Source organism: Nanorana parkeri, unplaced genomic scaffold, assembly GCF_000935625.1.
Source record: "Nanorana parkeri isolate BGI_ZX_2015 unplaced genomic scaffold, ASM93562v1 scaffold890, whole genome shotgun sequence".
In the NCBI taxonomy this organism is placed as follows: domain Eukaryota; kingdom Metazoa; phylum Chordata; class Amphibia; order Anura; family Dicroglossidae; genus Nanorana; species Nanorana parkeri.
The window spans coordinates 416,460-484,076 of record NW_017307158.1 but is presented as its reverse complement, the minus strand read 5'-3'; the positions used below and the strand labels follow the sequence as shown (position 1 = coordinate 484,076).

The 67,617-nt window shown below is 41.1% G+C and overlaps 3 protein-coding genes across 3 annotated transcripts in view; all 3 read right to left on the bottom strand.

The window, feature by feature from the left end:
• The window catches only part of LOC108794737 (myosin-6-like), a 78,649-nt gene extending 77,379 nt beyond the window's left edge, over positions 1-1,270 (bottom strand). Inside the window, exon 1 of the mRNA XM_018565830.1 lies at positions 1,180-1,270. Coding sequence (XP_018421332.1) covers positions 1,180-1,270 — 91 coding nt within the window. The remainder of the gene's footprint in view (positions 1-1,179) is intronic.
• A 7,648-nt stretch (positions 1,271-8,918) lies between these two features.
• Positions 8,919-43,329, bottom strand: KIAA1524 (KIAA1524 ortholog). The gene is made up of 21 exons (XM_018565824.1): positions 43,157-43,329; positions 39,624-39,771; positions 39,326-39,438; positions 35,162-35,256; positions 33,708-33,804; positions 31,684-31,806; positions 26,289-26,434; positions 25,336-25,411; positions 24,099-24,323; positions 20,774-20,933; positions 18,978-19,125; positions 17,099-17,198; positions 16,432-16,550; positions 15,240-15,426; positions 14,440-14,514; positions 14,249-14,359; positions 13,446-13,642; positions 12,634-12,747; positions 11,571-11,653; positions 11,302-11,441; positions 8,919-9,178 (listed from the first exon to the last, which is right to left on the bottom strand). The coding sequence occupies exons 1-21, from the start codon at positions 43,256-43,258 to the stop codon at positions 9,008-9,010; spliced, it is 2,730 nt and encodes a 909-aa protein (XP_018421326.1). The 5' UTR covers positions 43,259-43,329; the 3' UTR covers positions 8,919-9,007.
• An 11,089-nt stretch (positions 43,330-54,418) lies between these two features.
• On the bottom strand, positions 54,419-66,503 carry LOC108794721 (SH2 domain-containing protein 1B-like). The gene is made up of 4 exons (XM_018565811.1): positions 66,311-66,503; positions 58,266-58,329; positions 56,073-56,259; positions 54,419-54,459 (listed from the first exon to the last, which is right to left on the bottom strand). The coding sequence occupies exons 1-4, from the start codon at positions 66,442-66,444 to the stop codon at positions 54,419-54,421; spliced, it is 426 nt and encodes a 141-aa protein (XP_018421313.1). The 5' UTR covers positions 66,445-66,503.
• Between the last annotated feature and the right edge of the window lie 1,114 nt (positions 66,504-67,617).

Genomic DNA, 67,617 nt, shown 5'->3' with positions numbered 1-67,617 from the left:
GCTGCTTTATGAAAAATCAGATTTTGAACAATTCAAGGCATTTTGGGGCTTTTCACCTTTTGGTTTTGTGCCCTTTATTTCTGAACATTATGTAAATAAATAAACCCCTAACCAATTGTATGTAATCTATAGGCCAAACTGAGACAATGGTAACGATGCATGATCATATAGATATAAAGCATTAATGCATCTGGCCAAATACTGAGTAGCGAAAACTACAGCTTTTGCAGCAGCAAAACAGGCCTAACTCTTAAAACAAAACAGAGAATCATACTGCCTTCATGATCATCTCCACGTTTACTGGAGTATTTTTCATTCAATTTGTGTTAAAGGAGAAATATGGGATGAGTGAAATACACTCATCCCAATAGATAGAGCCAACGTGTGACACTATAGCTGGCACACGCCCACTCTAAAGATCACATACCGCTGATCGCTCAGCTCACGATCTTCTCCCTGCAGAGAGGGATTCCCCCTCCCCTCTCTGTTCCTCCAGCGCTCATTGGGGGACAGACAGGGGAGGGGGTGGGCACAGCTGACTCTGCCCTAAAGAGAGACAGAGCCAACTGTCAATCAGGCAGTGGGGTAGATCCTGATAATATTGTCAGGATCCTTCCTGACTGTAGCACAGCTCTGCACTGTCAGCCCAAAGCAGGAAATAGCCCACTATCCACTGAGTTTTGAGTCACAGGAGGACATTAGTAACCGTCCATCTGTGACCCTAAAGAGAACTACAGCCAAAAAAGTTTTGCCATAGTTCTCGTTTTTTTTTAATAAAACCAACCCCAATCTTTATTTGCCACCCATTACCAGAGGTCCATTTTCTCATGAAAGTATAACATTCCCCATTACTAGTGGCTTACCTAAGCCAGGGTTGTCCTATCTTTTTTTAAATAGCACAGGTCATTTTTCATCATCGACACAGATTATAAATCATAATATTCATATACTGCTAAAAATGCATGACCGATGAGCATTAACGCATATCTGTCTGCAAAGGTTAGTGGTAATCAAAAATTAAAATTCATTCATTCATTAATTCATTACACAGAGTACTGCTAACTCCAAAAAGAGTTGTCCATCAAATCAATGTAATACATTTTAAAAATGGTGTAAAGAAAATGTGAGTGATTCAGAACAAAACATCTAATGATATACAGTAGTCATAAAGTCACTTGCCTTCAAACGCCACTGTCTGCTGTATCATTAATTCCCTGTCACTTTTCCGTAGGAAGGAAGCTGCCTCCCCGAATTCCGACATGTCCATCATTTTGACAGATGTAATGGATACTCAGAATCAGCTACTGCAAAAGAAGCAAAACTGTTAAGACAGCATAGAAAAGATGTACGTGAAATGGTTACAAGGAAAACAATTAAGGACAATCAATATACTCCCTGTCCCGATCCATTCATTTGAAATATGCACACATCCACCTGTATGTCCCCATGTATATCATCATATCTATAAAATGAAAGGACTGTTGCATGCATACCCTGGTCAAGTATATGATTTGGTAATGAGTGCTGGATGACTCCTGTCTTTTATATGAGGTCTCCAAGGTCAAGAGGGCCAAGTACTTTTCATTAGATTCTAATTTAGTCTGCAGGGTGTGGGGAGATGGGTGCAGACATTCAGCATACAGTTCTAGGAGGAGGGGTTTATCTGGCTCTTGTTTGTCTCTTCACTTGATTGTTGGTACATTGTTGATAAATGACCTAATGGAAAAGAGAAATTGTTTCCTTAATCACATGTCACAAAAACATGAGATAAAATATGCACTCCACAGCTCCCATTAAAAAGCTGAGGTGGTGAATACACATTGTAACGGTGTAACAAGTTATAACTTTTTATGATATAGTTCTGTAGAGCATAATTATAATGTCTCATGTGAAAGCATAGAAACTTGGTTTTTGGTCTTTTTAAAGCAAATAAAACAGTGAAAGCTATTACTGACATGCTAGTGGTACAGTAAAACAACTTATGTAGATAAGAGCTTATCCTTATGACCATGAACGGTGTACTCTGCTTCCACTGAGTGCAAAATGTTTAAAGCGTATCTAAACCCAAATATACATATATATGTATACCCTGTCAAGTATATGATCTGGTAAGTATATATATATATATATATACATATATAAGTTGGGAGCATGAAATTGTCCAAAATGTCTTGGCATGCTGATGCCCCAAGAGTTCCCTTTACTGGAGCTAAGGGGCCAAGCCCAACCCCTGAAAAATAATCCCACACCATAATCCCCCCTCCACCAAACCTTACACTTGGCACAATGCAGTCAGGCAAGTACCGTTCTCCTGGCAACCGCCAAACCCAGACATGTCCATTGGATTGCCAGATAGAGAAGTGTGATTCGTCACTCCAGAGAGCACGTCTCCACTTCTCTAGAGTCCAGTGGCGGCGTGCTTTACACCACTGCATCCGACATTTTGCATTGCACTTGGTGATATAAGGCTTGGATGCAACTGCTCGGCCATGGAGATACATTCCATGAAGCTCTCTACGCACTGTTGTTGTGCCAGTCTGAAGGCCACACGAAGTTTGGAGGTCCGTAGCTATTGCCTCTGCAGACAGTTGGCGACTTCTGCGCACTGTGCGCTTCAGCATGCGCTGACCCCGCTCTGTCATTTTACGTGGCCTACCACTTCATGGCTGAGTTGCTGTTGTTTCCAGTTGCTTCCACTTTGTTATAATAGCACTAACAGTTGACCGTGGAATATTTAGTATCAAGAACATTTCATGGAACAACTGAATCCAATCCAATGACTTGGAGGGGTGTCCCAAAACTTTTGGTGTGTGTGTGTATATTATAGCTTGTCATTCCACAGATGTGGGGTTTGCATTAGTTTTCTTTTTTTTTTTATTGTTATCCTTTTATTTTTACCTGGTGATCATGTCAATATCACATTTCCAGTCCTGGGGTGACAACACTCACTGACTACTATATCTATACAAGAGCAGTGTATTCATCATATCCTGGTCTCCTGATTTGGACTACAAACTTCTTTCTGCATCTCCATTAAACTAGTTGTTGTGTAGTTACAGAAGATAGCTGGGAAGCAGGGCCATCCCTATAATGAGGCAGCCCCGGGCAGTTGCCTCAGATGGCATCTCACTGGGGCAGCAGGTGTGGGGGGCACAGCTTCCCGCTGTTAAGAGCTCTTAGCAACCTGTGATGCTTTGCCCGACTCCCCACCCAGCTCACTGGCATCGCTGGTTGCCAGGAACTGAGCTGGACGAGACATCAGCAAGCTGGGCGGGACTCCGGACACTCCGCCTCTGAGCACAACCCCCTTGATTGACCATTCACTGAGGGAACACCCATCCCCAGACCAAACCCCCCTCCCGGAACACAATTCACTGATAGCACTGCCCCAACCTCCCACAACCAGATACTCATAGATTATACCCACCCAGTCTCCGTCAGAAAATAGTGTAGGGACTGCACAGGAACTGACAAAGGACACCGCATTCCTCGAAGGATCAGCAGTATTTTTTTTGTACTGCCAGCAAATTTGCTTAGTCTGAAAAAAGGAAAACATCCAGTCACCACTGCTAAGCTGCAATATATTACATTTCTGTTCTTGGGCTTAGCTATCCTTCAGTAAAACTCCAGCTCATTTTTTAATTCTTGGTTTTGTCTTAAGCAACCTCTGTCAGGTTTGTAATGTTGTCTATGGCCTTGTGGTCTCACATCTTGTCCATGTGACACAACAGGAAGTATCACTTTTATGTCACATTCTGAGAGCTGATGTAGCTACTGTAGAACTGTCACTATAAAGCCCCTTTCCCGCTTCTGCGATGCTTCAGGGCTTGTTCACACCAAATGCAGACCAGATCTGCATGAGCTTCTGCACACGCAGTGCAGTGGGTTGTGCCGCGTTTTTGATGCGTTCCGGGCCGTTTTTCGTAAATAAGTTTAGAATGGGCTTTTAGTGCGTTCCAGGGCGTTTGCATGCGTTCCAGAGCAGGTAAAATAGGACTTGCTGCAGTTTTTTTTTACATGCTCTGGAACTGAATGCTGCGGTGTGAACTAGAGCCCAAAATACTATTGGAATACATTGGACGCAGTTTTGACGGTCTGTAACTGCTCTGCTCCTGGAACGCGCTTGATGTGAACAAGGCCTCAAAGCGTGTTGTGTTATGTGCATCTTTGCTGTGCTTCAACCCATTCATTTCAACAAGCTGCCGCACGCAGTACCAGGTGCATTTTATACTTGTTGTGCTGAGAGGCCTCCCAAAATGAATGGCCAGGCTTAATTCAAAGCACATTATGCATTAAAAAAATCCAATGAAAAAAATGTAAATTAGCCCTATATATGCTTTCAAATCCATAGATACTCCATTAGAAAAAAATGTTCCCTTCCTAACATTCAACATACATAGGTTTTGTGTTTAGAAATATGCCCCTCCATCCACAGACCGATTTTTTTTTTTTAAAGAGCTGATGACAGCTTTATCTAGGATGAAGCCACATTATTAAGATAGTTAGAATAACTTTGCAAGTGCCCTTAAACTGCGGAGTTCAATGGAACAGTCTGTGATTTGATAGGAGCTTGGCAAGAGTGCCTTATATTAAAACAAGATCACAGTAATACTTCTCTATATGGTATAAAGAGCAACTCCACACAAAATAATTCAGCTAGCGGATAATGCTATTCAGCCCCATTGCAACTACATTAAAGTCAATTTAGCTTAAAAATTGGAGGAAAAAATACTGACATTTCCAACCTCCTAAAAATGCCAGCTACCTGGCAGTCTCTGTTTCCAGTGCTTTGTTAATCACTGACCTGGAACAAGCAAACAGATTAGAAAGCTAAAGTGATGGCAGAACCTGTAATCTCCATACTTGCCATTGGATCACTATGACAGGTAAGCATTGGTATTTTCTTAAAAGCGAGTCCAGCAATGGCAACCTACATACTGTATACTCTCAGTACTGGTTTCCTTTTATTTTTAGCTTTGTGTATTTGGTCTTGATCTCCTGTGGCCACACTGAACAAGACTTTTAGGGTGTCTCTAGGTGGGATTGTGCAGTGGAAAGATTCAGAATCACAGCTTAAAAATAACCGCGCGTATAAAACATAATCACCCCCTTGGACGTTTTCGTATGTTCTTATCATAGAACACTGAATCACTGTGGATTTGTTTACATTGATCAACAGCCATAGACCCTCATGTGAAAGTGAAAAAGATGACTACAAATTGATTTATAGTAGTTACAATAAGAAAACTTAAATAACTGCCGGCCATTAGTGGATGCACTTTTGGCAGCAATTATAGTCTGCAGCCTGTGTGGATAGTTCTCTATCACGTTTGCATATCTGGTCACTGCAAATTTTCCCCTTTCTTTAAAGCTGCTCTAGCTCTGTCAGGCTCTATGAGGATTGTAAGCCAACAGCCTTTTTAATATCCATGCACAATTCTGGATTGGCTTGAGATGTAAGCTCTGGTCTTGGCAATTCCAGGACATTATTTTTTTTAAGCTATTCTGCTTTTATAAAACATTGTCTCGCTAAGACAAATCTTCTCCCTAGGCTTCAGTTTCTTTCAGACTTTAGCAGGTTTTCTTCCAGGATTTCCCTGTATTTTGCAACAATCATTCTAACATTTAGACTCAAAAGCTTTCAAGTGCCTGCTGCTTAGAAACATTCCCATGGCTTTATTATGCCACTACCATGTTTTACGGGGCATTTATGATGATGTTCATGGTATGGCCATTGCCAAACAAGTGTCTGGTCGGGTGGTGAAAAAAAATAGGATTTTTGTACTTCTTGTACAACCCTTTTCTTTGAGCCCTCTGAGGAACACAGTAATTCTTAGAAGGTCCGGTTATACTGCGGCATACAGGACAAGTTGACCCTGGAAACAAAAAAAAGCTAGCCAGTACAGGACAACCCCACCCACAACCATCATGACTCGGTTTTGTATCAAATTAGTACCCCATGTACTGGTTAGCTTTTTTTTCTATTTTCCTTCTGGTCTATTGAGGGACAAAGGCATTCTTCAGCTGGCCACAGACCGATATATTATCTGCAGATTTTCTATGGTCAGATGGAAAAAGTGCAACAGGTTCCTTTATCTACACTAAACTGTGTGGATGGAGGAATCTCCCACTGGGCCAAGCTTCAGTATCTTGCTAGTCGGCCCCCCTGGCTCTCAAAATACCTGAACAATGCCTGCATCCAATCAGATTGTTCAGCTATTCTGACAGACTAGCAAGATACTGAAGCTTGGCCCAGTGGGAGATTCCTCCATCCACACAGTTTAGTGTAGATAAAGGAACCTGTTGCACTTTTTCCATCTGACCATAGAAAATCTGTAGATATCTATAGGTAAATGGCCAGCCTTAAGGTGCCCATACACTGCTCGATTCTCGTACGAGAATCGGGCGAAATCCCGCGATCGTCGGAGAATCGAGCAGTGTGAACTAAGACGTGCGACCGTTTCGACTGTACGGTCGCACGTCTTTTGTCGAGCCAACATGCTCGAAAACCTGCCGAGAATCGTACGATTCTCGGCGGGTTTCTAGCCTGCTCGCCCGATAGCTGCGGAACGGGCCGGTGTGCGCATGTGCACACTGCCCGTTCTGCATTGCCGTCATCGGAAGCCCGCCCCTCAGCGGGGCGGGCTTTCGATGATCGCAAGTACGATTTGCCCGTCCAAGGTGGGCAGATCGTACAGGCTTTCAAGAAGCATACGACCATCGCAAGACAAAAGTCTTGCGATGGTCGTAAGGTGTATGGGCACCTTTAGACTGTTGGGACTTCCAAAACCTAGATAGGCAGAGCCAGCTGTCAGTCACGCAGCGGGCAGATCCAGACATAATTGTTGGGATCCGCTTCAGCTGCGGCGTCTTAGTATAACGCGAACAGTTCTCCTTTAACAATTCTAAATACAAAATCTTGATTTCAACTTAATTACAAAATCTTCTCAAACAACAAGAAATCAAAACATGGGGCTTTTAAGGTGTCAAATCACAGATGCAAGAACCACAAATGCTATATATTTAACACATCATACATTTATTAGAAAAATAATAGGATAAATAATACTAAAAAACACATAAAAGTTCCCAGAACAGCTTGGATATTTATGGCAGCTCCCTGTAGAGCAACGTTCGCTTAGAACATGGCATAATCCCTGGACTACATCAGTACAGTACATTCATACAGAATTCAATATATTCTTTGAGCTTCAATATTCTTATAACAAATAAATGCGTATATTCTAACATCAAATTTTGTGCCCTTTGGTCATGCACTGATGTGCGATGGGTCCAGTTTTCTGGACCCGTACGATGTTAGAATAAATGCAGTTATTTGTTTAGAAGACTGAACCCACCACACATCAGTGAATGACCAAAGGACACAAAATAAGATGTTAGAATATACGCAGTTATTTGTTATCAGGATATTGAAGCTCAAAGAATATATTGAATTCTATATGAATGTACTGTACTGATGTGGTCCATAGAGGTAATATGCCATGTTATACGCAAACTTTGTTCTATAGGGATACATATCCTAGATGTTCTGGGAACTTTTGTGTTTCAGTATTTTTTGTATCCTATTATTTTTCTAATAAATCTATGATGTTTTAAATATTTTGTACATGTGGTCCTTTGCATCCCTGATTTGACACCTTAATAGCTCCATATTTTGATTTTTAGTTGTTTGAGTCAATAGTTCAGGGGTGTGGTGTTCTTCGGTGGCTCTTAATAAATACATGTTGTTAAACAGTTGATTACAAAATCTTGTCTCATACTAAAGTAATATCTTGTACCATCCAATGTAATAACAACGAAGCCATGCTGTTTACAAATATCTGGTATTTTAATATTTCCAAAGAGAAAAAAGAAAATGAAATCACCTCTCTAGTTCATTTTTAAGAACATATTTTGAAACATGTATGAAAAAGTTATGTTAAATATATAACTTCAACAGCTTCAATCTGGACATATACAGAGTTTATTATTTCAAATGTGGACAGCAGTTAGGGCTGTTGGAGCCAGTATGCTTTAAAACTACTCTGCCGCCGCTGTTTCCTGTAGTGATGTACGGTCGTTGGGAAGAACCACCACTTCCAGCAGAGAACACCTTTTTCGACACATCTGGAAGTGTCAGAAAGCAGCACCATCCAGAGCATTTTCTGAGAGCAAAGATTTGAATCACCCCTCACTGGTAAGAATAAGGCTTCTACTACTTGCATTTATGGGTTTTTTTTCCAGTGGCAATAGGGTTGCAAAAGTATAAGCCTGTAAAAGTACAGCCTGCCCCACTGTGCAGATGCATAATATTATGGACCATGTGTCTGTATTTCATGAAATGATTATGTGTTTTGCCATTACCTTTGGCTTGTTTCTTTATGGAAGATTTGGTTTGGATATAAGAACTTTGCACCTCTCTTTCACTGCTGCTAGGAGGAACTGATTCTAATTGGGTTTTTCATTTATTCATGGAGAATATAGCCGGTGGGGAATGCACATGGGGACTCCCAGAGAGAAATTTTAAACAAGTGGCCCATTCAGCCCACTGGCCCAAATTGTAAAGATATGCTAAAACTCACATAAACAGTCATACTGCTGCCACTGACACCTCCAAGACATACTGTATACATATACACAAATAAAATAAATATGTATAAAATTTAATTCCTGAACTTGATGAAAGTGCTTTCAGGACCTATATAAAGAGGGAAACTGCAATCCCCGTTTGCTTGGCATTTATTCTGACATTACACATTACACTAGTGTAGCAGAGTATAGTCAAATGAAAACATTCTGCCAGTTACTGGAATGGATATATTCTGGTCATACTAGGGATTAAAAGCTACATCACCTCTTAAAATTATTTAAAATATGTTTTGTATATTAGTATTTCAGCAGCTTAAAACCAGTTGTGTTCATTCTACACTTAGGGTATCACTAGCTGAACCCTAAGCTTACTGTACAAAAAAGTTCATTTGGAGATGCTGCTTAGCGGAAATAAGTCCTACAAGCTGAGGTTCACATTGCCTGCACCAAGTTTGCCACTGCTAAGGCTGTGTATCATAGCAATCATGTGTGAATGCTTGCTCAGCTCTTCCTGTTGGCCTTTCAGAATTGCCTCCTTTTCCTCAAGACGTGCTTCCAACTGTGTTTTGTGAACTTCTAGTGAAGATGCCTGTAAAGTACACAAACATGTTTGAATTAAATTTGAATTACAGTCATCACACATCAGATGTTTCTGAAAAGACTTGAGGCACTCTTCAGCACCCTATAAAAAGCTGTTCCACACTACACATGCCAGAGGTAAACAGCCCCACAGAGTGCCATCAGTTCCAGGGGAAGGGCGCTCCACAGAGCGCTGTCAGTCCCAGGACACGGGTCCCATAGAGCACTGTCAATCCCAGGACAAGGGCCCTGGAGAGCATTGTCAGTGCTATGGGAAGGACCCCACAGAGTGCCATCAGTCTTAGGGAAGGAGATGTCAGTGCCAGGGAAAACAGACATGGTATTCCAAATAAGGGGACCAAAAAATGCAAAATTATAGTCACATGAGACATACTACTAACAATTCCAATACTTACAGGAAAAAGCTAAAGAATATGTCACTTCATTTTACAACCATGGTAGAAAACACCACGGGGAAAATGTTCTTTCACTTTTATCCAACATTTCACAGATCCTTCTATCGTGCAGCTAAGCAAACAATATGCGAGTCACAACAAGCCCCTGAAGACCCAGAAATTCCCAAAGCCAAGCCTATACGCGACCGCCTGCAGAAACCCTGTGGTGGCATAAAAAGCAAAAGGAGGAACACAGTCTGCCTGCACACCACCGTTTGGCTTCTGCAAAATGGTTTCAGATATCATGTTAGGATTCTCAAATCCTTTTCTGTGTTGCAAACTAAATTCAAGCTCCGTTCACATACTGTTTTAAAATACCTACAGCTCAGACATGCAGTCAGTTTCATCCTGACTAATTACAGATGACTCAATTCCACTATGCCAATCAAATATGTGCATGAAAACTGAACATGTTCCATTATATAACATGAGTGCAAAAATTGAAAAAAGGGCCTCAGTCATGAAGGGGTTAAATTTCTGATCCAAGGATGCTGGATGGAAGGGTTGTGACAAGGCCCCCCACTGAACGAATTTCAGCCAGCTTATCAAGAACTGCCCAGAATTCGTAGAGTGTATGGCCAACTTTAGTATGTGTGCAGGCTAAATGCTTTACCATCTTTAGGCCAAGTTATGAAATTTGAAAGGCCATAGGTACAGTTTAATTTAATGGGCTGAAAAGCAAACTCTTTGCAAGCTTAATTCTTTTCCCCCCGAGTACAACTGAGTGACATATTACAAAAAGGACATTTTAATAACCGTTGCCTGCATCCAATCTGATTGGATGCAGGCATTGTTCAGGTATTGTGAGAGCCAGCGGGGCCGACTAGCAAGATACTGAAGCTTGGCCCAGTGGGAGATTCCTCCATCCACACAGTTTAGCGTAGATGGAGGAATCTGTTGCACTTTTTTCATCTGGCCATAGAAAATCTGCAGATAATCTATAGGTGTATGGTTAGCTTTACCTTTCCTATGCTATCCCATAATCCCGTACAGTCGCCACATTCAAAGAAAATACCTGCACTTTTGGCTATGGAGGTGCTTGTGATGGTGCTGATGCTTCATGAGTGACCCAGCTCTGTCACAGAGGGACAGAAGACAGTCATGCCTGTTTCACTTCCAAATGAAGATCTAACTAGAGCCTATTGTTGGGCTGTCTTTCCTTGCTCCCTGTTTTTGAATGGAGCAGCAAGAAGTGAAGGAAATGTGAATTGATCCCTACTGGGAACAAGGGCTATAAACTTGATGTTTTGCCCTTCATGGTTAAAGCACAGGTCCTTTAACCTACTAACAGTTTCAAGGCAATGTTAATTTAGATTAGTTTTTTTGTAATTGTTTGCATGTTTTCAGTCCTATAAACTAAGTTAATGGGACTAAAACTATGATGCAAATACATTGCAAATGTCTCTACTGGAGATTTAGTCGACAAAACTAAAACAAATTCAGATGACTAGAAATACGACTAAAAACTAAAATGGCATTTTAGTAAAACGACCAAGACTAAAACTAAAATTGTTCATCAATGAAATGAACAGTGATTCAAGGTGGGCACACAAAGTTTGGGTAAAGCAAAACAAAAAACTCTTAAAAAGCTAAATATTTTTTTTCAATTAGCGCTTAACAATGCACCTTATATAGATAACAGGAGTCTAATTGTTATCTTAAAAAAATAAATACAAACCTTAATACTCAGTTCCTTCCTTGCTTGTTCAGTTTTACTCAGCTCTTTACGAAGTATGTCAATGGTTTCTTCCATATCTTCTTTCTCCTTTTGCTTTAACTTAACCTTCTCCTCTAGCCCCTTTACCTTTTGTTGGAAATCTGTTGGCAAAATTATACGTGGAAAAACCATAACCATCTGAAGTTTATGAATTAAAATAATGGTTGAGGTTGAAGGTTATCTATTCTAAAACAAACTGAACACACATCCACAAGGAGGACACCACCTACTTAGAATTTTACTGTCTCGGTCTTGCAGTTGCTTAGCCAAGTCTTTTCTCTGGTTTTCGGTGTCTTCTAGCTGGGCCACTGTCCTGTATGTAAACAGTATGTTAGTACTTTCAGAAAAGGTTTACAGCAGCAATACAAAAACAGAAAATTGTAGACTATATTTCTTTATGAAGAAGGAAACCTCATCCTCTAAAAATGACAGCCAAGACTGAGAAATGTTGGATATTTTAAAAGATGATTGCAAATGATCACTTAATTGTATTACAATAGTAGAGCAGGAAATAGAATTTCCAAGACATCATAGAAAACTGTGACTATGCCCATCCACTACCACTCAAACCACATCCACTACCACCCAAACCATACTGAATGTCAGCAACAGAAGAAGCTACGTCAAGACAATGTCAAAGCAGTGATTTTCTGTCCTGTACAACCTGCACAGCTATAGCATGCTGAGCATAGTAACACAGAAGTGCCAAGTTTAGGATCCCAGCATGTACAGATAGCAATTAGTATGCACCATAAAAAGGAAACGTTTAAATTAAAGTTATGCTCACAACCAAAACCACAGTTTTCAGAACTCAATGTTTTCTAACATACACACACACTGTACATTGCCAGCTAACCACAGGAAATGGTTTGTAAAAAAAATAAAGAAAAAAAATAAATCACAGTTGCTGCCAAAGTATGAGTGAATATCTGCTGCAAAAACTCAGCATTTGTTTAGCATTAAGTCTTTCCATCGTTGTTATAGTACAATCCAATATGCACATATAATCAAACTGCCCTCAGGAAGACAGCTGAAAGCCGTTGGCTCTGTTGACCTGCAAGTTAAGTGCAACAGACAGGGAAGAAGATGAGCAGGCAGACGCAGCTCTCATCTCAAGGAAAACAGCTATCAGGACAGGTTTTATAGCCGGTCCTATAGATAATTTCCCCTGAAGGCAACTGGGCAGCACCATTGGTAAAAACCCTTACACATGGCATCATCATGAGTAGTGAAAGTAATCTCATATTTACAATGTCCCTGAAAAATAAAAAATAAACTCAAAATAATCCTTACTTTTCATTTTGAATCTTGAGGGAATCATTTAGTTTTTTCATGGTTTCAGCTTGCTTATTTAAGGTGTTGTATGATACCTGTAAGTCTTTAAACTGCATTTCACAGAGTTCATACCTATAAAGAAAATAAGTGATCACAATCTACATATAATATACCTCTGCTGGAATTTAGAGAGCCACAGAAAGGAGATACTACAATGGAAACAATACAATAAGAAAACACCAGAACTATTCACTTTCTATCTGATGGTGAAGCAGTGGCTAGAACTGCTACCAGAATCATACTTGGGAGTTTGTGTACTCCTTCCATGGCACAAGACCACACTGCTAATTTACTGACTTTATCCTAACACATGTCCACACATGGTAGACACAACTATATGCATTATAGCGGAAGGGTCTAATATGAAATGACAATATTCTATGTGAAGAATTGTTGAAAAATGTAAGCTCTATAGAAGTAATTACGCTGATAACTTATTGACATTTGTTGTCAAATATTCCCCAGTCTTAGAAACAGAACTGAGAAAGTTATTAATTCCTATTGCTCCGACAGAATTGTACTATTTTTTTTTTCCGGTTTGGCACAGACCAGACCTCAACTCAGAATATGCAGAAATAAAACTAAAATGAATGTGATGCATGAAGTGACAATAAGTTCAATTCACAAAGCTTTAACAACACCCTAAGGCACTGTTTTCAACCATGTGACTAAATTGTGAAAAAGGGCATTTTCAAGAGGAGCAAAAAGGATAAAAAACTGAAAATATTTTCATCTTCATTGATTTTAGATAAACAAAAAAAGAATCTTACTTCATTATATGATCAGCATAGGAGACTTTCAGTGTTTCATGCTCTTCGGCCACTGCTTGCAACTTCTTGCTGTGCTGGAATAACTGCTCAATGTCACTCTTGGCACGTTCTGACTCCAACTGCTGAGACTTTAAGAGTAAGCTCAGCTCCTCGTTCTTCCTCTCTGCCTCCTTCAGCAGTGTAGCAAGCTTTCTTGCCTGCAGTTTTGAAATAAAATGTACAATTACATTTTCGGAAGTACTACTAGCTGTCCATGGCAAGTAAAATGGATACATGCAATAATGTTATGATAAAACTACCTTAAGGATAGTTGTGGAGGCTGAATAACCGGTTTTGATTTTATTTCAGGAATACATTAAAAAGGGTAGACTTGCCACCCTATGTTAATCACTTAATTTGCAGAGCCAAGCCCCCAACCCAGGGGCATTTTTTACACCCATCTGTTTTTATTGATGGGTTTTCCCATTAAAAATCAATAGAAACACATCAAAACGCAAGCTAATGAAATGTGAACTTTATGATGGAATATGCTCAACTATTCATATGATTGGCCTGGTGGAATGCCATCATGCCTGAGCGCTGCTGTGAGTGATATCTATATAAAATAAATAAAATATAATATGTGGTATGTTCTGACACAACCAGCTAAAATGGAGTACTGCTAAATATAATGCTTCAGTATAATAATTCCTGGGTAAGATGAAGGGAAATTTCAGAATAGGAACTCTCATCAACTTAGGTCGTATACTCAGTTGTCAAATCCATCTGAGCTGACAAACAGCTCTGTACAATTTTCCTCTCACCTCTGCTTCAGCTTGTGCTCTTTGACACCGGTACTGTGCAATCAGTCTGTCTGCTTGTGCAAGGGCTAGTGCCTTTGCTTCCAATAAGTCCTGCAGCCTGCTTTCCTTAGACTGCACAGAAAGAACACAAAATTAATATAATCACTGCCATATATTTTTCTGAAAAACAAGTGAATAAGAGTAATACTTACTGCTAATGCCGAAAGCTTTTGTTCATAAACATCCATGATATCAGAAATCCTCACATCATTAACTCGTTCCTTCATCTAGCAAATCAAATGAAAAAGGTTGTTAACCAGCATTGGTAATAAGAGATGAAATAGTGAAATCAAGACTGATCCAAATTCAGTTCAGCTTTAATTACAATGGACCACACAAATCCAGATTCAGGAAATGAAGATGTTTGTGGGTCAGCAAGAAACCGATTTACTCACTATTCACACACATCACTCAGGATTCACAGAGCATATTGGGTTCCGTAAAGAAAGGGCACAGCTGTATTTGCTTCTGTCGGATTAAAATGCCAGAATGCCATCTAAGGCCTGGTTCACACATGTGCGTTTTACAGCGCGTTCCTACGCGCTGTAAAACGCTCAACATGTGAAAACCAATGATTGCCTATGGGCATGGTTCCCACCTGGGCGTTTTACAGCGCGTGCAAACGCGCTGAAAAACGCCCTACGCCCAAAGAAGTATAGGAGCTTCTTTGGGGCGTATTTGCCGCGCGTATCCATTAGGATACAGCTGGATAGCCATCGGAAACGCGCATTTGTCGAGTGTTTCTTTTACCGCAAATCGCGGTAAAAACGCGCGGCAAACGCGCATATTCCGTACACCCAGGTGTGAATCGGCAGTTTAGGAAGGATTACTGATATTACCCATTCAGCTGTGTGTAAATCAAATTTGAAAAGGTTTACACAAGTGAAATTACATATTGTCTGTAAGGCAAACATATCTAATAAAACAAATATATATCTTTTTTTAACTTTACCTCCATTCCTGTTTGTAGCTTTTGTATGAGATCCTGGATGTTAGAGGAAGATATATCTACACTGTTCAAATTTGATATCTGTGATGATCTACAGTTGCTTGCAATGACTTGCATTCCAAATCTTTTTGTAGGATGATCACTTTCTTGCTGTATGTAGGCATTATTAGCTGCAATGCTCTCCCCAAGTCTAAAACGAGTAAACCATATTATCAATCTTGAGATTGCTGCTCACCCAACAGATTGCGCAGGTTAGATGACTTTCTATCTTTAGCCCTCTCAGTTTTCCCCTTTGCAAAGTTCCTCTTCTACTGCATGCCAGTAAGTAAACCCACAATGACCTTAAGGAGGGACCACTGTGTCCAAGTGATTTTCCAGAGACAAAAGTACAAAGCCCATTATTCATTTATATTTAGACCCCGTTCACATTGAGCGATTTATCGCGGGGTAATTACTGCGATATCGCGGCAATTTACCGCGCGATATCGCTCTCCAATGGGGCAAAGGGTCCTGCTGTCGCGTGTCGCTACAGCCAGACCCTTTTTGGAGCGGATTTAGCTGCGATTCAAGCTTGCTCAATGCAAGCATTTGCACGATATCGCGCAAAATGCAAATCGCGCGATTTGCGAACCGCTCAATGTGAACGGGCTCTTAGGTTACAGAGAAAACGTAGAATTAAAGACAACTAAACTGTGTGGTTCAGAAATGTGAATGGGAAACTAATCTTAAAATGATTACACTGACTGCGCTGCCTCCTCCATCCACTGATTCTGTTCCTTTATGAGAAGTCCTGGAGAGTACTATGGGTGCAAAAATTGAAAAAAGGGCCTCAGTCATGAAGGGGTTAATGCAATAAGACGCATAAAGCAAACCAAGGAGTTTTGCAAATACACAACTTTTTTTTTCATGCCATGGGAGCGAACTACACAATATGATTCAACAAAGCATTCAAACAGAACATACATATGTAACCACAGCTCTACTGTAAAATGTATGCCATATGGACGTGTGTTTTCAACTGCATTTAGATGCAGCAACTGGTCCTGGTAAAACCAGGAAGCTGTATGTGGAGGCACTATTTAAGGTACATTTTGGTGGGGTTTATTTTCATTTGTATGAATGATTGTGATATTCACAGACCTGGTTACAGTGTGCGTATCCCAAAAGCACATGAGCCAGGAAATGCTTTACTCACACAACTGCAGGGAAGTCCGGTAATGGTGCAGCTTCAAAAAGTAGCTGAAGGCCAACTTGAACTCGCTCTCTGTTGTCAGACGTTAGGGCGAAAGAGAGAGGTGTAATCAACCGTTGGTCCTGCAGAAGGAAAGAAAATGATTACCTGCTCGGAAATAGTCTGCAAACTATATAAGAATACAGGAAAAACAAAAAAAAGCATATGTGCAGGGCAGATCCCTTTTTAATGAAGATATCTAGTTACAACCTGGCTTTTGGTTATCCAGACCCATGTACTGCGCTTAATTACAATAACACTGGACAAACATCACTCAGACTGGTTGGAAACTAAGGATCAGACACTTAAGATGAGTAACATCCTACAAGATATGCCCTTTTGACTGAATATACATTTGCTATTCAGTCTAAAGGGCAGTTACATGTTACCTGTAGTCATTCATTTTTCCAGCAATAACAAATAAATAAAAACAAATTCTAACGTGTATTACACGTGTAATAAAGACATTGGTTGTCCGTGGTTAGCTGACAATTGTTTGCTCTATACACTGTGCCACAAAAGCATGTATAATGCAACATTCTGCACCAGCTTAAAAGGAATCCTAATTGTTATTAGTAAAACATTGGACTACATACTTTAAAATCCCTCACAAAATAGCAACATATTATACCTGTAGTATCTTATAGAAAGCAGCTTCCATATTCGTTACCAATTGCTTTAGCTTGCTCATAAGATTGAGAGTTTTCAAAATTACATCTGTGGAAGCATTGCTTTGAGAATGAAACAAAAAAAAAACAACAAATTAGTCAGTGGAGCAGCACTGTGGGCATGCAAGCATACACGCAGTGATTGGAACCATATCCATACTGAATACAAAAAGGTATGCTCCCCATTTAAAACGAAAAATTAGAGCCCTACTCCAGTCAAAATGTTTGGTCTTACATGGGATTAGAACTTCTGCTGTTTGTGTCTCAGTTAAGAAGAACCCCCCCTTTATTCCTGTCCAAATTTGGAGTAAGCAAGTTAAAAAATAAGTTGACACAATTCTACAGTTTCATCTTTTTACAATTAGATAAGATTTTGTAGTTTATATTGTGTTTGTGCACACTAAAAGGTTTCCTCACAATTTCTATTAAAGGAGAACTATGGGGTCAGTGCTTTTCCCCATAGTTCTCCTAAGGTTAATGGGAGGACACAAACTAGCGTCCTCCCGTCACCCAAAGCTCAGTAAACCGAGACGCCGCAGCCGGAACGGATCCCGACAATTTTGTCTGGATCCACCCAGCTGCGTAAGTGACAGCTGGCTCTGCCTATCTAGAGGCAGAGCCAGCTGCACCCAGCTCCCTCCCCCGTTTGTTCCGCCAGTCAGCACTGGAGGATCGGAGCGGAAAGGGTCCCTGCAGGGAGCCGTGACAGTCACGGCTCTCTGCACGGATAGATCGAGAAGTGAGCGAGCGCTGGTATGTGTTCCTCACTTCCCGATCTACTGAGCCGACCTGTGACAGTTTCATTGTCACAGGTCGGCTCAGATTATGAGGCTGAGTGAAAATCAGTCGTCTCATAATTCTCCTTTTAAAAAAAAAAACCTCCGAAAAATACTTGTAGAAATATGCAATGCAGAGACCTGTACTCTGAAGGAGCTCTGCTCTTTTTAGGGTGTCTTTTATTTCCTGTACTTTGTGTTTTATTAGGACAATACGAAAAAAAAAAAAAGTGTAAAACAAGCTGGACCAGCTAGCATAGAAATTGTGAACAAGAATGCAGTAGAAACAAGGGAAATCAATTGGGCCCATTAGATCCAGAGGGTAGGATTAAGTGCATCCTACAGGAAGAGTCAAGATTTACAAACAACGTTAGCTGTCTATATTTCTGGGTCTACTGGATTCAATATTGAATACTCAGTTAAAAATGCCCAGCCTAATGCCATGCTTTCTTATTATTATACAGGATTTATATAGCGCCAACAGTTTGTGCAGTGCTTTACAATAGAAGGAAGACATTACAATCACAATAAAATTCAAGACAAGATGGTAAGGAGGGCCCTGCCCCTGAGACTACTGTACTACAATATAAGAACAGTGACAATGTTTCACTCATCTATGGTCTTGACCAGAGATCCAGCTATGCTCTTTAAACTTAATTTGAACAAATGCAGATGCTAATGTTGTTCTGGGATAACATATATTAAAGGAGAGTTATTGGGAGAGTAAAATATACTCTTCTCAATAGTTTGAGCTGGCGTATGACTGCAGGTGTCACACGTCGGCTCTATAGATCGAGAGCTGAGTGATCACAAACCGCTGATCACTCAGCTCACGGCTTCTCCCTGCAGAGAGCGATCAGTCATCGCTCCCTGCAGGGGTTCCTCTCACTGGAGGAACAGATAGGGGAGGAGGCGGGTTTGGCAATTGTTATCTTTTAAAAATGTAAATCAACTGTCATATGGTTACTGGGTCTTCCCTGAAATTTTCAAAAATATTGATATTTAATTCTATAAATCTTTATAAAATATTCATTTAGATTTCCTAAAAATAAAAAAATAAACTTACAAAACCTCGGAGTCCACCATTTTGGCACCAAAGCTGGAATCAACGCCAATGAATGTAAACTCATAGTCTACTAATGCAACACATCTGCTGACAGCCAGTGCCCTAGCAATGCGAGTTTTCAATACATCATCACCACCACCACAAAGAGGTGGGAATGGTTAAGAAAAGAAACCATTAGAAAGTAAAACATTTAAAAAAAAAAGGGAGGAGGGTGCACATAATTGACAGGAATTGGAAATGAATAACTAAATACATGAATAAAATATACATAATGAATACAAGGTACACAGCCTATCTTTGCAGGGCTCCTTGTTAACATTCATGCCGCCCTGCTGCCAAAATCTCCATATTGCCAATAATCTAGTGTTCTGAGAACACACTCTCCAGAGCCTTGAGAATTTGCAGGGTAAGTATTGCAGACATTGTCCCCTGGGGTCCAGACCAAAGAGGCTACACAGCACAGACTGCATTTATGCCAAGGAGTCATGAGAGAAGACTAAGTGGATTTTGAATTTAGCACAGCTACAATCTTTCCTGGTTAACATAACCAGTTTGTTGATTTGATATTAGCCTTTTGTAATCCCCTCTGCAGCAGCACTCAGACAGAGAGGGAGGGAACAGGTGTGCTGCATGCAAATGTGCTTAAAAGGAAACATGCTGATTAAGTTATGTCTGTGGAGGCTCTCATTGATCCAGGTCATGGTATATCTGTAAAAAATAAGTCAAGGCAACTGGACTTGCTGTATTTTTCTTGAAGACGTTTCACTGGTCATCCAACCAGCTTTCTCAATTCTGAAAAATACAGCAAGTCCAGTTGCCTTGACATTTTTTACAGATATGCTGATTAAGAAAAGAGAACAGAGTGAGCAGGGCGATGGCCACTTGCTGAACTGTCTGCTTGGTGCTCTTTAAGTGTTCAGTTAGCAGGCTGTGAGCAGGGTGGTGTCAGTTGTTCATTCATCAAGAGAGAAACTAGTGTCATCCTGGCTGTGCTGTCTGGCAGAGCTGAGCAAATATCAGGACCAAATGGACAGAAATGAAAATCCTTTGGCTGGTAAGACAGCTCCCTCATATATATGTCATCTGTGGACTTAATTATTTGCATGGAGTTCAGCTTTAAATATCTTGTGTTCTCTATTGTGTGCTGCATCATCCACATATGCCCATCAGTGTAAAAAATATATTGCAAATTTAGTTACACGTATTACAGTTAACAACAGCATTTAGCCCTTCAGTGCAGCCGTGTTTTAGACATACCATAATACTGCCCTGGGTTCGCTGGGATATCAGGGTATAACAGATTGAACTTCAAATTATCTAAATTAGGTATAACCTAGTATATGAACACAAGAGAAACTAAAAATAAAAGTATTAAATGTGTGCCCAATGATTGCATGGTTTAATTTAGGCTGAATGGTTTTTAAGAGATTCATAAGACACTAGACAATATTTGGTGAAATTTGCTATTATCAAAGAAGACCAAGTGTACACTGGTCGTAAAACAGGAGGTAAAGGGGGCAGGGAGGGTAGTGATCATAGACCACAGGGAGAGGCAGGAGCTGAGGACGGAAGAATGACAGCTATACATGGACTAGGATGAAGGGAGAATGGGGATCAAGGAATCAGAATGAAAGCTAGTTGGGACAGTTTCAATGAAACATTGGAAGAGGAATACATGAATAAGTACCAGGAAAGTCAGGGAGAAGGCAGGGAGTAGATAATCATGGATGGAGGGAAAATAAAAAATGTGAGTAAGGATATGATTATGGGCATGATTGCTATATTAAAAAGGATATTGATCAGTACATCCAATGCCTTCCCAGTTCTTTCACATTTCTTCTTAGTCAGTATTTCATCCAAAGTTTGATCAGGCACAAGCAGCTGATCAAGTATAACAGGAAGCAGAAGTTCTAAAAAGCGCTCAGCCACCTGGCTGGTACCTGCATCAATGGCATCCTAAAGAACAACAGAATTGCTGTTAATTTATTTACAGGGTTAATGGTAAATTCATTCTCAGCACATGGATTGATCTACCCTGCTCACAAATGCATGGTTTACCCAGGACTGGAAGCTATAGTTACAGATTTCACATACAGTGGTTGTGAGAGTCCCTGTATATAAATGAGACCTTAGTTCACCATAAACAAGAGGCTGTTGTGTCCAGTGAACATGTGGGAGGTTGGAACCACCCTTATTGCGCCAGGTAAGGAAATTACATTCTAATATTGTTATTGCAATTGATATATCTATATAGATATATCTATATACATCTATAGATGTGTATATATACAGGGCTCGAAAATCCACTCGTCTGCGACGAGCAGACAGTGGAGCCTGACGAGCAGCTTCCCGGCCGGCCGTTGTAATTACACGGCCGGCCGGGAGCTTTACAGTCAAGAGATCGAGCGTCTCTAGAGACGCTCGATCGCTTGTATCAGAAGCTGTCACTGCCGTTGCTGGTCCCGAGATCCGCTGTGCCCGATGCGGCCAGGACCGGCTCTGTGACAGGAGATCAGAGAGGAGATCTCCTCTCAGTCCCCCAATGCAGGAAGTGATGTATATTACATCACTTCCTGCATTCAGTGTCACTCTCCAGCTAGAAAAGTTGATGAAGCCGATCTCTGCTTCATCAGCTTCTCTGGAGGTCCCTAGGTGACATTAGGGGTCTTCGAGACCCCTGATGTCTCCATAAAGAGGACCTGTCATGTAAATTGGCTATCCCATAGGGGGCTTCTTAGCCCCCATGTAATAGCAATAAAGTTGTATGTAAAAAAAAAAAAAAAAGTAATACAAAAATGAAAGATTGATAAAAAAAATAAAGAAGCATAACATTTATTTTTTTAAGTCCGCGCCCCCGACATACACACGCATATATGCGTCAGGTGTGCCTACGTGCCGCACATGTTGCATATCGCCGCAAACAGAGTGAGAGCAATAAACTTAGAGCCATTAAGGTCGGGTTCACACCTGGGCGTTTTACAGCGCTGATCGACGCGCTGTAAAACGCCCTGCAAGTGAAATCCCATTATTTCTTATGGGCATTGTTCTCACTTGAGCGTATTTCAGCGTGTCTCTTATGGAGCACTCGACAGACTGTAGCTTCTGACACAGCTTCTATGACAGAAGCTGTGACAGAAGCTGCAGTTAGTGACCGCTGAGACAGGTGGCGCTGTGACTACAGCGCCACGGTCTCAGTGATCACACAGAGCAGACGAAGAACATCCGTTCTTCGTCTGCTCTATGGTGATCTCGATCGTCGCCGCTGCTCGGTTTTAATACGAGTGATCTCTTTAGATCACTCGTATTAAACATGCAGTAGCTCCTACTGCTGAACTCGATCGCCACCGCCGCTGCTCGGCTTTAATACGAGTGATCTCATTAGATCACTGGTATTAAACGAGCAGTGGCTCCTACTACTCGCCCGGCGCCCGAAACTGCATGTCTGGGGCGTCGGGATTCGCTCCATAAGACGCAGGCACATTTTCCCCCTCCTTTTGGGGGGAAAAAAGTGCATCTTATGGAGCGAAAAATACGGTATATATATAGTGCCACGAAATGAAAATGTCAAAACCGTAATAGAAATGTCAGGCTAAAACCGAAAATGCTATTTTAACTTTTTCAATTTTTTTAATATTTATTTTTTGATACATTTTTTACTTTACTTTTAGGGGCTTCGGGAAAAATATTAGCGGTCTAAACAGACCCCTGATATTTCCCTTTTAAAATAGAAAAAGAGATTGAGGACACAAAGTCCTCATTCTCTTTCTCTGCAGCCCCAGTTATTAATGAACAGAAATCCTCTATACTGAGTGTTCCTGTTCATTCATAACATGAGAACATTGTGTGTTTAATATAACCACAATCATAACCATACTATGTCGTCAATTATGGAGCAGATGGAGTATGGAGCAGTTCCCAAGGCAACCACTCAGCTTCTCTCTTCAGTTTGTTCAGTTAAGAATTAAAAATGAAAGCTAGAAGCCGATTGGTTGGCATGGGCAACTGCTTCAGATTCTGTCTGCTCCAGTTTTGATAAGTTCTCTTCATTGCATGTTAATGAACCTTTAAAACATGTTCCTTATCAGCTCACAGGCATCTGTTAACCACCTGCTACAAAGAAACTGCTAAAAAGGTAAGTGATCTTTGTATTTATTTAAAGTTATGCTGTGTGAATAGAGAGACAAACATATAGAGGGGGGGGGGGGTTAAATTTGGCTGCAAAAAGTGGAACAGTTTATGTAAAAGTGCTAAAGAGTTTAGTTTTTGTGGTCTGTGTCCCACTGGCGAACAACAGGAAAAGAGAGGACATGCTGCTACTGAAACATTCGTCCTTATTGGATGGTTTACCCTCACCTTTTTCTAGTTACAACGGTTAGATGTTGGATCTCCTCACTTCTGTCTCAATAACAATGGACACCGGGACAAATAAAGAAGCCATTCTTTCCAGCAGGGACACAGGCAGTATTTAAAATCTGACAAACACTGATCCTTCCTCACTCAAATTTAAAAAAAAAAAAAATCTTTTGCCTTTACATATAGTTTGAGGGTTGCAGAAAATGAAAATGCTTTACAAGTGGTATAATTAAGCTTCATATAGAGTGCGCCACTTTTTTTTTTTTTTAAGTAGTGGTAGTTCTCACTGACCAAAGTATTTGTGTACAACAGGGTATTTTGCACCTGACACCTGACAAAGGATAAGTGACTTATATAACACCTCTCATTGTTTCTCTTTTTTGGTGTTACCAGAGCCTTTGAAGTGTACTGTTTGCACTGCACATTGTCATGGACAATAATGGCTTCACTGAGAGCACGTACTAAATTGATAAATCAAAGTCAGTCCAGCACAGTAGCCAATTCGATGTTGAAGAATGGGCCATTGAGTTACCAAGAAAAAAAAATGCTGACCTGATAACAATTGGTGTAAACAGAATTAAATCACTATTGAAGGTCTGCAGTTCCCTTTACAGATTGTCTGCCCAGAAGATGCCAGTGAAATCCACGATCTTGCTATACAAATCCACTTATGCTATAGACCTAAAATGTTAATTCATATTTAAACCTTCACACCTAAATAACTATTTATTTGGAACCAAGCAAAACAGGAGTTAAAAACCAACATACCGCAAGCACTTCTTTGAAGAGCTCCAAAGCCAATGCTGCACAGTTCTGATGAGCTTCCAGTGAATGACTTGACCAATGAACAAGAGCTACTGCAAGCTTTGGAGATTTTGTGCGTGGTCCCAGTCTCCCATTCCCTCCACTTGGAGCAGACTGCTCTAATATAGCTTGTTGCAGAATGTGCCTCAAGTTTTTCACAGAACAGAAAGCCAGCAGCAATTCCAAGACCTGAAAAACAGCTCATCAGTTAGTCAGTATAAAATACAAGTTCATGTGTTGAATTACAAAATGGTTTAAATTATTAGTTTTGGGCGTTTACCATGTCCCAAAACCGCAATCTTGAAACGCTAAGCACTTCGGGTCCATTCACACCATAGGCGTTGGGGCTATGTGGTCGTTGTTTCCAGCACAGCCCCAACGCACGACAAGGCAATCTGCCTGGTCACAGATGGGCTTGGTTCACACTACCGCAATGCATGGGCGTTGTGGTGATATGCACTGAAAAAGAATTACAGGATGCTATATTTTTTTAGCGCAGCAGGATGCGATACAGTACAACTGCCTCGTACCTGGCTGTGCCCGTCGAATTGAATCAATTGTCATGTGAGACATTTTAATAAGGTTCTAAAAAAAAAGAAGAAGAAAACATTGGCACTGTGTTGGGCACTGCACACCAGCCCTTAAAGTACACCTAACACAAACCTGGGCAATTCAAACTGAGAATATGATGTATAACCAGAAACTGAATCTAGTTTTAAAATGATCAGCAGATCAAGAGAATATAGACCGGGCTGAAGTTGTAAGCTTACATTTTCCTGTAAAAGTTGAGTTTGGCCCCACTCCTTCATTGCTATCCAGGAAGTAGCTCTCAACATTAAAAAGACTGTAAAAGGCGGGAAGGGCTGGGCAAAGATCAACTTGAAACAGATTTGCATGTAAATTAGGCTTCTCCAGAATTCTGATAGGTTTACTTTCAACCAAATAACAAAAAAGATCTGTTGTATTGATTTTGAAGAGGGTGAAGTCACAATATTTTACAGTGGCATTAGTTTATTTACTATAGATCCATAGGACCATATTGATCTAAGAATTTGTTCATTGACATATATTTTTCTTCCTTTCATTCGTTCTCATAATATTACAGCTGAATACATTCGGTAAAATAGCAAATCCCTGATGTACGCCTATAATGCATTCCTGCATTCCATTACACAAGTGGTACATAAGTGAGCTGAATTACCTTAAAAGCAGAGTCTGGATCCTTTCCATGTAGAAGTCCCAGGACTTGATTAAGACATGAATTAAAATGCTCATATCTAATGAAATGAAAAAGAATAAAGCTCAGTGTATACCATAATGCAAGTAATTTAAATAGAAAATTAAAAAAAAATATATATTTTTTTGGACAAAGAGGAGCATTTTGACTGATGCCATAGACATCTCTTACACTCCATAGCTGTGGCAAGTTAAACGTTTGGCCGAAACCCAAGCTACTGTCGTCAGGTTTGAGCTATACTTTCCATGGACACTTTAATAGAATGAGGGTTATAAGTATTTTCAAAAGAGCAAGTTTACTTTGAGATGTAGAGACAGGAGCAGTGTATGTTGGTACTAAAACCCATTGGGAGGAATTTATCAAAATCTGGAGCAGATTTGTACTGCAGCCAATCAGCTTTTCTGTCTTATTTTCAAATCTTACACTGAGCAAACTGAAGAAAGAAGCCGATTGGTTGCCATGGGCAACCGCTCCAGATTCTGTCTGCTCCAGTTTTGATCAGTTCCCCCCCCAATCGGAATAAGAATACGAGTGTCCATGTTCCAAACTGCTAAGTTATCTCTAACACTTTTCGTGACCCTAAAAATAACCCTATACCACACTATCCTGTTAAATAGAGCGTTAAAATGAACCTACTACTTAACCAATTCATCTGTCTAACTTTAAAAATTGTAGATGGGCAGTCGTATGTCTGCAGGAAAAGTATGTTTATATTGTGCAGGGGATGACATGAGGGAGGACCGATGTGTGGCCACTCTTCCTCAGCATATTGAAGCTGAGCTGGTGTGACTCAAACAGGTCTGATTCCAATACGAGGCAGTGTATAAATACTTATTTTCTGGCACTCCTCATGACAGCATACCATGGGAGTTTTTTGACAACTGTCAAATGTATAATAACGGCAAAAAAAGTACTACCTTGTCAGGTAATCAGCAATTTTAGGGTTCCTAAGCAGATCCATAAGAAGGTCGACAGAGTACTTTCTTGTTAATGTCCCATCTCCATTTACAAGAATGTTAAATATTAACTGAAATGTCTGATGTATATTCCTGGAATGAAAAAGCTATAAAACACATTTTCAAAATAAGTACATCAATGTCATGTAATAGGTTTAAGATGCTCTATTTAGGTTTGTGTTTCTTTAGAGAACATACTGTGTTCTTTGCTTAGAAAATGTATATATTAAAAAAAAACAGAAGGCACACAGCAAAAACCAAAACCATAGGGAGGTGTGTGACCTTGCCATGACAGCTGTCTGCAGCTAACACATGCTTAGCAGCACTCACTTCACAGTACCGATTGAAGTTCAAGAACATAAGAACTGACATGCTCTTCTGCAATCAGCAGCAGCTAATCTGTGAATCATTTGGATGACAATTTACAGAACAGTTTCTACATAAAAAGCAGCATATGACGATAATATAATAAAATCTTTTTGCGGATGAAAAATACTTGTTGCGAGTTTGTAAAACTGTATTGTATTTAAGATATAGAAAGATAAATCAGAGAGGTTTTTAGGGGCTACTGGCTGGCATTGGTTTTTGAAGAATATAATCAAAACACTTATGATCTCTTTAAAAAAAAAAAAAGAATAAAAACAGAAGTGTCACAGCTAATCATTTTTTTTTATTTGAAAAAAATTGACCCCTAGGTGCTGGAAAAAAAAAAATCCTGGCTGCAGCACTTTTTTAATACAAAGATTGTGTCCACAAGTTTTCCTTAGTCTTCCCGCATTGAATGATGCCCGGCATCATTTAACTCGGAGGATTCACAACTCTAGTGTGAATGCAGGGCATCATGGCCCTACCTCGCGAGGGGTCGTCCACACCCCCCTAGAGAGAGATGCTGCCATCACAAGAGATAAAAGAAGTCAAGGACCCTAAAGTGTGATGAAACCAGTCTAAAGACTTTGAACATGGCGAGTATATAGAACTATAAAGAAAAAAATGATATGCAGCCAGAGGGGGCTTAAACAAAAATCTAAATGCTTCTACAGTTTAAAATAGTGAAGACTTAAAGCAGAGTTCTGGTTGGGTGTTTTGGGTTACTGTGCAAACACTTAATATACCTTCACTCTTGTACTCCATTTAGTGTAAGAGGGTGCTTCCCTCACCCTGCAGGATTTTTATTTTATTTTATAGTATGTAGAATGCAATAGAAGAATAAACATCTCAAAGGGCTGTGAATACCCAAAACTGCAATCTCAGAGAGACCTCAGCCATCTATACATTTTAAATAATTTTATGAATAGAATCAAGAGGCATGACTAATGCTACCAGTCACCACCTAAAATTAAAATATCACCTTTGGTGGGCTTACCCTGTAACAGTTTATGATCATTTTTGATTATTCTTATGTAAGAGTAAATAAATAATAAATATGCAACAATGATGCATGTAAAGTATTCTAGAATGTATATTTTACTTCAATTAGGCAAAAATTGGGCTCAAAGGAAAATAATTTTAAATTGTAAGCTTTCACAAGCAGTGTCCTCCTCGCCACCTTGTCTTTAATTTAGGGCTGCGGAAATGAACGATTAATTTCTCGATTAATCGTTAAAATTTTTACGGAACATCAACGTCACCGGACTCCTCGCCCCTTCCCTTCGTTAGCCGACGGAGCCACTTGGGCCGATGTTCTATAGATAGTCCCAACTTATCGAGTTCTGGGGCCGCCTAACTTCCGGTTTCCTTAGAACTACGAGGTTTGGCCACGAAAGTTCTTCTGCACGAGAGCCATCGCCCTATACACATAGACCACAGCAATAAAGTACTAAAATGAACTAGGATCACACTAATACAGCACATTATTTATCTCAGGTGCCCCACTCAATATGGCCGCCGCTTGTGTAGGGCAACTCAGATGAATAATGTGCTGGATTACTGTGATCCTGTTCATTTTATTACTTCATTGCTGTGCTGTATGTATATAGAGCAATGCCTTGGCTGGCGCTCGTGCAGAAGAACTTTTTTGTGCAAACCTCTTAGTTGTAACGAAAGCGGAAGTCAGGCGGTCCCAGAACTCGATAAGTTTGAACTTTCGATCGATCACCGGTGATCTGTCGACACTTATCGAGTTTTGCGAACGCCTGACTTCCGGTTTCGTTCCAACTAAGAGGTTTGCCCAAGAAACTTTCTGCACGAGTGCCAGCCAAGGCATTGGCCTATACACATACAGCACAGCAATGAAGTAATAAAATGAACTAGGATCACACTAATCCAGCACGTTATTATTCTGAGCTGTCCCACTCAAGCGGCGGCCATATTGAGTGGGGCACGTGAGATTAATAACGTGCTGGATTAGTGTGATACTAGTTCATTTTATTACTTCATTGCTGTGCTGTATGTGTATAGGCCAATGTAGTTGAATCTGTATGTGCGTTATAATTAATCAATTAAAAAAAATTTTGATTAATCAAACACGAAAATTTTAATCAGTAACAGCCCTACTTTAATTGTATTGTAACTGTACTGTCTTCCTTTATAAATGCTGCGCAAACTGTTGGTGCTATATAAATCCTGAATAATAATAATAATAATGATAATAAATAAAGCACACAAGCTGGCTAAAGAAGTTTCCTTTGAATTAGGCCAGGCTTTCCCAAAGAAAAGCTTGGGGGCCAGATCCAGCCTGATACTGCAATTTTTTCGGACCTGTCCAGCAAGACCTTATGAAAACCAGAATATGCCATATTCTTCTACGTTGATTGAAAATAGGACACTATTGTCCGGTTCTGTTGTTAAACAGTTCAAATACAGTTTATTTGTATTTATTTATTTTCATTTTTATATAAATCCCCCCCCCCCCAATTTTTGTTTACTGCTGTACACTATATTTTATTTGCTGCTAATCAAAAGCAAACATTAGTTTATTTGGTTGACATGGTTATTACTACCAATAAAAGTAGTGTATAGTGGAGTTACAACCAGAAAAAAAAAAAATAAGTGAAATGTTGCCTAGTGTATGCTATGGTTATGTTTTGAATTGATCAGCCTCCGCAAAAGCAAAGATGCTTGACATGGCACTCTAAGGCCCCGTTCACACCTGACCGTTTTGTAGCGCGTCCTACGCCCGACGGACGCTCTACAAAACGGTCAAAAATATAAATTGCATTGTAGTCAATGCCCTCGTTCCCACCTAGGGACGGGCGGAAATACGCCTAACGCCCTACAAAACGGCCCACGCCTGAAAAGGTCCCTGGACTACTTTGGGCCGTTTTGTAGGGCGTTTTCCATTGGGATAAGCCAAGTAGCCTTTGGAATCGCGCGACTTTTTTACCGCGAATCGCGGTAAAAAAAAACGTGTGACAGACGCGCATATTACAATACGCCTAGGTGTGAACCCAGCCTAAGTAAAAAGGTTAGGGAAACAAAAATAAGATTCGCTAAAGTTACCACTTTCAATAACTGCTTACAAACTGTGCATGCGATTATCAGAGAAAACCTACTACTTGCTGCCTTGTTTTTATTTTTCAATATAAAAAGGTCAAGCGAGTATCAAAGCAAAGACAAAGAAACACTTTTCAAACTGTTTACAGGACACAGTATCAGTAATTTGACAAACAGGCAAGAAGCCAAGATGATAAAAATTACATTAGAGCATAAAAGAAATCAGAGTCTGTGTTACCATTACTTTATAAAAAGAGCCTTTATATGTGCAAAGGAAGAAACCGGAAATACATGAGATACTTAAAAAAAAGAAGAAAAGAAAAAACCCACACTTGTATACTTTTATATAGAAAACTCTGTGGTGGGATTTGAAGAAGGTGGTTGCAGCAAGCAAACGCAAGAATATTAGTGAACTGGAGGCCATTGCTCATGAGGAATGGGCTAAGATTCCTCAGTAACACTGCCAGAAGCTGGTGTGTCTACCTATGCATCTTGTTTGCAGCAGGTCATAAAAGCAAAAGGGTGCTCTACTAAGTACTAAAGATGCTTCCCATGAAGAGGATGAGTCATTTTTAGACTGCAGAATTAAAAGTTGCGTTTTCAGTTGAATTTGGGGAAACTTCTGAAACATTCGTGGTGGTGACCTGTTTCAATTGCTTTTGTTTGATTTGTTCATCGCAAACAGCTGAAACTTTGTACATTTTGCCAATAAACCTGATTTGTAATGGGGGTTGAATAATTTTGATCACAACTACTGTGAAGACTACTTTTATTTACAGTCCAACTCACTGGCTCAGACGTAACATTTTTACAGGTAAATATTTATAAAAGATGGCTTTGTGCCTGGAACTCCACTTTAAATATGTACACTTTGTGTGGCCTGTAATATATTTTCCAATTCACACATTCTATCATCGGTGGAATTGGGTCATATAGTAAGTGGGATTTGTTTCCCAGTACATATGTGCCAGCATTTATGCTTCCATATTAGGATAATTTACTCTGGATCCGCGATCATCTTAGCTTACAAATAGTACATGATATATGTGTAGCATGACTGTTCCCGAGTATCCACTTAAGAGAACTATGGGGTTAGGGCTTTTCCCCATAGTTCTCCTTAGTGTTAGGTATAACCCTCAGCTCGCGGTATACTGAGACGGCGCAGCTGAAGCGGATCCCGACAATTATGTATGGATCCGCCCAGCTGCGTGAGTGACAGCTGGCTCTGCCTATCTAGAGGCAGAGCCAGCTGTACCCTCCCCCTCCCCCGTCCGTTCCACCAGTCAGCGCTGGAGGAATGGAGCGGGGAATCCAGTCCCTCCCCTGTCAAGGCAGAGAGCCGTGACAGGATCGAGAAGTGAGCGAACGCCGCTATGTGTTCGCTCACTTCCCGATCTACTGAGCCGACCTGTGACAGTCTCATTGTCACAGGTCGGCTAGAACTATGAGGTGAGTGAAAAGCACTCACCTCATAGTTCTCCTTTAAATCTGAGCCAAATGATAACCTGAAGATGACATATTTGAAGCTCCCCCAATATAGGAGAGTCCCTGTATCATGCAAATCCTTATACGTCACACAGAAAACATCTCTCCCTTTCTTTTTTTTTATTTTCCCCTCTCTCTCCAGCTGGGCAGGGTGGGTGGCCCAGAGACCTGGGTCTCATTCAACAGAGTGAACTTTATAGCTAATCTGTGGCACCCTCGGCTATGTATGAACAATGTTTTTGATGTATGGTTATGTACCAATTACCTTGCAGTAATGGGAGTCTTTTTTCTACGACAATAAACTAGTGACATGTTCATTTAGTCCTAATTCTAAGTCTATGTAGATATAACTGTTTATAAAAATCTCCAGTTAAAGGAATTTTAGCTATTTGCATTGAATACAAAAGAGTAGAGGATATAAAGTCTGTGATTGCCTCACCTTTTCACCTACTTCTTCATTCAGTGTTAAGCTTGCCAGTACTGAAAGTGCAAATACTACCACAGTAAGGCTACTGTGGGCCAAGAAGCTGATTAATGTACGATAGAATGCTTTAACATTATTCTGTAAAATAAAGAGATGCAAAAGTCGATACATGTTGAATCTCAATAGCAGCAAACATCTTATTAAAAACAAATATTCCAAGCAACTTATAATAATGCTTTTCAGTGATAAAGCAGTGCAAACAGCAATGATAATGTTGAAACTGTAATGATCTGCAGAAACCAGACTCATCTATTTGTTTACAGCACCGAAACAATGAGGCATAACACTGTTTTGCGTCTTTTCAAATAAGCCAGAGACTTGCAGCAGTGCAGAGATGCATTAAAACTGCATTTCTGCTTTAGTAATAGGCAAGAGACTGAGACTGATCACATAATGATACACACTAGTAAAGCACAAATGTACTGTAGTAAGTGGAGTGTCAGAATATGACAATTCACAATTTCCTATAAAGCAAGAATGGCCATATTAAAATACATCAGAAATAAAAATCACGGCAGGTTCGGAAAATCTCAGTGGTCTAGATGAAAGACATTCTTGTATGAGCAGCAACCTTACAATTAACTCAAGCACATCAAGACAATAGAAAATAAACAATTCATAAAAGTAGTGTGGATAAAAGTTCCTATGCATTTCTTTGTACAAAATAAGATTCTATTTGTATAAAAGCATTTTATACAGTAAGCTATGTATAATTTTTTGAGAAATCAGCCCCTTTATTTGTATAGTTTACAATGAAAATTAGAAATGCAGCGAAATTTTGGCCGCCAAAACATTTTGGCTGAAAATGGTACTTTGGGCAAAATGCAGAAAGTACCATTTTTGGTGCCAAAATTGTGGTGCATCCTTGGTTTCTCTCCTGCTCGCTGGGCACTGCTCTGTGTCCCCTCTCAAAGAGCAATGTCCAGTGGGCAGCGGAGAAACTGTCAGGTGGACGAGCTGGATAAGGAGGAGAATGCTTTTAAGTAGTCGGTGTCACAGGAGGCCAAACTCTCCTCCCACACCACCCAGCTGGCCCAACTTGTGACAACAAATCAGGATTAAGAGCAGTGTGGGGGGGGAAACAGCTGTCGGTGGAGGCCGAGCTGGCAGTGCGGGGGAGGAGTAAGCTGTCAGCCGCCACAGGAGGCTGAGCTCTCTCACCCTCCAGCCCAAGGAGTCAGTATGGAGACTGGGTTACAAGCACTCATCAGCTGAACACGGAGTGCTTGTAAATAATTGAGAACATAGGACAAGGATGTCCAAACTGCGGCCCTCCAGCTGTGGTGGAACTACGAATCCCATGAGGCTTAGCAAGATCCTCACAGCCACAGACATGACTCCGGGAGTGATGCTTCATGGGATTTGTAGTTTCACCACAGCTGGAGGGCCGGAGTTTGGACATCCCTGACATAGGGGAATTTAACCAAACTGGAACCGAAAAAAATCTGGAGCAGCTGTGCATGGTAACCAATCAGCTTCTCTTTTCAGTTTGTTCAGTTAAGATGTTAAAATGAGAGAAAGAAGTGGATTGGTTGCCATGCGCAGCTGCTCCAGATTTTGTCTACTCCAGTTTTGATAAATCCCCCTCAGTATGTTTACTGGGTCCCCAATTATGCATGAATAGGACGTGCTCTATATCACTTCCTGTTCATTCATGATTGTGGACATACAGTAGTAACTGATACTAAATCTTCAATTTATGAATGGACAGCAGCACTCCGTATAAAAGCTTCCTGTTCATTCATAACAGGGGCTGCAGAAAAAGAGATTAAATACTCTGTTTTCTATCAATTTCTATTTTAAAAGGGAAATATCAGCGGTCTGTTTAGACATATGATATTTCCCCAGAGCCCCCGACAATAAAGTAAAAAAAAATAAAAAATTAAAATAAAATATTAAATAAACTTTAAAAACTTTTGGTTTCGGACTGAAAATTCCATTTCGGTGCACCTCTAGTGAAAGTTTTAGGATCCTCTTACCAAAGATTTTATGTATGACTGTACAGAAAGATTGTGCCGACAAAGGTTTGCCAGAAGGCCCAGACAAGGCATGGTTAGCTCATCTTGTGGTGACTGGCTAGAAGATATAAAAGGACAAATACATTTTGCTTTCCCAGACATTGTTATATATGACCACATTTCTACTTTAACCATAAGAAGATTAATAACACAAATCAAGTGGAGCTTAAAAAATTATGCTTCTTTTAGATACAGAACTTTGATACAGTCCCTCAGCTGGAAACCACCTATTTTTTCAGATTAATATGAAGTTTCAGAATATCTAAGCCCCTCCCTCAAAAAGCAGCAGTATTCCTAAAATGTAGTACCATCCAGTACAATGACTTGGAAACCACAAACAACAAGAATTATTAAGGGCCTATACACACTTTTGCATCCCATTCTGGTGTGTTAAACCAGCCCATTTATCATGAGAGGATGGCAGCACACAAAAACTAACACAAAGTACATGACCTTTCTTAACAGCACAGTGCACCACAATGATGTACAATTCATGCGGGTGCAATTCATAATGAGCCATGCATTACCGCCAAGTATTTAAATTGCCTTTTTTCAGCAGGTATTGCTATGCGCGCTTTTTATCCTGTAGTGGCAGGGCCACTTTAACTATTTGTTTTGTCCACTGTGTGCCTATCAGATTGCCCAGAATTGTGTTGGTTTCTGCAGTGGAGAATAAAACTGGCCACACAACTTTTTGAGAAAACACTTTATTTCTCAACAACACTAAAAAGAGTATGGATGGAGACATCTCGCCTGCTACATATTGTATTCAGACCGCTGGCACAGGCAAAGAGCCTGAATATCTGAACATTGACTATATCCGATTGGATTGCTGTTCGGCTTACAATTTTCCACCATGCTCCTTTAATTTTTCAAACTAAAGTTTGTTGAGCCACGTGGCGCTGACTGGATCATGCACGTCTCAAATTTCTGCTGGTATTCTGCACTGTGCCGCTGTATAATGTACTATATTGCACACCACACTTTTTTTTTTTACTTCCACCGCCCCAAGCTTGCTCCCGTGATGGACTACAATCTCAATAGAAACTAGTAGTCCATCACTGGAGCCTTTTTTTTTTTTATCCGATTAGTCGATTAATCGAACTTAATAAACGTCTCACTAAATATAAATAATTGTTACCTGCAGCCCTAGTCTAAAACTAGTGTACTACACAAAATTTAAGCCATGTGGACATTATAGCTCCAATAACGCTTAGCTGGACTCCCATTTACTCAAAAACCGATGACAGGTGTGTGAAAAACCAAGAAGAAAAAACTATTAAAGCCTAAACAGAAGCAGATGCAATTGGCTATAACAAAAATACTCATAACAAGGAAACAAAGAACCCAAAAAGTCAGATTTTTTTTTCCTTCATAAAAAGCTGACTGAAATAAATTGCTAGAAGTTTACTTACATTCTGTTCATCAAGAAGGATATCAGTTCCTCGATGTTAACACTTGCATGTAAAACTCTTATATTGTAGGTCAACCGTTGTAACAGCTGAAGGCTCTAATTAAAATAAATAAAATAGGATAACTATATTAAAAACACCAGCAAGACAAAGTAAGCAAGCCAGCTATAAAGAGATGTTGAACAATCAACATCTTAGAAAAGCTCAAGTTATTAGAAGTCAAGTCGTATTGGAGCAGGGGTAGCCAAACTCCGGCCCTCCAGCTGTGGTGAAACTACAAATCCCATGATTCATCTCTCTCTGGGAGTCATGTCTGTGGCTGTGAGAATGTTGCAATGCCTCAACATTCTGTAGTTCCACCACAGCTGGAGGGCCAGAGTTTGGCTACCACTGTATTGGAGGTAGTGCTCTCCATATCTCTGGCCTGGGCTGAGACATTAAAAACAGATGAAGCACACAGCCCTAATGATGCTCTTATACATTCTCAAAAGTGTAAACATGTTGCAGTTTTTAAAGTAATAAATATAATTCATGCCAGAGCATCAGCTCTAAAACCAACCAATCTCCTTGCCTACAAACCCCAGTGTGAGGCAGCAAGAAATCACTTTGTTACCACAGCAGTTCACATTAATGCTCTGTCATCAGATAGATACCAGGATTGTAGGTCTCTACTGAACACACATAGCAGCTCATTTAGGCATAGCATGTATTAAAAGCAATGTGCCAACAGAGTGACGTGAATATTGTAAATTACTTAGAGAACTATGGGGTTAGGGCTTTTCCCCATAGTTCTCCTAAGGGTAACGGGAGGACATAAACTAGCGCCCTCCGGTCATCCAAAGCTCAGTATACCGCAAGCTACAGCTTGCGGTATACTGAGACGCCGCAGCCGGAACGGATCCCGACAATTCTGTCTGGATCCACCCAGCTGCGTAAGTGACAGCTGGCTCTGCCTATCTAGAGGCAGAGCCAGCGGTACCCGCCCCCTCCCCCGTCCATTCCGCCAATCAGTGCTGGAGGATCTAACAGGGGAGGGGGAATCCCTGCAGGGAGCCGTGAGTGACAGTCACGGCTCTCTGCAGGGATAGATCGAGAAATGAGCGAACGCCGGTATGTGTTCGCTCACGTCCCGATCTACTGAGCCGACCTGTGACAATTTCATTGTCACAGGTCGGCTCAGATTAGGAGGCTGATTCAAAATCACTCGCCTCATAATTCTCCTTTAAAGCAGCTGTAAACCCAATACTTTTCCAAATATCAACACCCTTTACAGGCCCTTACATGTATTGTTTCTAAAACAAAATAGCCCCAAATATTTATTAAGGCATTAGAAGTCACTGCTAGTTTTCTCAATTATTGGCTGCAGGCTCTGATTGTACAAAGATTTTCCAGCAGGCTCCTTCGATCAGCTGATCGAGAAATGCCGGCTGGAAGGGAGCCGACAGCTCCAAACACTGCAAATTTCGGCCGGTACGTTAAAAACTGGCTGAAATTTGGCCAGTGTATGGGCACCTTAATACAAGGGCATTATTGAAAGAAGAGGGAGAGCATGCTGTGCATAGACATGACATGCTTTATGCTGTGAGACTTGCACCCACAACACTGGGAGGAGTGCTGCATAGGTAGTGTGCAAGGAAGGAAATGGCAGACATAGCAGGTTTTGTTGATAGTGAAAAATGCAGTTATAAACAAAAACCTTCAACTGTTTAACCCCTTCACGACCCATGAAGGGATAATCCCGTCATGAAGTTTGAAGGGGTTAAACAGACTCCCGACGGCTTTCAGCCGCCGGGTGTCTGTTCAGTTTTGTAGAGCCGGCTTACAGTAGAAGCGATTCTGGCTGCTCAGCTGCCGCCAGATCGCTTCTACGATCCGGTAACCAGGCCGCCCCCCTCCCGTTTCAATAGTTTATTTGGAATGAAAAGGGGACACTAGGGGATTTTTTGGACCCCCAGCATCACCTTAAAGAGTACCTGTCGCTGCCAATATGCTATCACATGGGGGGCTTGTAAGCCTCAGGGAGCACACGCGTCATCACGTAAATACGTGCCTGGGGAGCTACGTGTAAAAAACCATGATCGCGCTGCACATGTTGGGTATTGCCGTGCACACCAGAGTGAGAGAAATAATTCTAGGGCCAATATTTAAAACACAACTCTAAACTGATGACCTGTAGGGGCTTTTAAAGCGTCGTCTATGGACTTTTTTGGGTACTGAATTCTGTTGGTTTCACAGACACACACACAAATTTAACTTAAGTGCATTTTTCACTAAATGTTTGGATTTGATACGTTGCGCAAATGTCATGCAACATAAAAATTTGGAACTGCAACTATTTTATTCTATAGGGTCTTGGCTGTCAGAAAATATATAATGTTGGGGGGTTTTAAGTAATTTGTGGATTATAACATGGGTGCAAAAAAAAAAAAAGGAAAAAAAAGGCCTTGTCCTTAGAGAACTATGGGGTCAGGGCTTTTCCCCATAGTTCTACTAAGGGTAACGGTAGGACACAAACTAGCGTCCTCCCGTCACCCTAACCTCAGTATACTGCGATCTACAGCTCGCGGTATACTGAGACGCCGCAGCCGGGACGGATCCCGACATTACTGTCGAGATCCACCCAGCTGTGGGATTGACAGCTGGCTCTGCCTATCTAGAGGCAGAGCCAGCTGTGCCCGCCCCCTCCCCCGTCCGTTCCGCCAGTCAGCGCTGGAGGATAGGACAGGGGGGGAATCCCTGCAGGGAGCCGTGACAGTCACGGCTCTCTGCAGGGATAGATCGAGAAGTGAGTGAGCGACGCTATGTGTTCAATCTATGTTCCCGATCTACTGAGCCGACGTGTGACAGTTTCATTGTCACAGGACGGCTACAACTATGAGGTGAGTGATTTTAACTCACCTCATAATTCTCCTTTAACCACTTGCTGACCGGGGTGTTTACACCCCCTTCCTGTCCAGGCCATTTTTCAGTATTTAGCGCTGCAGTAATTTGACTGACATTTATTCCGTCATGCAACGCCGTACTGAAATTAATGTATAACATTTTTTGGGGACTGATAGAGCTTTCTTTTGGTGGTATTTAATCCCCACTGGGGTTTTATTTTTTACTATATGAAGGAAGTACAGAAAATTTCGGGGAAAAAAAATTTTTGTTTTCCCTACGTTATGTTGTAAAACAATTTATTATTACCCAAATGTTTGGTAAAATATAAAAGACGGGGTCACGGCGAATTCGCAAAAACTACCATACCCAAAATTGGCCATAGGCGAAGCTTTAAAAGCTTTTACTGCTCATCAGTTTAGTGTTATCAGTGATTGATGACCCTAAAATGATTGCTCTCACTGCGACGTTCGTGGCGATATGTAACTTGTGCGGCGTAATGGATGCAATCCTTGTTTCCGCACCTAGGCGCACTCGACGCATGTTTATGTGGGGGTCGGGGTACTTTAAATCTTTTTTTATTATTACCTTTATATGTGACTTTTAAATTTAATATTTTTTTTGTTATCAATTCTTTTAAACTTGTTTTTTTCCACTTAACTTTATTGCTATCACATAGGGAACTAACAAGCCCCCTTTGTGATAGCCAATTTTCAGTGACAGGTCCTCTTTATGGAGACATAAGGGGTCTTTAAGACCCCTAATGTCACCTAGGGACCCCCAGAGAAGCTGATGAAGCAAACACCTGCTTCACCAGCTTCTCTCCGATTTCTGCACCGGAGAGTGACAGAGGAATGCGGAAGTGATGTGATACACATCACTTCCTGCATTTCAAAGAGGAGGAGATCAAACGGAGATCGTGTACTGATCTACGGGCACAGAGCTGCTGTGCTGCTCCCGGGCTCACACCGAAGCTCGGGATCGCCAGCAGCGGCTGCAACGGAGGGGGGCCGCACACCCGCATGCATATTACAAGCGATCGGGCATCTCTACAGACGCCCGAACGCTTGTATGTAAACAGCCCTCGCTAGCTGACTACGTTTAAAAACGCCCACCCGCATTCAAGAAGCCGCGGTCCACGGCCGGACAGCAGGTGGTTAAGGGGATAAACTGTTTCTGAGTGATTTATTGATACCATTCTGTATTTTGGTTTTACTTGGGACACTGTATGCATTCTGGGTATTTTAGCTGTAAATAGTTAAAGCCAAGCAATAGAAATGTACAAACCTGTAATAAAACTGGATCATTTAAGATGGAGCTATATCTGTGAACCACACCAGCCAAAACGTTGGTAAGATTGTAAGTAGCATGCAGAGTTTCTCTTGTCTCAGCATCTGCAGCTGTCAAATATAAAAACAGAGCAAAATGTGAAATATAAAATAGGTACAGCTAAGTGTGCTGGTTACTAGAATATATGGCAGTGCACCAGCTATACACACAGGCAGATGAGACATGTCCAATCCAACGGAATTCATGTATTTGATAGGAACTACAGCTACTACAGTGCTCCACATAAGATACTTACCTAAACTAGAGAGCAAGTTAACAGTTTTCAGTGTTATCGCAGGACTGGTATTGGGGTCTTCAAGAAGTTCCACAAGACTGCTCAGACATTCACTGGGTAGTATTTGGTTTGAAGCAAATAACTTGTTTAACTTCAGCCCAGAGATAACCTTACAGACAAATACAAGCGAAAAACAAAACCAAAACAATGTTTATTATCCTGCTTTTAAAGAACGAGAATGAATCAAAATAAACAAATGCACACAAAACAACCAAGGAGAGCTTCATGGCTACATCATCTACTCCTAGAGGAAATCTGTTTAAATAAGCACTTCCTGTAAAGGTTTCATGTCAATCTATGCTATTAAGGAATGCATACATGTGATCAATTTAGGTAAGATATGTATTCCAGAATCCTGCTGCACTCCTTACCTGTCAACGTGGGTGCTCGATGTGACCGCGAATGGCGCAGCCAATACGGAAACTAGTTAAGGATGTCACCAGCACGCCATATTGAAGTGAAGAACACGTCTGTTTATTGACGCTTCATGTCAAAACAAATAGCAACTGAACAACTCAACCTTAAAGAAGAACTCCAGGCAAAACTTCTATTAACCCCTGCAGTGGGGCTGCCCCACTGTCTAGGTGCTAAAACCCCCAAAAATTATTCTCACCCGAACGGCAGAGCCGGCTGGCTCCTAGATCGGTCCTTCCAGCCTCTCTCCTCTGCAGTGGTCTAAGGTTCTGTAAATCATTGACATGAGGATGCTGAGGAACGTTCCAATGCTGCAGCGTAGGAAGAGAAAGGCTGAAGGGAGCACTGTGACAGCTAGCTGGTTAGGATTGTGGAGTATAACTTTTTTTTTTGCACCTGGACAAAAACAAGCACTTAACCCTTTCAGTGTGGGGGTAGCCCCACCTCAAGGGTTAAAGTCACATTAAACCCTCAGATTTTTTAACATAAAACAATACTATAATGTGTGCCTTACTGTAATTCATGGTAGTTTCCCTTCTCTTTGCTGCTGTTCCTTTTAAATCCTCATGTCTTCTCATGCTGGGCAGAACTTCTGTTTTGCAGCAGACTGCCTTGTCTCTGAAATGGATACATGGTGTCTGGGGGTAGGTTCACAACTTGAGCCAGCACTACAGGAAGAGGCACTCAGCTGCAAAGGGAAGTTCTGCCCAGCATGAGAACAGATACAGATTTAAAAGGAAGAGTAGCAAAGAGAAGGGAAACTACCATGGATTACAGTAAGGCGCACATTACAGTATTGGTTTATGTTAAAAAATCTGAGGGTTTAATGTCACTTTAAGAACACTTTTGCCCAGAGTTCTTCTTTAAATAGCTAAGCTGGCTGAAAAATCTTTAGTTTCCAACATGGTGGCCTCTTGATGGGCTCTGTGGTTCCATCTGCTGACCGATATATCACTACGGTCCTGCAGCAAAGTAGCAGCCAGCGGGAGGATAAAGGATGAGACAGGTGATTCTCGGCCCACAGTAAAAGAGTGAAGACTGACGACATAGGCATTAGGCAATACATATTAAGCCTTTTCTTTAAAGGGCCACTTCATGTAAAGAAAAGGATTGATATTTATAGCTTAAGCTGCCAATCTTCATTTTGTTGTGGAACTACAGAGGCTGAAGAATCAACTGTCACGTGTCTTATCCTCCCACTGAATACTTTTCATCTAGAGTTGTTTTAAATGTGCAGAGAGACAGAGATCACCATTGCTGACCCTCTTACCCATGTTGGCCTGTCAGAGACCCAGTGCAACCATTGGGGTCAGGAAAGACAGAAGTCTATCTACAAGCTTGCTACAGGTCAGTACAGTACTGAAGTCAGCAGGACAGGAAAGCAACTCGAATTTACAGCATAGGCAGCATCCATGGCTCCCTCAGGAAACAATAACAGCTGGTGGAACCATAAAGCACAGCAGTCCCTGGAGCTGGAAAATCCCAGACTAGCAGGCATATGGGTCACCAAACGCATTACAATCTGGCTGCACAATCAACTTCAGATTTAGCAAATCTATGTAATATGATAAACTATCTGATCAGTTTGTATTCAGACAGGCCAGTGGTGTGGAAATTAAAAAAAACAGAAAAACTACGTGTCCAAGGACTAAAGCGGGGCCAAATCTACTTGTCCCTCATAACAATCTACTTGTCACAATACAAAAAAAATTTTTTTTTACCAAAACCATATTTAGCAGTGCTAAGAAGTGCTTCTCATTAGTCAGCACCGTCAGGTGACCGCACTGGCCAACAAGTGCTTGCAACTTGCAAGCGAAATTCAGAATACATGGCACAGGTACAGATAGTACACCTGTACTGGCAGATGGGAAGGACCGTTCCTTGAAAGGTATGGGTGGGCTGGGGGCAGATTTGTGCAGGTAATTCAATCTTCCCAAATTACTTGGGAAAGTGAATCCTCCCTTTAGGCCTGGTGCAGACTTGAGCAATCCTGTGCAGTTCCATACAGCGGTTGCCGTGTGGGCCCATGGATTCCAATGGGGTTACATCCGCGTGGCAATCGCTGGGAAAATTTTTTTGCAACACGCACTATTTTCAACCGCAATTATGCGCGATTGCATAGGCGGTATTGCGGCAGGAAACCAATCTGCCTGGCGCGACTGGGGTGCCATTAGAAAATAATGGCACTGCCAGCGCGCTCGTCGGTGGTGTGCGATTCTGTGACCGCCCGGCCAGCTGCATGATTTTGTGTGGTCATGGATCGCCCACTCCGCTCACACACACGCAATGCCCTATGCATGTGTTTATTCTCATGCAGATGGTGGGGGCAGCGGGGTTTGGTTTTAATTTACTTTGTCAAATTTTTAATTTTAATTTATTTTTATAATTTGTTTTACTTTATCACCTTTTTATATCTTGAATTATTATAAAAAATGTTTACATGTTTATGTATTGACATTTTTAATTTATTTTTTGACAAATTTTTTTCCACTTGACTTTATTGCCATTACTCAGGAGCTAGCAATCCCCTTTGTGATAGCATTTGGAGGTGACAGGTTCTCTTTATTAACCCCGTCACAGGAGTTCTAGGACCGCACTGTGCTCCTTCTCCTGTGACACAAAGGCTGCGAACAAGAGCGGGGGACCCCAAAGACCACAGCAGAAAGGGAGTCAGCGGGCAGGGAGAGAGGCAGCCGGGAGCTTTATTAGAGGCAGCAGCTGCGGAAAGAGAGGAAGTGAGCATCGGGTTGCTTACAAGTGATCTTGGGCGGCTGTACAGCAGCTCAAGCTCACTTGTAGAAAACGGCTCCACACTACATGTAGCAGGACTAAATGTAGAAAATAAAACTACTTGCCCGGAGCGCAGAACTGCCCGTCTGGGGCCATAGGAATTCCACACCCCTGTATGATAAACTATCCGATCCGTTTGTATTCAATCAGACAGGCCATTGCATTATATAGTCTGTGGTAGATCTAAAGAAGATTGTGTGGTCAGACTGTAAGGTGTGGAAGTGCTGAGCACAGCCCCGTATACTGATCATGTATATACAGTGTATGAGATAAGCAGGGATCTTCTATACCTCCAGCTGTCTCTGTACAGCAGTCCCGTTGGCCTCGTTCTTGATGCCCTTGTACTGTGCTATGGCTAGAAGTAAGCTCTTCATACAGGAGGCCGGGTCCATGCTTGTATGTGGCGCAGACTTGCAGCTGACAATTCAACACACAATCGTATCTCGCGCCCTAAACTTTCATGTTTTTTCAGGGCAGGATGTGATGTAACAACCAGGAAACAGCTGACCAGCTCTGCTGGGATAGACTCCAATATGTACTGCGCCTGTGCAAACTCTGCAACAGCGCCACCTACAGGGGCTTTCTGGCAGAGGCTCAGCTAGATGTTCGGGTCTCTTGTGCAGGATGCTTTCACCTCCGTGGTATTGAGTTATTGCTTTTATAAACTTACATCTGTATAAGTATTGAACCTATGAGCAAGCCATTACTATTTTCAAAAAAGGAAGTACACAACAGCAACCAATATTTATATATCTATATTTATACTTCTATTTTGAAATGTTAGAAGCCTGGCTTATGGGTTCAATACTTGCCCAGTCTGACACAGAAATATACAGTTATTCACAAAAGGGTGAAGAGTTTGGAGAAGGCAGGAGAAGTGAACAATCTAGGACAACATAGCTGAGCTAGAAAGTGAGCTGAATTGGAGAATTTTTCCAAATCAATCTCTTCACCCTTTTGTGAATAACCCTGATAGTGATCAGGAATTTTGATACTCACGTATCACATACTTATTGTGGGTCTAGGACATTTTGACATCGGACACAGCCAGGCAACTAGCATTTTTTAGGAGGCCAGCCATGGCAACTCCCACATGAGAGCATAGTCCACCTTTGTGACCATGTTTCACGTCAGCTTACTGTCCCTGTGATAAGCAATCCAAGGAGGATGGTTTTTCAGAGCACGGTGGAGCAGTGTTTTGCAGGGATTCAGGAGGCAATACTACATCCTTCTGAATGTCTTTTTTTTTTCATCCGAAGGGGAATTTGAAACTGACATACCACACTGCTACCGCATGCCAAGCGGTTGGCGTGTAGTTACTGTATGGCCCCACTGACTTCAGTATGCACGTTTGGCAAGTGGTGCAACGAAGGGCCAGGGGCTTGCTTTTAACCACTTGATGACCGGGGTGTTAAACCCCCTTCCCATCCAGGCCATTTTTCAGTATTCAGCGCTGCGGTACTTTGACTGACATTTATTCTATCATGTAATGCTGTACTGAAAAGAATTGTATACCATTTATTGGGGACAGATAGAGCTTTCTTTTGGTGGTATTTAATCACCACTGCAGTCTTTATTTTTTACTATGTTAAGGAAAAATTACTGTAAATTGTGGGGGGAAAAAACTGTTTCCCCTATATTTAATTATAAAACATTTATTATTACCCAATTTTTTTATAAAATATAAAATACGGGGTCACGTCGGGTAAATAGACACCAAACATGCCAAGCCTTACAATTGCGCTCACCCACAAAATCTTACTAGTGTACCCCCAGGCAAAAATTTTTAATTGTTAGACACCAATAAAAGCCTGATAGGGGTATGGTGTCCCCCCTGGACAGATGCACCATCTCTAATTGTCCTGGTGACAGCTGTTATTGCCCTTAAGCAATAATAAGTGCCACCTTTTTCAGTTGCCTTCGGGCAGAAATAGAGGAGAAGTCATCTAACTGGACACCTGATCCACTTCAGAAAGATTCCTTCTCACTTCCTGTTGTATATCCAAAAGAACTCAAACAGCAAAAACTACAGATTGTCAGACGCAGACAGGGTCAGACCTCTGTCCATAACCGCAGGTAAGAGTCGGATGTGCTGATACAGTTAAACAGCGGTGGACAGCCATGGCTGTTGTCAGCCTGCCATTATTTTTAACAAGCAAACAAAGAGTTTAAAGAATTTGTTCATCTTTAAGGACATTTCCCAAAAACTGCCCCATGCATTCCAGAATATAATTCAGCTCTGCAGAATATAAAAAAGCTCTTGTGCCATGTCATACCTCGGGGTCATGCGTAGCCTGACCGCAAAACTTTTCAGGTGATCCCCCTCCATCCCTTTACTCTGCAGGACATGCCTGCACTCCCCCAACACAGAAGAAATTAGCCCACATATCGGTCAAACACTGCACATGCCAAGTGTGCTCTCTCTCTCTTTCACCTACAGCATTCAAATACATACCGACCTATATCCCTTATCAATTTTGATGCAAAACTGCTGTCCAAGATTATAACGGACATCTCAGCTTACCTGCACAGGTGGGATTTATGAAAGGCCGTTCAGCGGTGTCCAACATTAGGAAGGTGTTGATGGTGCTTAACCATGCCAAATGGCATCCTTCATCGCCAGTGGCGTGACTGCAATTGATGCTGAAAAGGCTTTCAACAGCATTCAGTTTTGGTGGCTGTTTTGAGTGCTGGGCAAATGGGATTCAATAGCCCTTTTGTATCTTTTCTGACTAAAATGTATGCCTCTCTTGCGGCCCGTATCTCCACTTCGGGTCTTCTCTCTGCTCCTTTCCCATTATGCAAAGGCTCCCGCCATATGTTTTATAAAACAGTTTTATCTCTATTATTTAAATTATAGTTTTAAAAAAAGTATGTGAGGGGATGCTCAATGGGGACATTATAGACTGCATACTTTCCCCATGGAGTATCCCCTCACATACTTTTTTTTTCTACCATAATTTAAATAATACGGTAGAGATAAAACATCTCTAATAATTGAAGATGATAAAATATGCTGAGGCACACTGCTGTCACACAGAGCAGAGATACCGATATGTAATGTACTAAGAATTGGAGTGAAAGAATGGTATTGTGACTGTCACAGTACGGTACCTGGCTGCAGCTGTCTGGAGCTCTGTAATGCCGTCCAGGGAGCCAATCAGAAATTCTCTCACCTCGGCTTTGACCCCACTGGCCATGCCGATGTGCCTGCTGGGAAACGTAGTTTTCCAGCGGCAGCTCTAATTTCCTAAAAGCCGAGGACCGGCGGGCAGACAGAAGGGGATTACTTTCGGGGAAACACGGTAGACATGTGCGATTCGTTTCGTTCCGAATCGAAATTTGGAAGAAATTTCGGAAATTCGGATATTCGGATTCCCGTCTTTCTGCCATTCAGAGGGAACCCCACCTTCCCGCAAGGGGAAGACTATTCTATCTTCCGACAATGGGAGTCGAGGGGCCTGACACATTTCTACCAATTACTGTCCAGTGATCGATTGAGGTTTACATGAGGGTGATTTCCTCTGTTTCCTACAAGCCATCACCCATGTGAAAGATCTGCGCCCCCAGCTGTTCCGATTCTCGCTATCCTCCCGATTAGTCACCTTCTTAAAAAAGTCTACTCCATCCATTTCGGCCATTTATCCCTTCCTGAGAGATGGTCTGATCCCACCTCTACATATCTCCAATGTCGCTTATTGGGTGAGAGATATACCGGTAGAAGACATAGTTGATAAGATTCTGACAGGTTATCGCAATGTCTGATCAGTTGTCATCAACGAACAATAGAGAGAAACTCAATTTAAAAATGTACATAGAGCATATTATGTATTTCAGTTTACACCTACTTTGTGTGCTGCAGTCTCATTAAACACAGAGTGTCCTAAATGCGGAGAGCCTAAAGCCTCCCTGTTCCACTGCCTGTGGTCCTGTTCTCAAATTTAACAATTTTGGATAACTGTTACAGACCTTATTTTTCAGGTTAGACTCTCTTTGGACCCCATGCCCTTTTTGTTTAGCTATTGGGAACCGGGTCAGCTCCTATCTGACTCCTATACCAGGACTAAAAGGCAATTAATAGATATCTGCTTAACAGTAGCAAGATGCTGCATTATGAGAAAGTGACTCTAGAAATCTCCGCCCTCTATTGGGAGGCTCTCTCAGGATCTCAGAGGTTTAATGTATTTAGAAAGATTGGATGCCATTTCTGAAATGCTTTTTCACAGGATTGGAACAGAGTGATCTCCTACACCCGTTTAAATATACAACATGCTATAATCTGTTGACTCTGCCTGCACCAGCCAGACAGGATTGAATCAGCACTACAGTGACTGTTGTAAGAGGTGTGGTGTGAGACCATTTCCCTTAGTGTTTTGTATCAGTGCTTTCTCTAAGGGTTGAGGTGAAGAGATAGATTGTCATTGTCTCAGCCGCTTCTGAATTTGTCAGTGATGCAAATATGGTTACACAAGGTGACAGGGACGATGACAATCATGTTCATTAGCGCCCAAGGATTGGGCCAGATTCCAGGCTATTGTGGTTGCTAAGTTAGGCTTTATTGTTTATTCTCTCTATTATTTTATTTTTATGTCTGTTTTGATATGTTTTTGGACTGAGCCTATGGGGCAGTTACGATGTAGAATTTTGGTCACTCAATCTTTAAGGACACAACCTTTTTCCTCTGTGGTCTCTGCCATGGATGGTGTCACTCCTAACATGGGGTATTCTACCTTACTCGTCAACTCGGAACAATTGACAGGGCATGTTAAGACTTTGGAATTCCCTTTTTCTAGCCTGATGAGCTTTGTGGATATATTTATACCCTTCAGACGACGCTTGCATTTATGCATCCTACCACGACCTGTGACTACTACAAATATGTCTGAAAACCGGATTCTGTATTTGCACTGTTATTCTTTTAGAGAATGCTGCTTACATATGTATCAAAAACATTTTTTTTATCAATAAAAAAAACGTGTTGGAAAAAAAAAAGCTGAACTCTAGGCAAATATAAAATACACTAATTGCGGCTCCGATCTCCTCGCCGCTCAGCCATCCTGACAGCTGCGAGCGCGGCTTCTCTCCCCCTCGGGGCGGCTTCTCTCCCGCTCGGCCATCCTGACAGCAGGCAGCGCTCCCTCCTGAGACCCCGCCCCCACACACAGACACACGGGGGGGGATGGAAGGACGAGGGAGCGCTGTCATCATGTCGGTGAGGAGGAGAGAAGCCGCCCCGAGGAGTGCCTGACTCAATGGCTTCATTTCCACTCGCCCCCACGCAATTTTCACTCGCAATTTGCGAGGGGGCGAGTGGAAATTTTGAGCCCTGCACTAATTAATGCAGCTCTGTTATCATTAATACATCAATAAATGTGTTTTTTTAAATGCAAGCGTTGTGTGTAATGTTCCAAATTCGACCTGATATCAGCCTCTTGCAGTCACTATAGAACAGGGCTGGAGTATAAAGAAAACAGCAGTACAAGGAGCAAATAAGTTCATGTGCTGATAGGAGAAGAAAGCAGAGTAACAGAAAGAAAGGATAATCAAGGTGCTGCTTCTCCTTTCACTGTCCAGTCCCAGGCTGTGGTGGGTCCAGGATGACGTGCGCTCAGAGGAAGTGGGTTGAATGATGCTGGCCATCAGACTGAGGACATTTAGTGGCAGAAAAAAAATCACTATTGGTAAAATCTCTGAATTAAAAGTGAATATTCAAAAAGCTGGTTTTGTTAGACTATTAATGAAAGTGAAATCATTCAAAAAAAGACACACCCTACACCTTTAGAAAAAAACAAATAACGAGAAGAGATAAGGTAGCATGTGTTTTAGTAAATTTCATTTTAATCATTTTTAAAGGTTACAGGTTTATAGTTCATTTTTATAAAGTTTTTTTTTTTTAATGCAAACACTGAAATTGCTAGGTTAAAAATAGTGCATGCATGCGTTCTTCCAAAGAGCTATGTGTCTGGCTTTTCAGAAGGTTTCCAAAGTGCTGTGTAGACACTGCCCAGAACAGTGTGGCTCCTCCAAGTCCTGTCCTATGTTCTCTCCTCTTATTTGTTGACCACTGCATTTTTAAAATAAGTAAGAAATGATTGAATAAAAGGCAGATGAGAGGAAGGATTGAATGGGAAAAGAACAGAATAGAGTAGAAGACGTCCGATTCCCAGTAGAGAATGCGAAAAAAATGTTGCTATAGAAAATATTCCAGTGAGGGAATGATTACACCATTTCTTCTCAGATGGCAGCACCTCTTCATCACATTCCACCAACGCAAAAAACAGCCTAGACAAGATGGCATATGGATTAGGGATGCACCAATACTTTTCAGATACCAGTGCCATAACTTGGTATTTTCATGAGAACTACCAGGGTTGCAGCGGTTGCAGCTGGGACCTGGCTCTGTTGCTCCACCACTGTCCTAAAATCATTAGTCTGTATTGTTTTAGAAAAACTGTTACTTGACAATAAACAAAAATGTATCAATACTTGTATCTGTGAGTACTTGGGCAAGTGTCAGTATTTGTACTTGAAAAAATGGTGTTGGTGCATCCCTTTATATATGTTTATGAAAACAAAATCGTACATTAAAACAGAGATGTACAAATCCCAGGAGCTCCGTGTGCTCCTTACAAATGACAGCTGCCTCCTAACTTTTGAATTTTTCTCTAGTGTAGTCTTGGAGCTGGAAAAGTATCTGTACTTGTACCGAGTACAGTACTTGGTATTGGTGCATCCCTAATATGTATAATATGAAATATGCCCACAAAACAGCCAGCTTTAGAGACCGACAACAGATGCTACAAAGTAGTGGATTCTCTTCAAACCAAAAGTATATGTAAATACAAAGTATCATCAGCCAGGATCTCAGGATGAAATGTAAACATTTTATTTATACACATTAAGAGATCCCTTGAAAAAGCTGGTACTGCCAACGAAACGTTGAGGTGAAACTGTGCTGTATGGAAGGTACAGAGCTCCAACATAATTCCTATTTTTGCTAGGCACTCTGTATAGCCAGCATGGAACATGAAACTTGGTTTGCCTTAAGCCAGCTTTACACTGTATGAACTGCAGCTGTTTTTTGATGAACCAGCTGAAATTCGTTCAGTGGGTGGCCCTGTTGCCACCCTTGCCTACAGCATCCTTCAATCAGAAAACCGAAGGAGCCGAATGGAAATTTTCAGGCGATTCTAACAACAGCACTCCTGCCTCTGTCAGAATACAATAGCCCAGCAGGAGATTCGTCCATCCAGGCTGTTGAACGAAGAAAAGATAACAGTGTATGGCCAGCTTAAAGGAGAACTATGGGGTCAGGGCTTTTCCCCATAGTTCTCCTTAGGGTAATGGGAGGACACAAACTAGCGTCCTTCCGTCACCCTAAGCCCAGTATACCGCGAGCTACAGCTCGCGGTATACTGAGACGCCGCAGCCGGAGCTGATCCCGACATCGATGTCGAGATCCGCCCAGCTCTGTGAGTGACAGCTGGCTCTGCCTATCTAGAGGCAAAGCCAGCTGTACCCGCCCCCTCCCCCATCCGTTCCGCCAGTCAGCGCTGGCATGTGTTCGCTCACCTCCCGATCTACTGAGCCGACCTGTGACAGTCTCATTGTCACAGGGCGGCTAGAACTATGAGGGGAGTGAAAAGCACTCACCTCATAGTTCTCCTTTAAGACTGTGAACGAGGGAATTATAAGAGGTACAGGTTCCCGAGCTGGCTGGACCCAGGAGCAGGTGTTTCCGGCTGACAAGCAGACTTCATGACAATGCTGATGGTCCTTCAAAGGGGATCTTCTGGGAGCCTAAAACCACTCCCACTTTACAAGAATTGCAGTATATGGAATATGACATAAAGTTGTCTATGTCAAAAGGATACTGGGTAATATATATAATTTGCTTTATGTGGATCAACAAGATAGCCTTTCAACTCACAACTATTGATAAGATCCACGGACCAGTGTGCTGACTAGTAAAAAGGGGTTGATTCATGTTAGACATGCTTTGGATGTGTTTTTAGGATATGTTTTCATTTTATTCTGAAAATCTGGCTGATAATCCTTGTGGGTTGATTTGCTGAAGGCAAATAGGCTGTTCACTTTGCATGGGAGTTTTCATTTTGCAGGGGAAGTTTCTCCTTAGCTAGGAAAATGTGGTGAAAACTCACTTTGCAAAGAATACCCAATCACAGACCAGCAAAATAATAAAAATAAAAACATAAAACAGGTTTTTGCTTGCACATGATTGGATGATGGAAGTCAGCAGAGCTTCACCGCATTCACTGAGCGCAGGGAAAATTCCCTTACAAAGTGAAGATTTCCCTGTTCCTTTAGAATATCAACCCCACTGTATTCGCATATAATACTGTCTTGAAGAGAATCCACTATTATATAGTATCTGTTCTAGGGTCACATCACTAAAGTGGGCTGTTTTTTCGTTGGTTATATTGTCCACTGACCACTGATTGCACACATAGTGGATTTTGCCTCTGCTTTTTTAAGAGTGAAGGAGGATTATAATACAAATGAATATATCTCATCTTTCCTTGATGCAAGTAGTATTGTGTATATAATATGAAATATGGATAATGCACAATTTGGAAATGTTTGCATTAAAAAATATACTTTAGTTCTGCTTTGAATATTGATATAAATTCTTTATTTTACAGAAAGGGGTTGGTTTATAAATCCTCTGGCCAGCGTGTAGCTGGGTTAATGCCATTCGCTTGGAACTACTGCCACTAGATGGCGCTGAGGAGCATAAGGAATTACTATGCTCCTCAGCACTATCTAGTGTCAGGGATACACTGGGCAGAAAATGTAAAAATTAGCCCCATAACATTTTTATTACAAGGTGCATCCCTGACATGACAGTTTGCTGAGCATCTTCTATAATAAAAATAATTAGTTTGCATTTACAAACACAAGAACACCATAGCAGGAGAGACAGACACTTTTTAGAGAAAGGCTGGGGTAAACCCTAAAAGTCGTCGTAGCTATAAGCTGTCTGTCATTCATAAAGCAACTCTGTGGCTTGAAACAAGATTCCATTACAAAGTGCCTGCAGAAAAAGCCTCTGAATACTTAACTTTCTTTCAAGCATTACTGCAAAATCTTTAGCATTTGACACTTCTGGGAGTGTTGGACGCCTATGTCCCCCACCACACATCAGTGGTTCCATCTGCCAGCACTTAAACAATACAGCACACAGTAGTGACGCAACTTCCGATTGATGGGACCATTTAGCTCAGTGGGGGACCAAGCATTTAACACTGGAAAGTATTCCAGATATGAAGATTCTGCTGAAGGTTATATCATTTGAGCGAAGGTTTGACTCACCACCCAGCGAATACGTCAATATTTAGAGGCAACTTTAACAGGCACCTTTTATGGGAATTTTTTTTTAGAAGCAACAGATTTGTAGGTTTAACTTCATCCAAATTGAAATGTTTTTGGCTTTGTGCAGTGTATTTTTGTGTGGGTCCTTCTTGACCACATTCACCAGGACAGGAATTTGCAAGATTGTCCCTAAAATGAGCACTAAAAAGCATGACAGATGTTTTACCCCACAATGAAAAGAAAAAAAATACTGATTTCTGTTTACCCCCAAAAAATGTTTGCCCTTCTCATCGACATTAAAAATAAGAAAACAAAAGTTTTTGTTGAAGTTCTAGTTTAATAGAATACTAAATGATTTTTACTAGAGATAATAGATACCGTAATTGTATTTAAAAACATAATAGCAATGAACAAGATCAGTGTACCTAACAATTACATCCAACTCACATATTAAAACTTTTTTAGTAATTCATTTGTGAATTGTGAATTTAATTATTTACCCCCCTGATTTGTTAACAAATCAAGTTTTATGTAAAGGGCACAAAATAAAAAAAGACATGAGGATGTTTGAAAAGAATATGTACAAATCATTGATACAGGTTAACATACACATCATAGAACAACAATGATAAAATACAAGGCAATAGACAGTTGAATGAATAAACCAGAGCAATTTAGAAGTCTATGCTGTCCATATGTATAGAGGTATCTTGTCATATATCTTGCTTATATTTTATTTTTGCGAGGTGATTAAAAATAAGTCCACTCTATGGAAACTGTTCTGTTACCTTTTTTTTTCAAGATTCACTTTACCACATTTCCTGCAATAAAGGTAACATAACTGTAAGTTATCATGTATTCCAACAAGTCGATCTATGAAACAGCTGTATGACCTATGCTTTACAAAAACTGCCTTGCACAGCGGTCTGCCCTATAAATTTGCTCTCCACTTTGCTCACTCTCTGAAGGAATCAAAGCTGTATGAGGGGGGAAAAAGTTCCAGAAGGAGGAGAAATCCTGTAACATGATTTTGACAGTGACATTGATGGCTATCCTTATATGCCCGAGTGTTATATTCAGCATTATGCAAACTGCGCTCCATAGGACACCACAGGCTCCACACTGCACTCTGCATTTAAAGTGACACTAAACTCAGGAGTTAAATCTTAAAAATGCATTCAAGTGCCTTAAGTATTAACAGAAATGTATCTTATTTGTGTATCACTCAGCTTTAGATCCTCAAATCATCTCTGAATTGTTGCCGACACCGTCCTTCCTTCTGGAGTTAGTCTCTACTATTGTTCTCCATGGTCCCTGTGTGTTGTAAAGTAGTCACTGCTCCAAGCTCACTCCTGTGATGGACTACAATCTCATGTTTCGTTTACTAATTTGTATTGAGATTGTAGTCCATCACGGATTGTAGTCCATAAGCTGCTCTGGGCAACGTATCCACATTTTGTGCAGCATTTCTACTGAAGTGAAATCTGCAGTATTTTCCACCATTTTCTTTTCTTATGCAGAACTATTTTAGATTTTACCTTACCACTCTTAAACCAAAGATGATTTGTTATTTTTAGTGGAGGAAGATGACGATAAAACTTCCCCCCAAGTAGAATAGCATTGCATCTTGCAAAATGTCACCCCATCCCTTCTACTTTCACTATGTTGTTGCAAGCTCCTGGGCTTTCATCCCTGTTTTTGCTTTTTCCACCTATTGTGTTACTGACTTCTGGTGTGTACATGCATGTCCCAAGTCTATATCTCGCTAAGTAGAAAAAGGAGAATATTATTGGAGCCTTTGTGTGTATTGTATTGCTTGGAAAGAAATAGGATCATAGAACTTTGGGATTTATGAGATCTTTTTTTAGATCAGAAGGGTCAAGTCTTTTTTTTATTATAGCTTTCTCTGTGAGCACAAGGTGTGGATTGGATCATTCACAGGGGTGCAGGAGGACATTTCACAAGAAGATATACACAGACTTATTACTTGAAACTAGTTGGACATTTACTTGTGGTTTTACACGGTTACTTGGTAATCAAAAGGACATCTTTTGGTTTGCACTAATACCTAATAATGGAAAAGACATCTTTTGTATATATTATTTCTTTACATGATATGCATGCATAAGATTAAATGCACATATAATCTTATGGCAAGAATTTTGTTGAAATTAATGGTTTGCAGCAGGGTCTCTTTAAATGTTCTTCCTACCTCTAGTTCAAGAAGGCAGGACCTCCACATAGTCTCTTTCATCAACCTCTGCAACAGAGAAATTACATCAGTGCACAGTATAAATGGTGCTGATAAACATTAAAGTGAAGTTCATACATGTATTGTAGTCAATGGAGGATCACCCTCGAGGAGAGATAGGCAGCAGAACCTGAGACTACCCTTCAGCATCAGCATTTGCCAGTTCCCCTGTATTACAGCTCCTCATTTGTTCTCCTTAACAAAAAGTAATGCAGATATCTTCCTTTAACTGACATGATGTCCACTTTGTGGTTCCAGTTAGAACTGATTATTCAAAAGCTGGCTGAGGGTGCACAAAGCAAATCCAATCAATTATGAGGAGAACCGCATAGAAACTTTGTGGAGGATGGATGTGCCCTACACAATTAAATAGACATTTAGACCAGACACATGGTAACTGCAAGAAGCTGCATGCGTGTGGACAGCCTAGTAAAGAAAAAGCTACAGCTTTCAGGATTTACAAGAGAAAGAGAGTATTCTGAAGACTCAGCATTGACACTAACTTCCATAGCGTAATATCACTGCTCCTTCAGTGCAGCACCAGAGAGAATGGCGGGTGCTCCAGCATCATTCTGTAAGTATTAGCATTGACACTGTTATTTGTTTAACCCTAATACTCACACAGCACATCATGAAAGCATATGTCAAGGCAAATGTGTGTGTGTGTGGGGGGTGGAGAAGGGGGTTACAATTTGCTCTCCAAGTTAGGTATGTTATTGAGGAAGTGGTGGGGCTGGCCTTGTATGGCATGGGTCTTTGTATGCCCGAGTTTAAAAAGAGCTTACTGCAGTATAAGAAAGCAACATAGCGGGGTGTAAAGCGCACAGTCATTGAAATATTTTGGTAGAGATGCTTATGTGGAAGGTAGTGTGAGAAATTAACTTCTAACCTGAATAGGTCCATGTCTGGCTGACTGTATTTTTTTGTCTACATAATTATTCTAAAAATACATTGCAAAACAAACGAAGGACTGCCATGTAATATAACTCAGACACATCTTCTATAATTGTCTGTTGCCTTGACAACTTCTCCATTGGCTAACTATTGCAATTGACCACTCTGTGTAATGGGCAACCTCAATGGCCAATTTGTAATAGGGGACAGGGATCTAGAGAAGAAGTTGATATATGCATAACAGATCAACCTAGACAACAGGGCACCCAGGTGCTCTGAAGAGAACTTGAAGTATGCAAGTTTTTTTGTTTTTTGTTTTGGTCACAAACTAGGCTATACCGCTAAAATTATGAATAAAGAAAGAGACGTGAAGAAACCTCTCTCAGTGTGATTGTTGCCACTGCAGCTGTTACCTGGAGTGCACTGCTATACTTCCAAAGGTGCCTAAATGATTCAAACAGTAAAGCCCTCCAGCACATCCAAGTACATCCTCTGTAAAAGGTACAGGTTTATTAAAAAAGCAGTAATACGTGCTCACATGTTTCTGACAAAAAGGCCTTGTTCATAGTAATAATCACTGTGAATTTTCTGTCTGCAGCATGTAAAAGTGTAATTTAATGTTTTCAATAATCATGGATCTTTTATGGAAAATATACTTGAATGTGCTAGCGATTTACTTTTTTGGACCCACGACTGGGAACCAGTTTTATACTTTCATAGTGAAATACCTGCATATGTGTCTTCCAGTAGAAGCATGTGTTTGATCGTTCCATTGACATGAATTTGAATTTGTTCAGCTTCATTTTTGTTTACAGGGATGCTCAAGAAATGCATCAATCCTTTGTTAGGTTTTTCATAATAGGCGATGAGGTCCTTCAGGTTGTGGAAATATTTTTCTTTCACGCCCTCAGCTGTCTAGATGACAAAATGATTTATCAGCCATAATTTGATTTTGTAGATTACCTGTCTTGTTTGTGGTAACCAATAAACGTCCAGTAAATATTCAGTAATTACAGCAACCCTAAATAAGGTGCAAGGTCACCTTTTTTTTGGGAGATTTGACAACATGCATTGAGCAGCTTTAGGCAACATGCATTGAGCAGCTTTGAGTTCGTCACCCTGCAAATATCTGTGAACATTATTTTTTGTTACATAATATTTTTTTCCCCGGTTTGAATGTAATATATATACATTATGCTCACTAAATAGAGCTGAGGAGCACAGGAAAAAAGTAAGAAGGGCCCCCAGGATTGTTTATAAATGTCTTATGTCTCTGTGTCTTAGCATAGTGTCAGTGGCGGACCTACAGCCGATGCAGCCAGTGCGCCGCTGGGGCCTCAGCCTGGGGGGGCCCAGCACAGTCCCTGTGCATAGATGTCGGCCGCCGGATAGCATCGGATCGTATGCATCTGCCGACGGGCCCCCCGTCTCTGCGCCGGGAGTGTCAGATCATCCATTCATCCGAGATGGGGGGCCCGCCAGCTGCCGGATAGTGATCTCAACATCTGACACTCCAACGCGCTGAAATGGGGGGTGCGCGCCGGATACCGAGGGAGCCCGGGAACAAGGAGGAACTGAAGACGGCCCTGCAGGCACATCATGGAGCAGCCATGGGGCCTCGGACAGCTGTGAGGACCCAGAGAACAGAACACACACTGGGTTTTTCTGCAGCCTGAGTCCCCCGCCAGGAAACAGAAGACCAGCCAGAAGAGGTAAAGGTAAATTATTCATTAAAATAATTATTATTTGTAGCCTAATGTTGTATACAGTACTGTTGGTATTTGTAGTGCTCTATAGCAGGTGCCATTCTGCATTGCAGCATTGCAGAATGGCACCCTCTATAGAGGACTACAAATCTCAGCAGTACTTTATACAGAAATGCTGTTGTTGTATAAGGTATTGCTGGGATGTGTAGTCCTCTATAGCCTGTGTCATTCTGCATTGCTGTAAATATGGATACACCCATGGCCAAAACTAGGGGGGGGTTCCAGGGGAGGCATGTGCCCCAGGCGCTGCATTATGGGTGGGTGCCACCAGCAGGGTAACTACCGCACGAGCCTGGGGGAGAGGGGCCAGGACTGGATCAAACTGCACGCCCCGCCATTCACCCCAGCCTTATGCGCAGGGGCAGACCTACCGCCTGCGCAGCCGGTGCGTGAGCCTGGGAGGGGGCCAGCACAGTCTCTGCGCAGAGATGGTGGGGCTTGCCGGCCGCCGGATAGCATTGGCGGGCCCCCCGTCTCTGTGCCAGGAGTGTCGGATCATCTGTTTGTGTTTTTTTTTTTTGGGGGGGGGGGCCCACAAAAAAATCTTGCACCAGGGCCCTTTGTTCCTTAAGTCTGCCACGGCATAGTGTTAATTAAAGGCCATTCTATTGCCTGGTAGTAATCAAGTCCTGGTAATGTGTACATGTGAGGGAACATTTACAAGTGAGTGTGATCCTTTGATAGGATGTGTGAGTGGAGAAACTACAATTTCCATCAGCCATTGTGGCAGAGGGGCCGAGGAAGAGTCTGCAGGAGCCAGGGCATTGCACCTGCGATCCACTAGCCATGGCTGCAATGCTTTACTGGTTCCTATATGCAAAAAAAAAAGAAAAACCCCCAAAATCAATCTTTTATGAAGACGCATGCATTTATTATGAGTCGATGGCTCAGAAAATATTACAGCTTGTAGGTCAACATAACAGCCAGACAACTAATTTACAGAGGGAGGGCAATAGACCCCACATGTCTTGCATCACAGGTGTGCTTTGTTTATTAATTGGCAGTAAGTAGCAAGACAAGATTATAGAAATTAGGTTTAAAAAAAATGCTACTTTATGAATGCCATTTATGCAAATGTTTTGAGAATTTTATATAAGAGCATTTTAAATAGAAGAATATTTATGATTACATATAATATGTAATAGCATACCTTACCTGAACCATATATTGTCCATGACTGTTTTGGAAAATTCTGTATGTATAGATTATTCTTCCAACCCTATAAATGAGGAAAAAAAACTATCAAATAATGTACTAACTAGAAGAGAATGTTTGTATTTGAACTGAAAGTGTTCTGCATTTTGGGGATGCTGTTGGGAATAATGTATTACATAGTTACATCGTATTTGAGGTTGAATAAAAACACAGGTCCATTAAGTTCAACCCTTGTGTGTCTGCATATGATTGTGCATGTGTGTGTCTGTGTGTACACGAGTCCCTGTGTGGTCCAGTTTTTAAGAGTAACTGTACCCCTGTATGTTACGGTCTCTGAGGAAGGTATCTAAATGCTTTTAGAATGATTCAATGCTCTCAGCTGATGCCACTGCTTGTGGCAGTGAGTTCCAAATTGTAACCGCTCTAACTGAGAAAAAGCCCCTACGGCACTTCTGGTAAAATCTTTTCTCCACCAGTTTTAGGTGGTGGCCTCTAGTCTTTGTTACAGAGTTTACTGTAAACAGTTTATTGCTGATGTTGCCATCACCACTAAACATTTTGTACATCAAAATCATGTCCCCTCTTAAAGGAGAACTATGGGGTTAAGGCTTTTCCCCATAGTTCTCCTTAGGGTAACGGGAGGACACAAACTGGCGTCCTCCCGTCACCCTAGGCTCAGTTGTGTAACTAGCGTCCTCCCGTCACCCAAGGCACAATTGTGCCGGGATCCGCCCAGCTGCGTGACTGACAGCTGGCTCTGCCTATCTAGAGGCAGAGCCAGCTGTACCCGCCCCCTCCTCCGTCCGTTCCACCAGTCAGCGCTGGCAGATCAGAGCGGGGAGGGGGGAATCCAGCCCCTCCCCTGTCACGGCAGAGAGCCGTGACAGGATCGAGAGGTGAGCGAACACCGGTATGTGTTCGCTCACCTCCCGATCTACTGAGCCGACCTGTGACAGTCTCATTGTCACAGGTCGGCTAGAACTATGAGGTGAGTGAAGAGCACTCACCTCATAGTTCTCCTTTAATCTCCTCACTTCTAGAGTGAACAAGTTTAAATTTAGTAACCTTGTCTCATAGCTTAGGTCCTCCAGCCCCTTAATTAGTTTAGTTGCAAGGACATCCCTACTGTGGATTGGTGACCAAAATTGAACAGCTTACTCCAGAGGAGGCCGAACCAGTGATCTATAAAGTGACAAAATTATCGCTTTGTCACTACAGTACATTCCCTTTTTAATACAAGACAGTACTCTGCTTGCTTTGTTTGCTGCAACCTGGCATTGCATGCTATTGTTTCATCTGTGGTCTACTATGACCCCCAAATCTTTTTCCATTTCTGAATTCCATAGTGGATTACCCATTAATATGTATTCCTCTTGACTGTTTTTGACCCTAAAATGCATTACTTTATATTTTCAACATTAAACCTGATCTGCCATATAGTTGCCCACTCCCATCCAGGTCCCTCTGCACTATGTTATAGTGTCTAAGCCCATGTCTATTACTCTCCCAATTTTAGTATCATTAGCAAACACAGAAACATGGCTATTAACACCTTCCGTGAAATCTTTAATAAACAGGTTAAACAATATAGGGCCTAAAATAGAACCCTGTGGCACGCCACTCTCGACCTTAGACCAATCTGAAAAAGAGCCATTTATTAATACTTTTTGGACATGTTCCTGTAGCCAGTTCTCTATCCATGTACACACCATTTCATCTATGCCCATAAGCCCTCAGCTTGTGTAGTAAGCGTTTATGTGGTACCGTGTCAAAAGCTTTGGCAAAATCCAGATATGCCACATCCACCGGCTTCCCTCGATCCAGATCTCTACTCACCTCTTCGTAGAATGTCAGTAGGTTGGTCTGACAAGAACGGTCCTTCCTAAATCCATGCTGATTATCATTTATTATACCATTGCCATGAACAAAATCCACTAAATAGTCCTTTATCATTCCCTCTAACAGTTTGCATACTATTGGTGATATGCATTAGAATTTAATTGTGCATGATATCTTGTAGAGCATGATCCCCTGAAACACTGGTTGATAGAAAGGATAGATATGTAACATGAAGTCTTGTTGCCTGATCACAGAAGTTAGCATAGACTGTAGAACAGTAGAAAGGCATCATGGCACACTCACAAACCAGCATGTAAAACAACTTGTCTCACCACTGAGGTTAATAACAGAGGTTTGGATACACGTCTTCTGCAGAAAATGTGAAAGCCGCACTGCCGGGCCAAGGCCCCTCTTATAGTGCGGTCCTAACTTTAAACTATGAGAGTCTCCATCTTGGAGCACATGGGGGCAGAAGATTTCAAATTGGGTGCAGGTTTGTCAGGAGGAAGCCCAGCCTCCTTTTGTTTTGCTTGACAGAATACACTGTAGGACATTTACCAATTATTTTGCACAGCAAGCAATGCTAAAGAGGAGACACATTACGAGACAGAATGCAGCCTGACATGCCTACAGCCCTGACATTCATACATTCCTCCTTCTGCTTCTCTGAAGTAGCACTACAACAATTTAAAACCTGCCCCTAACCACTTCCTAGTTGTGCATTTGTTTTAAATGAGAATCTGTCTCATATACAGTGTTTAATCTGTCACAGACATTTTCAAAGCTGTCTGTTAGTTATAAACAAAAAACTTTATTCAGAAAAACAAGTAAGTATAGCCTGGAATACCTGGAAAGTAAAGAGCCTAGAGCTCCACCTGTTGGCTGAAATGAGAATACAAAATGCAGTCAAACATATTTTAAACTATTTTATTTTTAGTCCTGACAATAATAAAGAAAAAAAATACAAAACCACTATGCATTCTATTTGATGACAGCTTTCTTTAAACCAACAGTTTCTTTCTAATATAACAGGCTCTCTTAGCAGAAAGATTTTTTTTGCACGTACTAGTCTCCTACAGAATAAATTTCTTGCAAGAGTAGCTTCCTCTTATTCGATCTGTTTATTATAATTCACAGCTCTCTGTAACATGGCATCCTTGTAACATGTAGCTCTACCATAATAGATAAAGAGTTGTATAGCAGAAGAGACTAACAGTAAGTTTTGCACTAACATGTCAGTCTCCTGTACCATATATCTCTTCTCTCTCTGGCATGACAGTCTCAGCACAAGTTTTCATTCTCTATAAACGTTTGTGCCTACAGGCTTCTAGTTGTGTGTGTTATTAATTGCCCGGGATATCATCTTTTCATTATTTTATTGGTTTGGTTGCTATCTTAATGGAATATGAGAATGTGGATTATTTCTTCATTTTCTTGTGTGGGAAAAAAAAAATAATGTCTCACAATAATAATTTAGCACTATACAAGACATGTACAAAGAAAATACAGTATGTTGCTTTCTGTCCTTTAGACAAAAAAGAAAGAAATTAGGTCATGTTTTTTATATTTTGGATGAAATGATAATACATTGTGTTTTTATTGTTGTGATTGATATTGTACACACATTTTTTTTAGGAAATGGTGGTGAGGGTCACAGGAAACAGTTGATTAGGGATGCGCAAGATAGTTGGCCTAAGGGAGCAAAAAAAACAAAAATTCAGACCCCCCCCCATCAAAAACATAGGTCAGCTTGAACAAAATAGCAATTTAGCTATTCTTGATTTTACACTTGTATTTGGAAGTACAATTGTTTACTTATGTATCTCTGTATTGAGAATTGTGTGCTTCATACTTTCCTATTGTTTGAAGTGTGTGTTTTTACATTACAAAAATGTATGGAATTGCTATGTTGACTATATAAATAATGTAAGTTGACATACATAGCCGAAGGCATATGCTGTTTTATTATTATTTTTGTATAATATTAATACTCATACGCATGTCTAAACAAATGTAATCTTAAAGTTAAAAGGAGAACAATGGGGTTAGGGCTTTTCCCCATAGTTCTCCTTAGGGTCACCCTAAGCTCAGTATACCGCGAGCTACAGCTCGCGGTATACTGAGACGCCGCAGCTGAAGCGGATCCCGACAATTATGTCTGGATCCGCCCAGCTGCGTGAGTGACAGCTGGCTCTGCCTATCTAGAGGCAGAGCCAGCTGTACCCGCCCCCTCCCCGTCCGTTCCGCCAGTCAGCGCTGGAGGATCTGAGCCGGGAGGGGGGAATCCAGTCCCTCCCCTGTCACGGCAGAGAGCCGTGACAGGATCGAGAAGTGAGCAAACGCCAGTATGTGTTCACTCACTTCCCGATCTACTGAGCCGACCTGTGACAGTCTCATTGTCAAAGGTCGGCTAGAACTATGAGGTGAGTGAAAAGCACTCACTTCATAGTTCTCCTTTAAAAAACTTTTTAAATTACATGTGTTCATGTTTTAACCCCTATTAACACTTATAGGGTTATTCACAAAAGGGTGAAGGGTTTGGAGAAGGCAGGAGAAGTGAACTATCTAGGACGACATAGCTGAACTGGAAAGTGAGATGAATTGGAGAATTTTTCCAAATCAGCTATGTTGTCCTACATTGTTCACTTCTCCTGCCTTCTCCAAACTCTTCACCCTTTTGTGAACAGCCCTGTTAGTTAAGCCCAGGGCTGTAGCTACCATGGGGCGAGTGATGCACTCGCCTCAGGCGCAGCTGATACGGGGCGTAGGCAGGGCCGGCCAACACAGCTATTGGGAACAGGGGCGCCAGGAGGCCAACACAGCCGCAACTCGGCAGGGAGAAGGAGTGGCACATGCTCCAGGTTCTCCACGGACCCCCGCTGCTCTCCCCCACCTGTATGGGCAGAGGACTCTGTGTCCTCAATCTCTTTTTCTATTTCTTTTGCCTACAAACGTCAGGTGGTCATAATAATATGGCCAGTGTATGCCCCATGATTTAAAAAAAATAGAAAATTAGGCAAATATCTAATTACTGACCTGTTCCAGCACCGTTTGTTTCTGGCTGAAGATCTCCTGGCTCATGAACGGCTGTGAAGGAGGAAGTGTGCGGGTGCATGCACAGTAGAGGGGAGGAGAAAGAAGAGAAACGAAAGTGAATGGACACAGCCTGGCAGCAGGGAGCGTGCACGTTCGACAGACACTGTGGGAACCGACGAGTCTGCGGTGGATCCCGAGACTGGCACCAGTGTTGGAGGGACTGTCGTTAACCAGTGGAATAAGGAAGATGATCGGATCAAGAGGCATCAAATAGGGTAGGTGCCCACAGCAGCATTGGGGGATGGGGGGGGACACAAAAACCTATAATGTCACTTTAAGCCTATCTACCTGCAATATCGAATTTGGCCACTACATGGAGCCTGAGGGAAATATCTCTGTTAATAGCAGCTTCAGAAAAACACTTCCATCACTTCTCAGCCCAAGGAGAAGAAAACAGGTGCATCTTGGGAGTTCAGACTCCATTTTAGGACTGAAGAAGAGGAGCCATTACCACCTGCAGCACATGTCTAGAGGAAAGAGCCTACATTCCCTTAGGCAGCATTGCGGGTAGGATTGGACTTGTTTCCCACTGTACTTATAAGCTAACACTGTATTTACATGTTTTCAATATTGATTGTATGCTCTTTTTTTTACCAGTTTCACCCCATCCTGTTTTGTTAATAAAGCATCAAGATTTTACTAATTCTAGCTTTTTGCAGAATAGGAGGATTTAGCTGCATTTCAAGCTATACACAGGCCACAGGGCAACATGTAGCGGGGACAGAACAGGTGTACTGCACCATCAAACCCATGAAGTACCTTTAACCCCTTCAGGTGGGTTCACGGAAATACACATCACCCGCTTGAAGTCGTGTTCTTGCTATCATTTTTAACAGCAGGCGATTTTCTGTACAAGTGATCCGGCTTCTGTTCAGGCGCTGGATCGTTTGTACGGTGAGATGCTGTGTGCTCCCTCCGCCGCCTTCCCGAGGCTCCAATGTCCCACCTGAGGGCCTGGGACTGGACTGGTGGGTCTCCCCTAATAGATCGGAGGGAGATCAGCAGGCTTCTAGCCGCTAATCTCTCCTCCGATCACTGGACCCGGAAGTGATGTGTATTGCATCACTTCCGGTGTCACTGTTTACAGTCTCCGGCTCTTAGAGCCAGGAGAAGAAGCTGGTGAAGCAGATCTCTGCTTCATCAGCTTCTTTGGGGTCCCTAGTTGACATTAGGGGTCTAAAAGACCCCTGAAGTCTTCATAAAGAAGGCCTGCCACATCCTATTTGCTATTACATTGGGGGCTTATTAGCTTCCTATGTGATAGCAATAAAGTTAAGTGTAAAAAAAAAAAAAGGAAAGTAACATATAAAAAAAAAATCCAAAAATAAATTTTTTAAGGTCTGCAGCCCTCCACGTGCACGCACATATAACGCAAACTCGCATTGGATGCATCTATGTACAAAAACGGAAATTGGGCCACACATGTTACATGTTGCCATCAATGTCGGAGTGACAGCAATAATTCTAGGCCCACTAATCACTGGTAACACTAAACTAATGAGCGGTAAAAGCTTTTAAAGCGACGCCTATGGGAAATTTGGGGCAATTTTTAAGCTTGACATGTTTGGTGTCTATTTACCAGACGTGACCCCATCTTTTATATTTTACTACAAAATTGGGTACTAATAAATTTTTTCTAACATAAAGTAGGGAAAACTGTTTGTTTTTTTTTCCAAAATGTTGGGTTCTTTTTTCATTATATAGTAAAAAATAAAAACCACAGTGGTGATTACATACCAACAAAAGAAAGCTCTACCTGTCGCCAAAAAATGGCAAAAAATATTAATTTCAGTACAGCGTTGTAAGACGGAATAAATGTCAGTCAAATTACTGCAGCGCTGAATACTGAAAAATGGCCTGGCCAGGAAGAGGATTTCACACCCCGGCCAGCAAGTGTTTAAAGATCATCTGGCTGCAGATGAAAAGATGCCTCATACATTTCACAATGACTACAATAGTTTAAATAAACCCTAAACTCAGTACAAAAATGTCATAAGAATGAGTCATACAGTACAATGGTATCTATTTTCACACTACAGAACGGTATAAATTCCTACTAAGCCTTAGGAGTTTATCCAACATGGTTACAATAGAAGAACAGCGCAGAACAACTTCAGGTAAAAAAAACAGCCTCCATTTCCTTGGACAATATATCAACCACCCAAAAGGGAGAACCATGTCTCCTTGGTGGTCATGTATCCCCCTTTTAACTTTTAATTAAAGAAAAATCAAATGAAAGTAAACAGTAATATACAGAGGTGACAGCCTACAGGATACAGTATACATTCTAAATGCCACCCTCTTGTCCTTCAAGCAGCCAACCAACCTAAAACAAACCTGTGAACAACATATGTCCATACTTGCAAAAATGGTCTGAAACCTGCAGACAAAAATACACCACTAACGCTCTGAGTAGGTAAGGAGTATTAGGTGCATATTTTATTGTAGGTCTTCCAGTGTGGTGGGTCTGATTACATACATGCACATCAAGACTTTATGGACAAACATTTTGTCAGGGGATAAACAAGCATCAATTTACTATTGTTGGCTGCACACTTTTGCAGAACTGTCCACAATACAGATGCTTTGATACACATTTTTAAATAGCTTTCTTGTTCCAGTGATCTGTGTAGCCCGATCTATATTTTAATTTTTTTTTTTTTTGCTTTTAGTGCCGTGCTTGTTAGTGCCGTGCTTGTTGAAATAAGTTTCTAATTTTGGGGTATTTGTATGATATCATGTCTGATATGGAGAACTGAATATTCTGGATAGTCTGCATAACAAAAAATAATCAGTTAGCAAACAAAGAGCCTATATTTTTACTTTCAAAAAATCCCTTCAATGTAATGACCGCCAGACTCGTGGTCCTGTTTAGAATCCCCAGTATATATTTTTACTTTTTTATGGCTAGCAATGTGTGGTTCTTTAATGCTTGAGTCAATATTAAACTACACAACAGATAGACAGTTTATAATATATTACAGTGTACAAAGAGGACACTGCTAGCTAAATTAAAATAATTGTTATATTGTATTTATTTGTATTTTACTAATTTCAGTAATGTATGCTACCTCCCAAATAAATGACCCATCATGTTATTATAAACTTACAAGATACAGAGACATAGGACTCCAGAGGCTGTTTCGCTGTCCCTCAGCAGATAACTTCCCTTCTTTCCTTTACGCAGCAGAAGAGTTTCACCAGTTAGCTTACTTATGCCTCCATGGTAATAAGGAAGATCCATTTAGTAATTCAGAGAATTATTTACAATATAAAGCAAAAACTAATCAATGTGCATTATAATCTGAATGCTCCTGACCCACAACTCGCAAGCTCTGTGTTTGAAGATGCTAAGAAAACATACCACAAACAGGAAATAAGAAATCATCGGTACAGTCTTCCAGCTGTCTATCAAGGCATTGTACAATAACCAAAAATACTGCTACTAATCTTGTATTCCAGCACTGTCATATAAAATCTGATTAATTAAATCCTGATATTACCATTCTGTGACAAAATATGAACAACCCATTTGGTTGATCAACTTGCAAAAGTGTGCCCATTCCATGGATAAGGTTGGGTATAACACAAACAGAGCACCGGTCAGATCCAGATTTACAGTAGACCAAACAAGGTCCATAGGCAAGTTAGTAGCTTTGAGTCCCAGTACTCCCAAGCCACCCTTATATGTGTATAGAGTTACGTTCTGATGGCATTTTACCAACCTAGACTTGTTGCCAATAAAATGTATGGGATTATGAGGCTGGTATTTTTTTCCCAAAAAGGGAGGCAACCTTATATGCATATTCTGTTCACATATTCCAGTACTATAGGAAAAATAACATTATGGGCTTGCAAATTTATTACATTTTCTGTGAGCAGAGGATTTATAAAACATTTTTAAATAAAAGATGGGAGTCCCAATTTTGTATGCTCTACAAAAAATAAAGCAAATTCTTGCAAAATCTATATTTTTGCAAGAAAAACCCACTAATGCTTAGTACACTTTAACACAGCATAATCTCAAAATGAGCCATTAATTATAAAAAGACAAGACTTTGTGAGTTAATAAATGCCATTTATATATAGCATCAAAATTGCATACACTTACAAAACAGTAAAAAACTATGATACCCAAAATTTTTAGTAGGTGACACATTAAAGAGGAAATGTACCCTTATATTTCAAATGACAACAAAGGCCCCTCTAGATATGTTTAGTAATGACAATCTACAAGCACATTCTTCTAGATAATTGCAGGTTTTTTATTCTTTGCATACCTATTTTTTATTTTCCTTTTCATTCTTCTCACAGTGGCTATTTTTAGTAAGGGCATTATTATTTACTCCCCTTTACTTCCTGGAACTGTGGCACATGTGACTAGGACATGTGATCATGCACATCATCTTGGGGGGGG

Coding starts and splice junctions, on each gene's coding strand:
- KIAA1524 (XM_018565824.1), bottom strand. CDS start 43,258: ATGGACCCGGCCTCCTGTATGAAGAGCTTACTTCTAGCCATAGCACAG. Junction 35,257..39,325: donor ATGATCCAGTTTTATTACAG/GTTTGTACATTT, acceptor TATTTTAATTAG/AGCCTTCAGCTGTTACAACG. Junction 24,324..25,335: donor ATCCAGACTCTGCTTTTAAG/GTAATTCAGCTC, acceptor GCTGTTTTTCAG/GTCTTGGAATTGCTGCTGGC.
- LOC108794721 (XM_018565811.1), bottom strand. CDS start 66,444: ATGGATCTTCCTTATTACCATGGAGGCATAAGTAAGCTAACTGGTGAA. Junction 58,330..66,310: donor GTCCTATGTCTCTGTATCTT/GTAAGTTTATAA, acceptor CCTCATTTATAG/GGTTGGAAGAATAATCTATA. Junction 54,460..56,072: donor ACTGGAAGACACATATGCAG/GTATTTCACTAT, acceptor TCTCTGTTGCAG/AGGTTGATGAAAGAGACTAT.